The 72,089-nt window shown below is 39.3% G+C and overlaps 1 long non-coding RNA gene across 2 annotated transcripts; it reads left to right on the forward strand.

Moving 5' to 3' along the window:
* Positions 1-17,055: 17,055 nt before the first annotated feature.
* Positions 17,056-32,302, forward strand: LOC121825721 (uncharacterized). 2 transcript variants are annotated; one of them, XR_006068088.2, is made up of 4 exons: positions 17,056-19,413; positions 22,117-22,187; positions 28,244-28,365; positions 30,619-32,302. It is a non-coding gene; the product is annotated as an uncharacterized LOC121825721 (long non-coding RNA). The 2 variants fall into 2 exon arrangements; XR_013047922.1 differs by lacking the exon at positions 17,056-19,413 and having other exon boundaries at positions 19,422-22,187.
* The last annotated feature ends 39,787 nt before the right edge of the window (positions 32,303-72,089 follow it).

Below are 72,089 nucleotides of genomic sequence, written 5' to 3' on the forward strand. Positions count from 1 at the left end.
CTTCTGGAGGAAAGTGTTTGTCAGTCTATCTTTAGACAAGTGCTTCTTTTTCCACGAGAGCCAAGTACAGAAAGATTTCAATTAACAGAAGGCTCATTACTTGGGTACAAGTTAATATGAGTTTTACTGTTCCCAGCACTTCTTCAAAAGTGCTGAGACAGGGAATGCAGACTTCACTTATCCCAACTGAAAAGCTAACCAAGCAGAGGAAACCAAACTAATAATGTGGCTGATATTGTCAACTGCTATACATACACACATAGAGGAAACCTGTATTGACATAATAATAATAAATATGTAAAGAAAGCTTGTGGTTTACCAATAAAATCATTTACCATGTTGCTGACTTTACTAGAAAATGATGCTTTATTACTAGTCTCTCAATTTGATTGATACCTAATTAAAAATTCACTAGGCTCAACTTCAGCTACCTCAAACTATATTAAAGTCAGTGCTGTGCCACTGGAGGCATAATATCATTTAAAGTCAAAGCAAGCATGATCATTTATTAAAGCTTAAGGAAAGAGTTCTGAAAATGACAAAGTTGCACATAATCTGTGGCCACACAGAGAGACACGGCAGAAGGACCTAGGAAATCAGGCAGGGATCATCTCAGTACTTGGCTCTGTTACAGTAGAACTGCATGGTCTGGAGTAAGTCACTCTTCCCTGTGCCCTGGCTTATCATTGGAATGATGAAACAAATCTTTATTTCTTACCTCATTGGGGTTTTTGATAGACTCAGTGAGTAGATGTACATAAACCAGTTCAGAAGGTATAAAGCAACACCCACATATAGTGCCAAAAGCTTTCAATAAAAAAATTGATACATGGTCTCATGTATCCCAGGTTGGCTCCTAACTCACTCTATAGCCAGAATTAACCTTGAATTGCTTATCCTCCTGCCTCCACCTCACAAGTGCTGGGATTACAGGTGTTTGCCAGCACATCAAGTTTATGTGACGTTAGAGATCAAATTTAGATCTTTGTGCATGTTAGGCAAGCATTGTAGAACTGAGCTACATCTCCAGGCCCCTAGAAGGTTTCAGAGTCCACTTACTATGTGTTCAGGGTAGCATGGTGATAAGAATACATAGAGCACAAACTAAAACTTCTGCCTTCCAGATGAACTAGCAGAGAATTAACACTACTGTGGTGTGTTAATAAAGCCAGGGGTAAAATACAGGCAGTAAAGGTGGCACCCATCCCTCCTTATTCTCTTAACACTTGCTTCTCTGTTAGATGTCCAGATATCACATGGGAGGCCTTGGGGTTGGGGATGGGTGGTAGGACAAATTATTAGAATTGTTCCACGTGAAGAGAGGATTTTCGACAAGGCAGAGACTTGCTATCAGAAAGGCGAAGTATGGTAAAAAAGAGAAAATGGATCTTTTGCCTAAATGCTGGATCCTGCCAAAGGTAGGAAGGGAAAACCTTCTAAGGCTAGAAAGCAAATGAGATGACCTCAGAATGCTAAATTAAGGGAACAAGGACTTCACATAGTTTGGAGTAAATATAGATCCAATTACTGAAAATAGTATTCTAGGCCAAATGTATAGAGATGTTAAAGAAATGCTGACATGCAGACAGAGATCTCAGGGTTTAAGCAAAGCTATGAATATTCAGCTAACTCACACATGTCTGGAAGGGTGGAGATATGGGCAGCTAGGTGTTGGTTTACAGGAAGCAGAGTTTGCCGAATAAATCACTATGACTCTTAGCCAAGAGCGTTCTACAGCTATGTCATAGTAGCTCATGAGAGTTAAATGTTAAGTTTTCTGGAAAATTTACCAACCAGTTTTTAAATACAACTAAGTTGGGGCTTGGGAGATGGCTCAGTGAGTGAAATCCTTGTTGTACAGACATGAGGACTAAGTAGGTTTCCTTAGCACTTACTTAAAGCTGGCCATAGCAGCATGCATCTGTAGCCTCAGTTAGGGAAGGAGGATGGAGAAAGGAATTCTGGGGGCTTGCTAGTCCAACATGGCAAAGTTTCAGGTTCACTGAGACACCCTGGCTCACAAAAAAAAAATGTGGAGATTGATAGAGGAAGATATTTGACAGTGACCTCTGGCCATAAGTATATGGCCATAAGCATATGTACTTGTACTCATGTATATATACATGTACACATACATATATACCATACATATAACAAAATGATATAAACATGGTTAAATTGCATAAAAAACAAATGTAACAAATACTCAAAACCACCATTGCCTAATTATTTGATTTTATGCATATATATGCTCCTGTTTTTCTTTTGATAGAAATATATACAATAGTATGCTAGTGCATGTATTTAGTGATATCAATTATAAGCCTGAGATTGGCCATGATAAGACTATTTACACCATGGAATTAACAAGCATTACACATCAGTATATTTTCCTCCTGAGAGCTAGTTGTTGAACATTTAGCATTTGGCCACTGGGGAATAAGGAGGTAGCTACTTCCCTATTAGAGTAGTACTACAATCATTTATTTAGAATCCCAGCTTTTCCTGTATTAACCGATTAGCTGTGTGGCTTTAGGCACTAAGAAGCTCAGTTTGTTGCAAAGTGAGGAGGATGGTAGCAGCTACACAGAAACGTTGTTAGTAGATATGGCAGCATAGTAGTTAACATTGCTGGTAAAAACTGGGGGACTTGAACAATAAGCATTTATTATGCATGAATCTATGAATCAACTGGTTTAAGTTGGGTTTGTTCATGTGTTGGCACTTGCTCTGAGTCAGGTAGGCCACTCCATGCGTCTTTAAAAATATTTAATATTTGTACATGTATATGTTTTGATTATATCTACCCCAAGTCCCTCCCCTGATTTCTCCCATACCCCACCCAGTTTCCCCTACCAATGTAACAGGCTCTCTCTTTTTTCTTTTCTTTTTTTGATATTCATTTGACCCACTTGGTGTTACCTATACATGCATGGGATCATGGGTAGTTTTTCAGGGACTACATTCCTCTAGAAAATTGATTCTCCCTTCCTCAGCAGCCATCCATTGCCAATAGCTCCTCAAAAGGGCTGAGACTTCATGAGCCCCTCTCCTATATATGCTGGGAGTTTGGCTGGCTTGATCTTGTACAAGTCTTGTTCATGCAGTTCCAGCAGCTGTGAGTTCATGTTTGGCAAATATTGTCTCACTGAAGATGTCTACTCCATTTGACTCTTACAACTTTTCTTCCCCCTCTTCTGAGATGATTTTTGAGCCTTGGAGGAAGAGGGTGTGATGTGGATGTCCTATTTCAAGCTGAGAACTCCATATTCTCTTATTCTCCGAACGTTTGACAGTACAGGTGTTTGTCTCTGTAATCACTGCCTGTCTAATGAGGGTTGAGAGATGAACTCATGCCTATTTTCCCACCAATAACATATTTCCAGCTATGTTAAAGACTACATTTCCCAGCCAGTTTTGTTATTGTGTGTGACCAATGTGACAAAACTCCTGCAAACAAATTATCAGTACCATGGTATCTTATGTCTGTAATCACAGAACTCAGGAGGATGAGGTAGGAAGTTTTCCATAAGTTTGAGACCAGCTCAACTTTGTAGTAAATTATAGGGTTGTCAGGACTAGAGTGAGATCCTATTTCAAAAACAAAACAAGTCCCCAAACAAAAATCAAACAACAAGAGCAACCTAAGAATGAAGGATGGCATTTCCTCATTCTATGATAATGAGAGCATAATGGATAGCCAGCCGACTAGGACTATGAGCTAGCAATGGGAGTGGAGTAGAAGGCTCTGACAGGGAGGGGACAGGGAAATTGAAATAGAGGTCTGTGACACAGTGGGGTATCTTATCAGTTATACTAACATAAGAGAAGAAGTGAAATTCTTATGTTGTTTAAGGCATTGTTACTTTTTGTTTGTGTTTTTTCCAGGCATAATGTATTCTTACCAGGGATTACCTAATAGGTTAATTTTGATGATCGCATGTATTACTACAACAGTAACAAAGTGCTTGATGTTATATGATGCAGTAAATGTCTAATCATTATAGTTCACCCTGGTAATAAAGAGAAATGGGGACCTCCAACTTTGTGCAAGGATAATGTTAGCATATTCAGAGAGAGGTGGGGTAGGGAGGGAGGGAGGGAGGAGAGATCATTAGGTGCATTGCAGGATACAGGCTTCAGTCATATACTTTTGGGACAAATGTCAGAGTCCAAGGGAGTGGGGGGGTATGGAGTATCTGGACTGGACTGGCACATTCTGGTGTAGTATTTCCATTGAAGACTAAGAGTATTAAGACAGAAGAGAACGATGGCAATGGTAGTGATGGCATTTCCAGCATCACTGCTGTTGCAGAAAACAGCAGTAACTTCTTTGAAGATCAACAGTGTATTGTTTTTGAAGAGTGTGGTCCAGATCTAGCATTCAGAGATGATGTGGAAATAAGGTCTAAGGCAGGAGTTGCAAAACAACCCAAGGATCCATCCTCATCTAGTCTCCACTGTGACTTGAACCGGAAACAATTTAGATAGGGCTAGATTTCCTCCAATTTTGCAAGGGGCAACTGAGTCCCAGAAAGTCCATTTTGTCATTTCTTATGTGGGACTGCATTTTGTCCTAGGCTGGTGGTCTGAGCATCACTTGGCCCTCATAAATCCAGGACTGAGAAACTCAGGAATAGTGATGGAAGGCCATACTATCTATACAGGCTTGTAATCTGTGACATGAAGGGCATGAAGAATAACCACCGTACTTCTCCATCCTCTCTGGAGGTACCTTTCCTCCATAGGGTAATTTATAAATGGTTCACTGAAGAGGGGCATTAGTATAGAAATGTTTCATGCTTCCCAGATATTGATTTAATATTTGCTTTGTTGAGTTGTTTTTCAAATTTGTAACCTTCTGGTGCTTTTCAGTGACTAAACTTTAGTCCATTAAGAGTTGCAATCTAATGTAACTCAAAGAAAATTCCTTAGCATGCTGCAGTCTAGATGGCCGAGTGGAAGAACTAGGAGATCCTCCTCCATCCTTTTCCCTTCTGCCTATGAGTTAGGTGCCTAGATGTCTGTTGGGGGTTGGGAGATGCCCCTGATCTTATACTGGTTAGACTTACTTTTACCTCGTAACTTTGCTGCTGGGCTGCCCCCAGTATATACAGAAGGCACATGTGGCTTTCACAGGCATGTGAAATAGACAGACATGTGTGTCCATTGTTACTGAGGGGCGGCCTGGTTTCTCTCAGTCATTCCCAGAAGTTCAGGTATCTAGCCTTTTTCTAAGTATGCCACTGTGACCACTCTCTCTGAATCTCCCTAGCTTTCCTTACAGACTGTTACTCTGCATGAAGTCACAGAGCTACTGTGACATTTTCTGAGGTCATCAAGGGCAGTAGGGATCTAGATTTGGAATTTTATCCTATTCTCCTCCTCTAAGTTCTGCTACACTACAGTTGTTTTATGTCCTTTTCGTGTCTTGGGCATTGGACCACAGTTACTAATTTGGTGGTAAAAGAAGATAGCTTTTCCATAGTCAACTATGGGTTTATTTGAATAGACTTTGAAACTAATTTAGGAGTGAGGAAGGATTTTTGACTCACCTTATGGTAATGCTTCTAGTTAAGTTGAAGCTCAGCACAATACCAAAACCCTATACACACTTGAATGTCCCTGTAGGAATAACCAGGAAAATAATCCTTCATGGGTCATTAGTCTATCCATCCCTCATTAGGAAATCAAGCAGTCTCTCCTGCTGGACAAGGTGATACTGTGTTAAAGGGGTAACTGACATATTCTTAATAATTGTTCCTTGTGTAATAAAGTGAATTATCATGCTGCATAAACTCTGGAAGGAAATTTTTCCTAACTTTTCACTGGATAGAAAGGCTTGTTTTATTAATATATTGAGTAGCAGCATTCTGTAAGCAACTCATACTTTTTAGATTTACTCCTGTTAAAGAATGCCATACTTAAGTGCTTGCAATTGACACTTGAGAATGAAATACTGGTGCAAATAATAGGGAAATTGTAGATGTATTTTATACCTTGCCTCACCAAATCAAAAGGTCTCATAAATACAGTCTCTAAAAGTGTCGGTGGGGGAGTTAACATAACTGTACAAGCAATAAGCCTGACCTTTCAATGTAATTTATTTTTGATTTGCTCAATCCTTTTTTTATTAAAACTAGCACATCTGAAGCAGAATTAAATCCTATTATAACAGGTGTGTGATCGTATCAGGTTCTCCTTGCCACCAACCTGCTTTATTAAAAGTTACTTTGTTTTAGGGAGAATAACCTGATCAGGGCAGTGGGAGAGCTTTGCAAAGCCTATGATAGCTGGAGAAAGATAGTTTTATTTTCTTGAGAGCAACTGCTGTTGCCAGTGAAATCACAGAATATTTACAACCATTTCTTTTGTGTTTGAGATACCATGGTGGGACATAATCTCTCCTCTCTATTTTATAAAGGTTATTTCTCCCAGGGGTTATTTAGACCTAGGGACAAAGTGGATCATCAAGCTGTTTTGTACCATGATTCACACATTGGTTGCCTACAATCACTTTGATACGCAGCATTCATATTCCAGTGACCACTGGGAGAATGAAAAACACCTTTGAGACACTTCTTAGCTGTGGATCCATTTGGTAGAAACTAGCTTTGAGTATTTGGCTCATCATAGGGAACCTAATTCTATGAAGTCCTTTAAGAATTTTAGTTTAAAAACACCTCATTTATAAGTGGTTTGGGCTGTTTCCTCTAGCTTCATCTTTTTATTTCTCTCTCCATTTCTCTGCTTGTATATCTTTAAACTCTTCCAGGAAGCTATTCCTAATAAGTACACATTCACGCAGCAGCCTGTTTCTTCCCCCTCAGTTTTAAAGTCTGGCCACTGATCTGCTAGGATGTATTGTTATCCCACCTTCAGTAGAGAACTAGTGCTCTAGGGTAGAAAGCCTAGCCAGTATAATTTCCCTTTGTAGTGACTTGGCTGGTGTATTAGGCCTTATCAAAGGAAAAGAATTGACAATGAAGTGGTGGAAACATGAAACAAGTTTTCTTTTGGTGCTATATTGACAGGTTTGTGTGTGGAACATGGGAAAGCCCCTCACAGTGTAAGACCTTTAAAATCTGTGGTACTGGAGCCACAAAGAAAGGGAGAACAAGGAACATTTACGTGAGAGAAGAAAGGAATGGAGTTCTTACATTTCTGAATGTTGTCATTCAGTAAGTAGCACACTGGGGAACCTCCAGGTCAGAGATCTCTGAAAAATCAGAAGTGACCCAGCATCTTTCAAAATGTATTTATTTGTTTTCATTTATTTGTGTGTACATTATGTACATTTGTGTGTGTGTGTGTGCACACCCATGAGTGTCCATAAATGTACATGGACATGTCTATGGAAGCTAGAGGTTAATGCCAGGCATCTTCTTCAGTCACTTTCCTTCTGGTTTTTTCTTTTGTATTAATTTTTTCATACAATATATTTTGATCACGATTTCTCTTCCCCCAACTCTTCCCAGCTCCTTCCCAGCTCCCTACCCAACTTTATGGTCTCTCTTTCTTTATCAAAAAGAAACCCCTACAAAAATAGAAATCAAAACAATTAAAAACCCAATTAAAAAAAACCTTACAAAACAGGATGCTAGGGAAGTTCCCAGGAGTCTGCAAGGATGACCCCCCCCCCTTAGACCTCAACCAATAGTCAAGAGGGTGCCTGAACTAGCCTTCTCGGGTAATCTGATTAGTGAATATCCTAACTATCTTCATAAAGCCTTCATCCAGTAGTAACTGATGAAAGCAGATGCAGAGATCCACAGCTGGGTGCCAGGCCAAGCTCCAGGAACCCAATCAATGAGAGAGAGGAGGGATCCTATGAGCAAGGGACATCCAGATCATGATGGGAAAACTTACAGAGATGGCCAGCCATGAACTGTGAACCAATAGCTGTGGAGCTCCCATGGGACTAGACTAGGCCCTTTGGATAGGCAAGACAGTTGTTTAGCTTAACTGTTTAGGAGTGCCCTAGGCAGTAGGATCAGGATCCGTCCCTGGTGCATGAGTGGGATTCTTGGAGCCCAGTGCCTATGGTGGGACACCTTGTGCAGCCTTGGTGCAGGGGGGAGAGGCTTGGATCTGCCTCAGAAGAATGTACCAGGCTCTTCTGACTCTCCATGGGAGACCTTGCCTTGGAAGAGGTGGGAATGGGGGTTGAGTTGTGGGGAAAGGCTGGGGGGCAGAAGGAGGGGGGAGACAGGGATCTGTGGTTGGTATGTAAAATGAATAGAAAATTTCTTAATAATAGTAAAAGAAAGAAGTAAAAAAAAACCCTGAAAATCAAAACAAACAGAAACTCAATAAAAAGAAAAGTCAAATCAAAAAGTCCACATGCACACATGTGACCCCCCCACATACACATACATAATCAAAACAAAAACCCTTGTGGAGTTGATGTGTGGACCATTTACTCCTGGCATAGAACCTGGGGTATAGTTGCTAAACCCAATGACACACCATTGGAGAAAACAGATTTTTTCCTATGCTAGTAGGTATCAATTGCAAATAGCTTCTTGGTTAGGGGTGGCACTCCTTGTCTAATTCCCTCTTGAAGTGCTGAGGCTCTATCTGGCATGAACCTATACTGGTCTTATGAGTGCTGCCACAGTCCCCCAGGACTCATGAGTGCATATGTCTTGTGTCTGAAAGGCACTACTTTCTTAGAGTCATGCATCACTTCTGGCTCTTACAATCTTTCCAATTTCTCTTTTGTATAGAACCCTGAGCCTTGAGAGGTTTGATAAAAACATTCTATTTAGGATTGAGTGTTCCCAAATCTCTTACTCTTTGCACATTGTCCAGTTGTGGGTCTCAGTATTAATTTCCATATATTGCAAGAAGACTCTTCTCTGATGAGGTTTGAGTGATCTATGTGTAGCACAATATGTCATTTTTGCTGTGTTCCTTTAGCAGAATAATAGTATTGGGTATTTCCCTAGGCCCATGCCCTATCTACTTTCAGGTTCTTGGCCTCTTTAGAAGTGTCAGATATGGATTCTACTTTATAGAGTGGGCCTTAAATCCAACCAAAAAGTGGTTGGTTATTTCCATAACATTTGTGCCACTATTGAACTAGTATATCTTGCAGACATATCACTGTTGCAGATCATGGAACTTGTACTTGGGTGATGTTGATAATTACCTTTCTCTTCTGGTAGCATGCAGAGTATCTTTTAACTCTGTGAGTGCTAGCCAATAATAGAAGTGAAACTGCTAGTTTGGTACCAGCTCAACTTCTCTGTGTTCACTAACGTAAGTAATTGTCTTTAACAATAGTGTCTCACCATCAGGTTTTATAGAACAACCAGTAGCCTTGGCAATAGCCTGTGATGTTTAGGGCATTCCACGGGATATCTTTGGCCAATGACTCAACAAGATGTAACCCATTTCTAGCAGTAGATGTTTTACTTGGTGGCAAAATACATCTAGTTGGGGCATTGTCTCCTCCATTATATGGTGATTCCATTGGGATGCCTTCTATATTAGTAGGTTTCCCTTTGGAGTCACAGGCTTTAATGTTAGTTGTACCTCTCTGTCTACTCCCACGCAGTACCCATTTAAACTTCCTACTATTCTAGTTTTCCCTTTGCATCTCCATAATACCATATTCTATTTTCCATTCCTAGAAAGAGTCTCTCTTGCCCTTTGGTCCCTTACTAGCTACCTAACCTTTGTGGTTTTTCAGATTGTATCACACATATAGAAAGCCTAAAAGATAACATCCAAATGTCTTTTAAGATATTTAAGATATTTATCTTTTAAGATAAAATATAAAATATTTGTCTTTTGGGTCTGGATTACCTCACTCAGGATTTTTTCTAGCTCCATCCATTTACCTGCAAATTTTATGATTTATTTTTTCTTAACAGCTGAATAATATTTCATTGTCTTATTGTACCACATTTTCATTATTCATTCACCAATTGATAGACATTTAGGCTATTTCCTTTTTCAGGATATTATGACTAGAACAGTAATGAACATGAATGAGTAATTCCCTGAGGTAGAATCTAGAGTCCTTTGGGTATATTTCTGAGTGGCATAGCTGGATCTTGAGATAGATCTGTTCCTAGCTTCCAGAGGAACTGCCACACTGATTTCCATAGTGGCTATACCAGTTCACACTCCTACAAGCAATGAGTAAGTATTCTCTCTTTCCTGAATCCTTGTCAGCACATGATATTATTTGTTTTACTGATTTTGGTCATTCTGACTGGGGTAATTAAAATCTCAAAGTAGTTTTATTTTACATTTCCCAGATGGCTAAGGATGTTGAACATTTATTTACATGTTTTTCATGTATTTGTATTTCATCTTTTGAGAACTCTTTTATTAGTTTTCTGTATACCACTTTAAAAATTGATTATTTGTTTTCTTTCTTTTGGGGGGATTGAGACAAGGTTTTTCTGTGTAGTTTTGATGACTGTGCTGGATCTTGCTCTGTAGACCAGGCTGGCCTCCAACTTCCAGAGATCCACCTGGCTCTGCCTCCCGAGTGCTGGGATTAAAGGCCACCACTGCCCAGCAGTTATTTGTTTTCTTGATGTCCAATTTTTATTGTTATTTATGCATTTTACATATTAGCCCTCTAACAGATGTGTAGTTGCTAAATATCTTTTCCCATACTATATTCTGTATTCCCATACTGTATTTGTCCAAATGACGATGTCCTTTGCTATACAGACGTTTTTCAGTTTCATGAAGTCCCATTTATAATTGTTGATCTTAGTGATTGTACTATCATCTACCTTATTTTTTGAGACAGTTTTGTTTTTGAACTTGGAGTTCACCAGTTTGGCTAGACTAGCTGGCCAGAAGTCCCCAGATATTCTCATCTGCTTCCCCACTACTGGGGTTACAGGTGCATACCTCTGAATCTTGCCTTTATGTAGATGCGAGGGGCCTGAACTCAGGTCCTCAAATTTGTTGAGCGAGGACTGTACCTACTGAGCAATTGTCTTCATTTATAAACTCAATGTTTTTCCATATTTGTGGTCCATAGGTGTTAGGTGTAGTTTTGCAAGATATACAGAGTAGGAAGGAACTTATGTTGGCAAAAAGATCAGTCTATTTGGGATTTATTTAAAAACTATTAGATGAGTCGATATTGGAGTGTATTGTCTATTGGTTTTTGAGGTAATAGGTCTCAGCTTGCTGGGAGGAAGTGAGCATAAGATAAATATATATTTTATGCTCATTAATGTAACACTTGTTAGTACAGTTGAAAATGCTACTCAATAATAGAAATGAAACACAGATCTCCAATTAAGTGAGACAAAATTAACCTCTTACTAAAGGGTTTTCCATATATAGTGTTTCGGAAAATACCAAAAGTTCCTGAATTAATGAACTTTTAGAGGCAAAAAGGGTTTGAGGACTTTATAACTACCCATGAAACAAGGTTGCTGGAGTATGTCTGCTATGATTGGCCGACTTTCTGAAATATTGGGCTATTGTTCATTGTTTGGCTTTCAAAAACCATGATTATGAACACAAAATGTCACTGACCAAAGACTGTGTTTATAACTAGCTCTGGGGAATACTTGCTACTATGATGAAAGGAAAATCAGTCTTCATGGGGAAGAACAATTTTATGTTCATCACTGATCACTTAGCACAGTATATTTTTAGAGCACAGACACCCAGTAAGCACCTGCAGAATAAATGGGCAGCATGTATGGGCCATATGAAACACACTGGTTTCTAGTTTGTAGTGATGAAGCTTCTTCCTGGACTGAACAATAGCATTCTTATCTTTTCTATAGCCGAACAAGACATTTTCATATTCATCATCATCTCATATGACCTTCACTTTAGGCTGGGAAATAAAGGAAGATTTAGAAGCAGTCTCATTTGTGAGAGATAAAGGGAATACCCAGTGTTACGTATGTAGTGTGTGATCTCTAGACCATGTTTCTCTTTTAAAGGAGAGTGTTAGAGCAGTAGAACAGAGATTCCAATCTGGTGTGAAGATATGCTGACCTCTCAGCCTCAGGTGGGTTGCAGACTGCTCTAGCTGCAAGAAACCTGGCTCATTTTGCATCCATGTGCTGACAACCATTATTTCCTATGTGTGTCCAGTTGTGAAATGGGGTAAATACTATATAGAAGTGCATTTAGTTCAAATGTGTATCTTTAGAGATGGTCCATAACTCTTGGTGAAGTAAAACTAATTTATATCTGATTGTGATGTGTGAATACATAAAGTGCTTCTACCCTCTATCACTCAAAGCTTAGGTGATTATAAAAACAGGGACAGAGCTACTAAGCTGGGTCAACAGGTAAAGGTGCTTGCTGCTGATCTAAGTTTCATTCCTGGAATCCAATGGTAGGAGAGACCTGACTCCTGCAGGTTTCTCTCTGACTTCCACATGTGCCTACACCCATACATACACAGCCACCTCTGTGCTCCACACACACCTACACACATACACGCAGAGACATACAAATAAATTAGTAAGTATAAATTGGCAGTGTCACACTTTCCTAACAGGATTTAAATATTTGTGATATTTCATTTAAGGTGTTTGCTTGACTGGACTAAAAGTTACATGGATATTCCATGAAACAATATTTCTTGGTGTGTCTGTGAGGTATATCTTGCAGAGATCAGGATTCAGATTGGTGAGCTAAATGAAACAGATGGGCCCCCTCATTGTTGGTGAGTATCATTCCATCTGATGTATACTTGAATGCAACAAAAACATAGAAGTTTGAATTCATTCCTCCCTGGCTGCTTGGGTTGGGACATAGTATTCTTCCCTTTGGCGTTCTTTATTCTTAGCTCTCCAGACTTGAATTAGAATCAATCCCATTAGCTTTCTGCCTGTTGGGTCTTCAAACCACACTAGTGGCCTTCTTGAGTTTCCACTTTATAGGTGGCAGTTTGGAGGACATAGCCACCACAGTTACATAGCTCATTGTAATAGGACTTTTAGGACAAAGGCCCTGACCTGGTAGTCCTAACCAATTAGACTCCACCAGCTATCCAGCTATGTCACTTAAGGAGTTGAGTAATGGTGAAAAGTAGAGAAAGGAGATTTCATTAATGCATGCATTGTGAAGAGGACAGAGAAGTCCAGTGACTAGAGGTTCATCTTCAATGTTCTTTAGATTTAAATAGAGGAAGAACTGGGGAAAAGAGACATGCATGATTGAGTAGTTCTAGTCAATCTGTGATCATTCTTTCCATCTCTGTCTCTTTCTCTTTCTCAGCAGTGCTGTGAATCTAACCTAGGGCCTTGAGCATGCTAGGCTAACATTCCAGTGCTGAGCTATGCCTCTAGCCTCTCAGTATATGTTTGGTCTGGTTGATCATTATCTCGATTCTGGCTCTTCAAGATAGTCCAAAGAAGCTATCTTGCTATCCCTGTCATTTGTCATTGCTTGAAAGGAGCAATGCGGTTCCCATGAGATAATTACTTATGCTCCAGGATGCAGTCTTACACCATATATAATTGCCCTCACTTGGAAGGAGTTATGTCCTGCAAGGCTTTGATAGCTCTTCAATCCAAGGTGACTACAGATTTAGGGCAATGACTTTTCTCTGTGCTTTTCTCCTTGAAGGGGAATAAGACATACAGACAGACAGACACACAGACAGGCAAATATATTGATGGATTGAGTGACCTTAGTATGTCTATACAGATTCAAGCAGGAATCTTACCCAAAGTAAAGGAGACAGACATAAAATGAAGGCAGAGATGCCTGGCTTTCATCCCATTTGTAGTTTTCAGAGGGGTTTAAGTAAGGAGCTAGTGCTCTTTAGCAAGGCCAGCTTCTCTTTTTCTCAAAGAAATGAGATCCATTGTGATATATATGTCATCATTTTTATGCACATCCCCCTGTACCCTCTTATTTTCCTTCTTGGGGATCCCCAGAAAATCAGTTTCTAAGCACTCATTGTGTTACTTTATAATAAACCTCTTTATATTATATAGAAATAGATGTTTATTATCTATCTGTCTGTCTGCCTGTCTATCTATCTGTCATCTCCATTCTATTCTCATCCTTTGGAGAACTGTAACTAACAGACTTTGGTATTGAGGTTGGTTCTAGATAAACAAAATATTGATGGTGAGTTTTATGAATTGGTCCTAGGGTTTATGGAACTGGCTCTGAAATATAAAGTGAAATTTCAGGTGCTAATGATTCTGTTTGTAGTAATGAAGAGAGTATCAGTCGTCTATGTGTAACTTTGCAAAGAAGATGCATAACATTTCTGCACTGGATACTCTTCATCAGCCATTTACCACTTATCGGAATGAAGGGCTTGGCTAATGTGTATAAAGCAGCAGGACAGCTTTGGAAAACCAATGAGTAAAAGAAAATTAGCCTTTTGCTCCTAATGTCACTGGACAAAGTTCAGAAAGAAAAACTTGAACTTGAACTCAAGGACTTGAGTTTCCAACTGAAGTGTCATGAAAATGTGTGCCCTGAGGGAGACCTTTTGTTACTGTATCTTCAGGACTAAGACTGCTGAAGATCACTCTGGATGACTTTCCACACATGCTGAACTTTCAGGCCTATAGGATATGCCACGTTGAAATGAAGGCATTGGTTGAAAAAGAACAAGATCCTGTAAGTTGGACTGAAGATGTATGAGACAACTCTGATAAAGATAGAACTCTGAGCCCATAAATTCTAGTGAGTCATCTTTGCTAGTGGAAGTGGTCTCCTCACCGGACTTAGAGAGTAGCCAATATAATATAATATATAATACCACCCCTGGTCATATTATCTTTCCTATCCCTCTATTAGGGGATTAACCTGGAGTTACCTGCTGTGGGATGTTCTGTAGGTCCTGTGGGAGCCCTTTCTCAGGTTCTTTGTGGCGTTACCCAGCAGGTCCGTATAGAGGATGATTAGGACCATGGGCCTGAGTGCAGGTGTTTGAGATGGTCTGCACTTGGCTGTGCTGGGGGATGGTCTGTATGTCAAGTTGCTCTGATTGGTTAATAAATAAAACCTGATCGGCCGTGGCTAGGCAGGAAAGATAGGTGGGACTAACAGAGAGGAGAAATAAAAGGACAGAAGGGCAGAAGGAGACGCTGCAGCCGCCGCCATGACCAGAGAGGCTGCAGCCACTGCCATGACCAGAGAGGCTGCAGCCGCTGCCATGACCAGAGAGGCTGCAGCCACCGCCATGACCAGAGAGGCTGCAGCAGCCGCCATGACCAGAGACACTGCAGCCGCCGCCATGACCAGCAGCATGTGAAGACGCCAGTAAGCCACCAGCCACATGGCAAGGTACAGATGTATGGAAATGGATCAATTTAAGATAAAAGCACAGTTAGCAAGATAAGGACAGTTAGCAGGAAGCCTGCCACGGCCATGCAGTTTGAAAGCAATATAAGTGTCTGTGTTTACTTGGTTGGGACTGGCGGGTGACAGAGGTTTGTCCTGACTGTGGGCGAGGCGGAAAAATCAAGCTACATTTGGCGCCCGAACTTGGGGCTAAAGAAAAAAAGGGTTAAAGAAAAAGGGAAGAAAAAAAAAAGGGACTAAAGAAAAAGGACAAATGAACAGGGATAAAGGCCGGTGTTATGAAAAAAAAAATACTAAAGACAAAGTCCCTTAACCAAGAGGCGCTCCAATAAAGTGTGATCTGAGAAGAATCCTCCAGTGGTGGTAAAGAGGATTCAGAACTCAACACACGGAGCGGTGACGTCGGTAAGTTCTCCAGGAACGGTGACGTCGGTAAACGCCCCACAGTTCCTAATTCTCTCTCTCAAATGAGCGGCAGCCGCCGGTTTGAGTTACTGGCGGGTTCCTGGGGCTTGGAAGAGAGAGGAAAAGGAACATAGACAGTTATATAAAGAAATAGAAAGTTTAAAAAAATAAAGTCGTTAAAGAGAAAGTAAAAGTAATATAAAAAATAAGCCATGTAAAGATGGATATCACACAGAGAGTTTGGATTATATTGTCTTTGGGATTTTTAACTACAGAAAAACATTTGATCGTAAAAGATGTTGAGTTAAACCAATATGTATATATTAAAGATATCTTGACTTTAAAATTTGGATATAAGGATGTGTTACTTTGGAAAGGAGACTCTGTTTTTGTCTCTACAGAAAGCCAGAGGCTATGGATTTGTTCCAGATTAAGATACATCAGGTTTGACCAGCCAAGACCACCTGAAAGGTCTCCGATGACACCATGGCCCAGATGATCCAACATCCAGAATCGTTTCAAGGCAACTGGCTCAGACGATACGGTCTCATGGACTACTCCATGATCCTAAAATTTTCTTTGCATCCCCATAAGATACAGCGCCCCCCTCCAGCAGGAAGTAGTTAAGAGAAGCTACGCCCAAATTCCCAAATATACCAAGCTGACTTTGGAGATGTGTAAAAGTTAAAACCTTCCTTTAAAAAAAAAAAAAAGAAAGGGGAAATGCTGTGGGATGTTCTGTAGGTCCTGTGGGAGCCCATTCTCAGGTTCTTTGTGGCGTTACCCAGCAGGTCCGTATAGAGGATGATTAGGACCATGGGCCTGAGTGCAGGTGTTTGAGATGGTCTGCACTTGGCTGTGCTGGGGGATGGTCTGTATGTCAAGTTGCTCTGATTGGTTAATAAATAAAACCTGATCGGCCGTGGCTAGGCAGGAAAGATAGGTGGGACTAACAGAGAGGAGAAATAAAAGGACAGAAGGGCAGAAGGAGACGCTGCAGCCGCCGCCATGACCAGAGAGGCTGCAGCCGCTGCCATGACCAGAGAGGCTGCAGCCGCTGCCATGACCAGAGGGGCTGCAGCCACCGCCATGACCAGAGAGGCTGCAGCAGCCGCCATGACCAGAGACACTGCAGCCGCCGCCATGACCAGCAGCATGTGAAGACGCCAGTAAGCCACCAGCCACATGGCAAGGTACAGATGTATGGAAATGGATCAATTTAAGATAAAAGCACAGTTAGCAAGATAAGGACAGTTAGCAGGAAGCCTGCCACGGCCATGCAGTTTGAAAGCAATATAAGTGTCTGTGTTTACTTGGTTGGGACTGGCGGGTGACAGAGGTTTGTCCTGACTGTGGGCGAGGCGGAAAAATCAAGCTACAGTTACCAGAAGAAATTATGAGGCAGTTACTAAGAATAAAATAGTGATCTTCACCACCTTCTACAACCCCTATTTGCTTGCAAACATATAACTATTAAGTCCCTACAGACCTATAAATATAAGGTTCAAAACATGATCTATGAAGAGGTAGGCAAAATTCCAAAATAATCACTCAAGTTGTCTCATTTTTACAAGCTTCTGCTGAGAGGGAAAATATAGGAATGGATACTAAGAATACAAGACAATGTTGGGAGGAGCATACACTTGATCAGAATTTATGAATATGGACTCAATAAGTATATCACCCAAAAGTTACACCACTAATCTTTCTCCCAAGGGAACCTACAGGATTTTACTAGGGTAACTTTATACTGTGAAATTTTAATAATATAACCTTAAGGGTCTATTGAACATGGGTTCTGGACTGACACTAGTTCCAGGAGACTAAAAATATCATTGTGAACTAATAGTTGACCAGAGGTTAGTGAAGCTCAGATGATAAATGGAATTTTAGCTCATGGCTAATCTCACAGTTGATAAAATGACGCCTTGAACCCATTTTGTGGAAATGTGTCAGTTTCAGAATACAAAATCGGAATTGATGCACTTAACCCTTGTCAGAATCTATGATAGGTCATTCGTTCATTGACCTATGTATGAGAGCCATGATGGCTAAAACAAAGGCTAAATAGAAGCCAGCAGAACTGCCTATACCTGAAAAAGCAGTAAGCTAAAAGCAATGGTGTTTTCATAATATTGAACACTTTTTATAATTAAAATTAGTTTGAAATTCACCCCAGTCAGAATAGCTAACGTTAAGGAAGCAAGTGAGAAGTGTTGCTGAAGATATGGGTTAAGGGGGTCCCTTACTCACTGCTAGTGGGCAATATAAACTGGTGCAGTCCTTCTGGAAATCAGTATGGATGTTTCTCCAAAGAATAAAAATACAGTTACTGAAGACCCAGGTATGTCATTCTTGAATCTGTGCCCAAAGGACTCAAGTTCTACCGCATTGAAACTTACATATACATGTTTACAGTTTCTCTAGTCACAATAGTTAGGGAATGGAGCCAGCCTAGATATTTACTCACAGATGAATGCATGAAAAAACTGCAGTATGTATACACAATGGAACTTTATGCAACCATAAATAAAAATGGAATTATTACAGTTGTAGGAAAATAGATGTAATTAGAAGTCATTTTGTTAAGCAAAATAAGCCAGGCTCCAAGACAAATATTGCATGTCTTCTCTCATATGCAGATCTTAGACTGTAATTTGTATGTATTATGTGTGTGTATATATGTATGTAGTGAGGTATGGGCTATGCAACTACAAAGGAGAACATCGGGAGAGGGGAGAAAAACCTTTAAGGGAGGGGGAAGATGATGGAAAGGAAGAAAGAAAAGGTAATGGAATACATATGACATGAAAGCAGAGGCAGCGAGGCTATTGCGAGGGAGCAAAGGCACCAACAGGAAGAGGTCAGCTGGACAGGAGAGGGGAACGAGATGAATAAGAACACTGCATAACTGAAAATGCCACAATGAAAACTACAATTTGGTATGCTTTCTGAGCAAACCTAATAAAAAAGCAATATCGTTTTTGTGCAGGAGGATGAAAAATAAATCTGACAAGAATTCAGTGTCCTTATATATCAATGAAAATTCTAGAGGTCTGGTGGTATGGGATAGAGATATCCTTCTAAGGTGAAGAATAACTGATTGCATGTTAGTGCTCCTGCAACTAAAAGAAGGGCTCTGAATTTTGAAGACAATGCATTTATCACTTTGAGTGAGTTATCCTAACCAGCAGTGAAGTGACCTAAAAGTCTGCTCATTTTTGGTGGGGTCCACAACAGGAGAAGTTTCTGCTACATATCCTGAACCAGCTGCCTTGATCAAACTGGATGACCTTTTAAAGTCTCAGTTACACTGCCATGTAGGTAGCAATGCCTTGCATATCCAGGAGCATTCTTCTAGAAGGCTTTGTATACTTTATGACAGCATCCATAGTGCTCCCATATCCAAGACGGACTCGTCCAGGAATCAAGGGGGTAGAAGCGAGAGCAGCAGCACCCACAATTATCTCCACTGATCTAGTAGCCAAAATTGTGCTTCTTATTCTTGTGGCTTTATGCTGTTCAAAAGTCTTAGTTGTGAAACTCTTAGTTGGAACTCTTTCATCAGAAGAACAACAGCGATCATGTTACTAAAGTTAAGGGTGCTGGCCAAACACTTTGGACTCTTCATTCCTCTGAATCTATAGGTGGAGAACGAGCCTATGATGCTGGTTGAGGTGACTTATCCTGGCTACCTTAGACATATTGGAATGCTACCTCTGAGTGGAGGTAAGAAAGTACATGTTTGGAATACAGAGGACCCTGTAGAGGTTTGAAACAAGGTGATTCCTTTGGGTGTCTTTTAAGGATCTGTGATTAAGATTCATGGAAAATTGCCAAGATTAGTAATAGTCAAAGCCATTCAGAAATGAAGGTTTGAAAGGCTCACAGGGAAAAAGTTCATGTAGCCAAACAGTATGTCAGGTATATTGAATATATTTTTAGGATACTTTCTTTTTTCCTCAATTATTTTAATTGGAAATAGTTTTTTTTTCATACAGTATATTTTAATTATGATTTCCTCTCTGCCAACTCCTCCCAGGTCCTCTCCACATCTCCACATCCCCACCACCCAACTCGATAGCCTTTCTTTCTCTTTCTTAGAAAACAAACAGGCACCTAAAATAATAAAATAAGATAAAATAAAAACAAACAAATGAAAATAGGACAAACAAGCAAGCAAACAGAATGGGTTCATCTGCGTGCAATACAATTATAAGCCAAAAAAAAAACACCTGCACATTAAACAAATACTGACACAATTAGATTTAGAAATAGACAATTCAACAATAATATTTGGACATATCAATCCTTCACTTTGAAAAACAGGGCAACAAGAGAGAAAAATTGCAAGTTATTTGTATTGACCTAAGTGACATTTAAAGGACAAAGCACCCAACAACAATGTGATAATATTTTCATATATATTATTGCTGCTTCTGTCTTGAATACTTTTCATCTCACCAAAGTCAAGTCTGTTTTATGTACTTGACTTTCCAAAACTTATGACTGATTTGAAGTGATAACCTTTCAATTTGTTAGTAACATGTTTAGAAATGAATTGAGATAACATTTTGTTGTGTTGTTTGTTATTCATTTGTTATTTTAGGGAATATTACACCCCAGAAATTGACACTGATTGCAGTTACAGAGAGTGACAGAGGCTGACAGATTGTTGTCATGTTTCCAGTTAGAGTTAAGCCGGGAAGCTTTTTCAAACCCATGAAAGCTAATTACGGTTGATGCACCGATATAGAGTTAGGCAGAAGTACAGAATTCTCCTTTAGCTTTTTTTATATTAGAAGCAGTGTTGGGGACTGCAGAGATGGCTCAGCAGTTAAGAGCACTTGTTGCTCTTAGAGAGGACCCGAATTCAGTTCCCAGCACCACACAGTAGCTCATAAATATCTATAACTCCAGTTCCAGGGGATCCAATGTCTTCTTCTGAGATCTATGGTGCACATATATGCATTCAGGCTAAACACTCATACACATCAAATACAATAATCTTAAAAAGCAGTAGTATTAAAGATAATTTTTAATATATAGAAAAGTAGAGGGAACAGTGCCAGGACCCCCATATACCCATTAGCTGGCTCTAACTATCATCACTTAATTGTGACCCTTGCTTTGTTTATACTCCCTTACCTATTCTTCATTAATTTATTAGGTCTAGATATTATAAAATCCCCTTTTGTAAAATCTTGTAGTCAGGCAGAGGTACATGACACCCATGCATTGAGTTATGAGTTGGGAGGTCCAACCTCTGATTACTAAGGAATAATGCAATTTTTCTTGGCCTCAGATTCTTTCTGTGTAAAGAGGTTTAGTCTTCACATTGGCTCTCCACAATGTCTACACTGTACATTAGAGTCATTTAAAGATCTATAGGAAATTATGGAACCTTTGGGAGAGTGACCTTTCTTTAATATTTAAAGAAGAGTAATGAAAAGGTGGGTCACTGCTCCTTCATTATAGTGATTGCTGTTTGTGTTTCTAATACCTGCAAAATAGTAGGTAAAATATATTTTGTTACTTTTTTACTATACTTACATTAGATCTATATTAATAGCTTAAGTCATTATTATTAGTTACCTAATTTTGCCAAAATCATTCATTTCTAAAAAAATTATGCATATATAAGTGTGTATGTTTATTTTGCATGAGTGCATGTGCTTGCATTGAGCTGTTTTTCCAGGCCCCCACCCTCAAATTATACTTGTTTTTGTTGTTTATAGTTTGATTTTTTTCTTCTTGGTTTAATATGTGTTTCTGATAGGTTGTAGGAAGGAAGACAGGATTACTTGTAGTGCGTAGTGCTTAAAAGAAAGTACTTCAGTGTAATGATAACATGGATTAAAAAATCAATTACTTTAAATTTATATTGTATCTTTCCTCTGAAATCTCAAGCCCTCACATAGAGACTATAAAATTATGGGAACCCAGGAGCTAAGCCTTGGTGGAAAGAGTGCTGTATCAGAAAAAACAACAACAAAAAAACATGTTCTGTTAGATGCAGAATCTTTCTACTCCAGACCCAATGAAGCACAATGTGCATTTTATTTTATTACTTATTAAAATATATGTGATTTGTATTAACATATACTAATTGTAAAAAGAAATAGGTTTCGTTGTCACATTCCATATATGCTTAAGATATTCATGGCTCCTTCTGTTATCTTATAACCTCTTTTCTTTCCCCTTTCCTTTCCCTTCTAAACCTCTAATAGTCTCTCTTTAGCCTTTATGTCCTTTCCCTGGGTGTCACAAATGAGAGAAAATGTCACACTTTTCTTTTTAATAATTGGCTTATTTCACTTAACATGATTGATCTCAGAATGTGTATTTAAAAAAGAGATCTGGTGCTAGCAAAATTGGTCAGCATGTAGAAGCACTTGCTGTTAACCCTGATAACCTGAGTTTGATCTCCAGGACGTACATGGTGACCAGAGAGAATTGACTTCCTGAAGTTGTCCTGCGAGTTTTACATGTGTACATGGCAGGTGAGTCCCCACTCTTCTCCATGAATGGATGAATAAACACTTAAAAAGAAATACACATGATTCATATGCACATAACATTGAGAAAATCTCTATTTTATGTCCTCAAACTATTTTAGCTGTTCCATTGGTCCCAGCTATTTACTCACCTTGTGATAATGAGAGATGGGGTTAATATTCCCACTATAACCTAGGTTGGGAACTCAGAAATGACTGTCCTCAGGGTCCAGCCTAGGCTATAAAATAAGTAGCACAAAATGGGCCTTAGAATAATTAGTGCTGCCTTCCTGGAAACGTCTTTTTTTTTTTAAAAAAAAAATCTATCAATTAATCTCAGTGGTGTCTTGGTTTAACTTTTCTGTACAACACTCACTTTAAATGATGTCATCATGTGGCTCTTTCTTTCTACTCTTCTATTCAATTAAAATATAATTATATCATTTCTTCCCTCTATTTCCTCCCTCCTACCCCTCCCACATGTCCCCTACTCTCTCCCAAATTCACAGCCTCCCTTTTTACAAACCATTGTTGTTACATACATGTAAAAATGTATAAATACATACGTACAACCTGCTGAGTCAGTTGTTCGCTGTTGCCTGCATGTGTGTGTTTCTAGGGATGACGTTTCATTTTGGATAACCAATTAGGGCTTATCCCTAAGGAAGTCTAATCCTTGACTCTCAGCATTTGTTAATTACTTGTAGCTCTTCACCTAGAGGTGGGACCCAGTGAAAGTTTCCCCATCTGTGCTAAGTTGTCGGCTATTGTTGGAATTGTTCAGGCATTCTTCAGGCAGCCATATTTTTGAGATGTCGGAGAACTTTCCTCGTCATTTCTAGGATACACAATTTCACAGTAGACATTTTGGGCCTGTGACTCGTACAATCTTTCTGCCCCACTTCTGTAGCATGAGTTCTAATTGGTCTTAATAATAAAAACCCAGAGTCAGCTATCAGGGTGAAAGCTGAAAGATCAGAGAAGCAGAGCAGCAGCCACAGAAAGACTTCTTACCTCTAGGAATCCTCAGACTGAAAGGGGCCAAGCTCCTCTTCCCACCCTGCCTTATCATATCACTTCCTCTCTCCACCCAGTCATATCACTTCCTGTTTCCTCTCTGCAAGTGCTGGGATTAAAGGTGTGTGCTTTCCAAGTATTGAGATCTAAGGCAAGTTTTATTTGTGAGGGCACAAACAAAATATCACCACACACTTCCACATTGTTCCTTGAACCTTAGGTGCAGGAGTATGTATCAACTGGGAGTGGACACTTCGTGATAACTTGTTCTCTGTGTTTTGACTGGTTGTGATTTTCTACAATTGTCTCCTATTGCAAAGAGAAATTTATTTGATGAGAAGTTAGAGCTACACTTACCTGTAGGCATAAGGATAAATATGTAAAGTGCAGTTAGAAAATTATGCTTGTTTAGGAAAATGGTGGTACTAGGTTCTCCTTTAATGTCTATGACCTCTCCAGCCATGGGTAGGTGGCTTCATTGCCAGTCAGTATCAGACATGATTTTCCTCCTGTTGAGTGGTCTTTCCTCCAATTAGCTATTGGTTACCCCTAAGATAAAAGTGCCACTATTGCACCATTGTGGGAATGTTTCCAATCCAATTATTGTTGCACCATTGTGGAAATGTTTCCAATCCAATTATTGTTGTAGTTCATAGGCTTCACAGTTGTGTAGTTGAGCAGGGATACAGAATACTCCTATCTTTTAGAAGCTTGCACAGTACCTTCTGATATTCCTTAAGAATGAGGCTTCCAGATTAGTTCCAGCTTGATTCCTCCAAATTCATGTCTTCAGCAGCAGAGCCTTACCTTCAAATTCTGGGAGACAACCAAGGGTAACAGTAATAGCCTATATTGTTTTTGGGATATCATGAACTCCCTTGATCAACAACTTGAGAGGTTTCTCATGAACAGTAGCAGGATTTTTGTCAGATAGTCCATGGTTTGTGGGGGGTAGGGAGCATTGTTACTCCAAGTGACATAACTTCATATATCTATCTATATCTATATCTATATCTATCTATCATCTATCTATCTATCTATCTATCTATCTATCTATCTATCTATCTATCTATCTATCTATCTATCTATAACTTCATATATATGTATATAGTGTGCGTGTACTCATATACATGTGTATATTATGCAGTTTTAGGTAAATATAAAATAATGACTCCTTACATCTTTTTCAAGCATCCCTAGTGTTATTTATCCCTCCTCCCTCCCTTTCCTTCTGTATTACCCTCTGTCTTTTTTCCCAGTTAAAGCCTCGGCCCCGTTATCCAATTTCTTCCTTCATAACACTCATCATTTCTCACCCTAGAGCTCCTTCTGCACCTCCTTGGTACCTTTTTATTTTCCTTGTTTCTGTGGTTACTCCATATTATATACTCACATTTATAGATTCAGAGCTAAGAACCACAAATGAGAGAGATAGCATGTGACATTTGTCTTTCTGAATCTGGGTTAGGTTACCTCACCCAACATGATCTTTTTAGTTCCATCCATTTAGTAGCAAAATTCAGGATTTCATTTTTACTTACAGTTGAGTAGTATTAATTATGTATATGTATCACATTTTCATTATCTATTCATTAGTTGAAGGACAATTAGGTTGTAAATAGAACAGCAGTGAACATGGTTGAGCAAGTACCTATGGAGTTAGGATGTCAGCTCCTTTGGGTATATACCAAGGGGTGATATAGCTGGGTTATATGGCAGATTTATTTTTAATATTTTGAGAATTCTCCAAACTGATTTCCAGAATGACTATATCAGTTTTCCAACTCACCAACAGTTAATGAGGATCCCTACTTACCTACAGACCCATCAGCAGCACCTGCCTTCATCCTCTTCAGTCGCCATGTTTATCTCTGGTAGCATACCCTGTTCATAGGTCCACTCTGATGACCCTTCACCCTCTAGTCCACCTGTACCATATCTAATTTCCAGGCCTTTCCTGAGCTTCACATCTGCACAAAGATTCACCCCCATGAATCCTTAGAACCTCTCCTAATGGTGCTATCCTCAGTCTCTAGGCCTTGCCACATAGCCTGTATGCTGGCCTAGCCTGAGGCAGCCTAAAATCTTATATCAGATCTACACAACCAATGAAAGATGCCCATATGGCCAGTATCATTGAAAAAGCAATATAAAAGGTCAAGACAGTACATCTCTCCCCAAACCTATAGAAATGTTCTCTAATGAAAATTACTAAGTTAAATCACAGGACATAGAATTCAAAAGAACAATTATAAACTCGAAGAATTCAAGGAGTTTAAAAAAGACACAAACTAATAGTTAAATGGATTTAAAGAGCATAACATGAACATACAGTTGAATGAAATGATGAGGAAAATCCAGGATTTCTACTCTTTATTATCTACCAAGTCCGCTTACTATGGGCCCAAAATATACCTCAGTGACATAGTCAGACCCAGTGTTAGAACAGACACTCCTCGGTAGGGCTTGTGACTGAGCCACAGAAGCTCTCCAAGTCTGACTAAGATTAACCCTTCCTATATCTTTCCCATCTCCACCACCCAAGGAAGGTTACATTTTCCTATTGACAAGCCTAATTTGTCAATCAAAGTTTTACATCTGGGACAGAGTGATCTGTTAAGTCATTTATCCTAGTCTGTTGTGTGATGCCAAAAATACTACAGACTGGGTCAGTTATAAGGGAAAGAGGGTTTTTTTGGGTGCACGTTTCCCTTTTTTAAAAATGATTTATCATTATCATCATCATCATCATCATTTTAATATCCAGACCACAGTTTGTTCTCCTTCCTTTCCCCCAGTCCTTCCCCCCATATCCCATGGCTGGCCCCCTCATTCACTCTTCCTCCAGTTCTATTCAGAAAAGGGCGGGCCTCCCATGGATATCAACCAAATATAGAATATCAAGTTGCAGTAAGACTAGGGACCTACCCTCATATTAAGGCTGGACAAAGCAACCCAGTATGAGAAATAGGGTCCCCCAAACCAGTAAAAGAGTCAGAGACAGTCCTTGCTCTGACTGTTAGGAGTCTCACAGGAAGACCAAGCTATATACTGTAGCATATATGCAGAGGGCCTAAGTCAGTCCCATGCAGGCTCCTTGGCTGTGGGTTCAGTCTCTGCAGGCCCCTATGAGCCCAGGTTAGTTGATTTTCTTGTGGTGTCCTTGAACCTTCTGGCTCCTACAATCTCTTCTCCCCCTCCTCTGCAGAATTCTTCAGTCTCTGCCTAATGTTTGGCTGTGGGTCTCTGCATCTGTTTCCACCAGTTGCTGGATGACACCTCTGTCATCTGATGACAATTGAGCTAAGCACCAATCTATTGGTATAGCAGAATATCATTTGGCATCATTACATTGCCCTTTTTTTGCCAGTTATGTTTGGTTCTAGGCCAGGTCTCTGGACTATCCAGCCTCTGGGTCCTGGTGCTCCAGGCAGTGTCATGGATGGGCTCCCTCTCATATCATAGGGCTCAAGCTGGACCAGTCATTAGTTGGCCACTCCCACAATTTCTGTACCACCTTTACCCCCAGCACAGATTGGGGGTTGAAGTTTATGTGGCTGATTCGGTGTCCCAATCCCTCCACTCGAAGTCTTGTCTGGTTATAGGAGATGGGCAGTTCAGGTTATGTATCCCCTATTGCTAGGAGTCTTAGCTAGGATCACCCAATCTCTCCCAACTTTATGTTGTTCTTTTCTTTCTCTAAAAACCCATTGACTCCAATTTGTGTTGTTTTTGACAGCTGAGTAATAATCCATTATGTAAAGCTACCACATTTTCTTTATTCTTCAGTTGAGGGACATCTAGGTTCTGGCTACTATGAACAAAGCACAAGATCAAGCTAGTCAGTGTTATAATATGGAGGGGAAGGGACGCATGCTCCTCTACCCCTCACTGAGGAACTACAGACAGATGATGGCTTCTAGGGGAAGGAGAGCCAGTTTTCTTTAAGGGTGTTGCTTCTGGTAAGTCCACCACACTACACTGGATGGCCCCATAGCCATGATAATATGGGCAGCACAAATTGGAGTCAATGGGTTTTTAGAGAAAGAAAAGAACGACATAAAGTTGGGCGAGATTGGGAAGGTGGGGAATGGATCTGGGAGGAGTTAGGAGAGGAGTGCAGGGTAAATATGATCAAATGCGTTGCATGAAGTTCTCAAAGAATAAAAATATTATATTCAAAACTCTCATACTGAATATTACATTTCTATATATTTGGAAGAGGAAAAAATCGTGTTCATACCACCATTATTTCAAGAAAAATTCCAATTGAAGTTTATCTTGACTACTAATTGTGTGATATTCCTTTAGAGATATTTACCTATTATCCTCTACCCATCATAGAAGCAAGTCTGAGAATCACTGAGTGTGCTAAGAATTATGCTAAATGATGGAATATAGAGATGACTAAAGCACAGCCCTGTTCTCCAGTATCATATAATGGGGGCTATACAATATGCTCAAGTAGACATCAAGTTCCTGGAGGGCATGGTGCCATCCCCTACTTGTCACTGAATCAATAAAACACACAGCTTTCTCTTGTAATGATCACTTCATTTACCAACCGTTGCCTGAGTTGCTCACCCTGTATGTCAGACTGTGCTGGGAGCTGAGGAAAGAATGATAAATTGGATACATTCTCAGCCCTCAGGTGAACCTTCTGATGGGTGAGACAATGAAGCAGAGACTCCCAAGCCACTGAGGGCACTCCATGCTGCTGGGAAGCAGTAGAAGCAGTGATTTGTGGAAGGAATGAATTCCATATGGGGTAACATCTAAGACTGAGTAACTATAACTTTGGGGAGCATATCACTTAAAATAACAGTGAAAATATATATCGATGCTGTAGTTTGACTCTGAAACATTCCCCAAAGGCTCATGTGTTATAGGCTTGGTTGCCAAACTGTAGTAGCATTGCAAAGTTCTAGAAGTTTTCATAGGTGAAGGCAGTTGGGAGGAAGTTAGAGGTATGTCTTTGAAAGGGATGCTGAGATCTGAGCTCCATCTTTTTTCATGTTGTCTCTCTTTCTGTCTTTTGCTTCTAGCCCACCATGAGGTAGACAACTTTGCCTCATCCCAAGTCCCTCCATGATGTTCTCCCTCAACACAGGACCAAAATCAACAGAACCAGCCAACTGTGGATGAAACCTCTAAGTCATGAACCCAAGTAAGTTTCTTTTTTCTGTAAGTTGTTTATTTTACCACAGTGACAGAAAGCTAACACATATACAACAATTAAAGGGGAGCTCCCTTTTCATTTGAAGTAAGGTGTGTGTGTGTGTGTGTGTGTGTGTGTGTGTGTGTGTGTGTGTGTATGTAAAAGATGTTTTTAATGGAACCTATGACACACTTACGGCAAATATCTCTAGGCTGAAATTGGCAACGTGATAGTAGCTTTCATTGTTTTTACATTATCAGTTTATTCATTAATAAACTCAAATAACAACCAACAAAACAGAACAAAAAATCCTGCATTTGAAACAATTAAAATTTGCCATTTAAACCAAAGATGATGGTAAGAACTGCTTTTGTGGTCCTTATCTAAATGCTCGCCTCGAGGATGCTAATGTATTGAGATTGAAGGAGCCTGACAGTTTCTTAGGAGGAAGAGTTTGTGGTCCTCACTCCCACCACTACAGTGGAGAAAGTGTTGTCTTCCACCTTAAGTCAAGCAAAATAGCTGCTTTAATAAAACCCTATGGCAAGCTTGACCTGTAAGCCTTGAGTTTGTGGGATGGGCACACATTCTAGCAAAAGACACTGTTGCTACATTGAGATCAGAGAGAAAAGAGCTATATTCCGACAAAGCTCTATTCTCACTTACAAGAATAAAAACTTTCTGTGACCAAATTTGAGACTCATGTATATGTTGCTCTGAAAAATTAAAAAATACATCATATGAAATTCTCAAATAATAAATTTAAAAAATTCCCAAGCATATTTGAACGTACTTGGTCTTCTGAGAGTCTTTGTGGCGTCCAATAGTCCAATGCCTTGCACCTAAGCCTTGAATGCATTAGTATCAACTAGAGAAAATATATTATGTAAAAGAAGTTGAAAGGCCTCACTGGGGCTATTTATAAGGAACCATTGAACATGCCCCATGAAATAAAGGATTTGTCAGATCTTGGATATGCCAAGATCAAAGAAGATTTTTTTACTAGTTGTGATGTTTAATTTTATGTTTCAGTTGTTTGGGCCATGGGCTGCCCACAGGTCTAGTCAAATAGTCTTCTGAGTGTGTCTGTGAAGATATTTTGGATGAAATTAACATTTGCTTGGTCCAGAGAAAAACGTGTTGTTTTCCTTAATAATCACCTGAAGGGCCGAATAGAAAATAATGACCCTCACCAAGCAAGAAGGAGTCTATCCTTTGTGCTAGGACATTGGATCCCCCACCCCACCTTTGGACGCAAGCTGAAATATTGGCTCTTATTGGTTTCCCTTTTTGATTTTTCAAAAATATTTTAATTACTTTTTTTGTAATTTCATACAATGTATTTTGATCCCATTCACCTCAGCTTCTCCCAGTGACTCCTCCCAGATCCATCTCTACCTTACCAATACCCAACTTCATTTTATTTTTTCTATATAATAATCCATGAACTTAAATTTGTGTTGCTCATATACTCATGAGTTTAAGGCCATCCACTGGAGTGTGGTTGATTTGCTAGGAGCCACACCCTTAGAGAAAAGTGACTCTGTCCCTCCCTTAGAAGCCATCAACTATCCTAAGCCATGAAACCCTCCCTACTTCATGCTAGAATGTGGACTTACTTGATTTTTCGATTTTCACCCTTATTGCCTTTTGATGGAAGATGACACCAGCTCTTCTGAATCCCTTACAGGACTTGAGACTTGTCACCCTCCATAACTGGTTTAACCAATTCCTTATAGGACACCTATACTATGTATTCTATATAAGCACATGTATACTATTACACCATCTTAGTCACTGTTCTATTGCTGTGAAGAGACACCATGGCCAAGGTAATCCTTATAAAAGAAAGCATTTAGTTGGGGGCTTTCTTATAGGTTCAGAGGTTTAGTTCATTATCCTCATGGTGGGGAGCATGGTGGCACACAGATAGATATGGTGTTGGAGAAGGAGCTGAGAATTCTGCATCTTGATCCATAGGCAAAAGGACAGGCGGGGGGCAGTTCTGTGAAACCTCAATGCCCACCCCCAGTGACATACCTCCTCTAACAAGGCCATACCTCCTAATATTTTCAAATAGTTCCACTCCCTGGTGACTAAGCATTCAGACATATGAGCCTATGGGGGCAATTCTTATTCGAACCACCACATATATTATATATCCTAATATCTTTATGCATTATAAATATATAGTATAGTTCTATATTTCCCATTTATTCTTTTTCTCTGAAAACAGATCTCTTATCTGTTCTTCCTCTCTAGGTTCTACCCATGAGTGAACAATTTAGTGGGGAGGAAAGAAGAAGAAAAATATTCATGTTTGCGGAAATGCGGTCACTGTCTTTTTCTCTACGACTGCCAAGAAATGTGATCTTGTATGGAAACTTCCTTTCTCCCAGTGAGTGACAAGAAATATGATCTTGTCTATCAGAAGACATGCCTGGATTAGAAGACAAAAAACCATTTGGCTCCAGTGCTGCTAAATATTACTTGAGATATGAAAAAGTGATCCAACTTTCCTGGAACCTGTGTTTTCAAATCAGCGAAATTGGGCTTATGTGTTTCTGCCTTGACTCTCTTAGAGTTGTTAAAAGGTCTAGAGAGATGGCTCAGTGGTTAAGAGAACTTGCTGCTCTTCTGAAGGACCTGAGTTCTGCTCCTGACACTGACAGTGGATGCTCCACAATTGCCTGTAAACTCTAACTCCAGGGTCTCTGACACCCTCTGGTTTATATGGATACTCACATGCATATGACATGCACACAGAGACATGCACATAAAATAAAAACAAATATTGAAACATTTGAAACATGACTTGCTAAAAATGAAATCATGAAATTTGCAGGTAAATAGATACAAGTGGAAAATATACTGAGTGAGGTACCCCAGATCCAGAAAGACAAATGCTGCATGTTCTCTCTTATTTGTAGTTCCAAGCTCTGAATCTTTAGATTTGCATATACAAGAGGTAATTGAATAAGCCAGGGAAGTAGAAAGGGGTCATAGAGAGGGGTGAAAAGGGAACTCTAGAATGGGGGAGAGTAGGAGGCTGGTGCAATGAAGAAGTTAATGGGAAAATAGGGAGACTTTCACTTCAGAAGTGGGTAAAGGTTAATATAGGAAGAGAGGAAGGAAGGAGTGATAACACCAAAGATGCTTGAAAAAGCCATAGGGAAACATATTATAAACTTACTTAAAATACACACACACACACACACACACACACACACACACACACACACACATATATATATATATATATATATATGTCCATATATGTATGCATATGCATATAATTTAATTGAGTTATGCCACATGAGATGATGGTGTTTACCCCAAGAGCCATGCACTATCTAACCTCAGTGCCAGGCATGGGAAACCTCCCCTTAACTTGTTGGTTGGGAGTTTACAACGGTCTCCCAAAACAATACGAACTATTATCATTGCTCTTCATTGTCTTCCAGAACTTGAAGGTAAGGGCCATATTGCTGGATATACCACAGGGCTTCACAGAATCAAGTTGGAACAGGCCTGGGTGCGTCTTTACTGATGACTGGCCCTCATATTACCAGAGGGTACTATGCTAGCTGCCAACTGATACATGCCACCTCTACACCTAAGACTCAGGGAAAATTACATAAAAGGGGATGGAAAGATGACATGAGCCAGAGGACCAGGACATCTGCTGTGAGACAGTGTTCTCTAGAACGCCAGGGAAAAGGGAAAGTTCACTCATGATTTTTCAACAGTATGGTTGCCTGAACAAGATAGGCATACTGCTATCAATTGATATGTCAACATGGACAGGGGAAATTTCACAATATCCCACTCCTAGATGAAGTATGGGTGCACAATGGATACTGAGAGGAGGATCAGTTTCCTTTAGGGACACACACACACACACACACACACACACACACACACACACACACACACACAGAGTGTGTGATCAAAAGAGCTATTATATGTGAGCAGTTAATGTGCCAAGGCTGTGTACATATGAGGTCTTATGTTTTAAATTTGAGATGTCCCTGATGGATTTACATTTTTAATGTTTAGTCCCCAGCTTGTAATGCAGATATGAAGGCTGTGGAACCTTTGGGGGATCATCCTGGCTTGCAGACATAGGCCTCTAGGAGTGGGCGCTTGAAGGTTTAACTCTGCTTCCAGTCTGCCATCTCTGCTCCTGATCCACCATTGTGTCAGCACATGTTCCCATCACCATTGAATGAGCTGCTCTGCTTGGCCTTCTCTGCCACAATAGACGATGATCCTCAGAAACTGGGAACCCAAATAAACCCAGGTATTTTGTCTCAGTGATGATAAAAGGTATTTTTGTGCCTTGATTTCAGAAGAACAAAAGGGCTTCTGGCTTTCCTCAAACTGCCTTCACCTATGGATTAAAAAGACTTAAATTATTCTTGTAGGATAGGGACAAATGAATATTAACTTAACACCAACTATTTGACATGGGTGTAGGGTAGGTAATTAACAGAACTAATTCCATTAATCATTATAACATCTCTGGTTTCATATGTGCTATTATCTATCTTTTACAGATGAGTAGCCTGAAGCTCAGAGTGTTAGTTAACTTTCCCAAGATCATGCACTTAGTAAGTATCAGAGGCAAGGCTATAACTAATGCCTGCCTCACTCTTAAATCTGTTGCTTAACTATCAATTCATTTTGCCACCTAAATTTGGTGCATGCTAAATTATAATTTTCCGTTAGAGGAATGCCCAATTCTCAATCAGTCAGTGTCAGACAGATGAATGTGAATGAGTTTGCGAACTGCTTCTCTGCAATCATGTTTCAGTTGGTGTTACAGATGGAAGCATAGGGCACTGGGTATTACTCAGGGGTCTATGGCATTAAAAAAAAAGCACAAGATGTAGTAGAACAAACAAAAACACTGGCGAACTGTTACAACTGTCTTTACATTCCCATTTGGTCACACAGCTAGTGTGACTTTGAGAAATTTCTTTAGCTTAGTTTTAAATAGATGAGAATACCTTGAAGAGTTTTTAAGGAGTGAGGTGATATTTATGAGGCTGGAATTTGATATTTTGTTTTGTCAAAATTTTCTGTCCTTTGAGAGAGTATCTTCTCTTATTTTGTGCGATCTTGGTGGAGGTATTCATCACGATACTTCCAATCCTGCTCTAGTGTTAATCACACACACACACACACACACACACACACACACACACACACACACACACACACACACACACACTCACACACACATGCTCTAATCTGGGCATTTTATAGAATTTATCTACTGCCAACAGTTGTTGGTTCAGAGGTAGGCACCAGTTATAAACAGTGCCAAGCAGATGCCTTGTCTTCATTGATTTTTGGATGCTGGGTGGAACATAAAGTTTTATTTTTCCTGTTTGTGTCTAAATTGGGAGCACATGGGAAGTGTTCTTCCCTTGTATGTGGAGAGAATCTGTCAAAAAGTGAGCCAACTGCCCTGAAGAGAGTTGAGAGGAACAAAGCATGCTCTTGGGTCAATCTGTGTCTGAGGCAGGATATCTTTTAAATGTTCAGATTTATGAGTCCCTGTGTTTTTTTAACAGTTTGAATTGCATTGCTCTCAAACACTTCAGAAAAACATCTTGAGTTATGCATTGATATAATACATATTATATCAATATATCAATGCATATTGCCTAATTAATACGTGTGATGAGAAAGTTGTTTGAAAACATATATCTCAAGCTTTTTTCCTGCCCCAGATGGGAACAAATACAGAGATCCATAGTCAGACATCATATAGAGTTAGAGACCTTGGAACACTGAGCCCTAAAAGGGAGGCCTTCCCTGGAGGTGGGGATGAGGGGTGTACTATGGGGGGAGGGCTGGGGGTGGGAGGAGGGAGGACAGGGAAATCCGTGGCTGATATGTGAAATTAAGTTAATTATAAAATAAAAATATTAAATAAAAAATAGATTTTGAGGGAAAAAAGGAAGTCTTCATCAAATCTCTTCTCTCATGGAACCCTGTGAGAGAGGAGGCAGAAAGAGTGTACAAGCCAGAGGCGATGGAGGACACAAAGAAGAAAACAAGGTCTCTAAATCAACAAGACCGATGCACATATGAACTCACAGAGGCTGAGACTGGGCCTGCACATGGCTCCATTGCTAACCCAGGAGCAATCTTCAATTGATAACCACTTGCAAATGAAAATTTAGTTTTCTACAAAGGAGTCTCACTGGGGAAACAAACTACTCTTAAGGGTAGGCTGCATGCCCAGCAGTAGATGGCAACAGAAAATGAAATCAATGGCATCTTTGGAGGTTTCTTGTCTCATAATATAGTGTCAGGGATTCCCACCTATTTAATTATCGTATGTTTTATTTTGTTTACTTTTATATATTTAAAACATTTTTCTCTCTTTTTAACCTACAGGTCTTTTGCTTATATATTATGGCTTCCAGCTTAGTGTTTTTTAAAATGGGATTCCTGAGTGTGTGAACAAGTGGGTCTCTGCATCTATATCTGTTTCTTATGCCTTTTCCTGAGACTCTTTCCTTCTGTTTGTTTTGTCTTTGTTTTATTTCATCTTATCTTATTATTAGCCTTAGAAGCCTGTTTTTTAAAATTATTTATTTACTTATTTTATATCCCAGCCACAGTTTCTCCGTTCTTCCTTTCCTCCCAGTCCCTCCCTACCACCCCACTCTGTCCCCCCCACATCCATTCCTCTGTTTTGGTTCAGGAAAGGTCAGGTCTCCCATGGGTATCAACAAAATATGACATATCAAGTTGAGTAAGACTAAGCATGTCCCCATGTATTAAGGCTGGGCAAGTCGATCCAGTATGAGGAATAGGGTCCCAAAAGCCAGGATAAGAGTTGGAGGCAGCCCCTGTTTGTAGCATGAATCTTAAAAGTTCTTATTAATAAAATCAAACCCGAGGCCAGTTATTGGGGTCAATGCTGGTAGATGAGAGAAACAGAACAAGCCACAGCTAACATCACCTGGCCAACTTCTCAGCTGGTCCTGTTTCCTCAGACTGGAAGCTTCTGTGTCCTCATCCCAATGGCTCTCAGCTGAATTGCTGCTCGAAAGCCTGAAGCTTATCCAGCTAAAAGCTTAACCAGGCAAATGCTTCTATTTTCTGGTCCTCACTCCTTATATACCTTTCTGCCTTCTATCACCACTCCCTGGGATTAAAGTCTCGCTCCTGGGATTAAAGGTGTGTGTCACCATGCCTGGCTGTTTCCAATGTGGCCTTGAACTCACAGAGATCCAGAGGGATTTCTACCTCTGGAGTGTTAGGATTAAAGGTGAGTGCCACCATTTTCTAGTTTTTGTATCTAGTGGCTGTCTGTTCTCTGATCCCAGATAAATTTATTAGGGTACACAATATTTTGGGGAACACAATACCACCACACTTGTTCCCACTGTTAGGAGTCCCACAAGAGGACCAAGCCACACAATTGTAACATATATGCAGAGGGCCTAGGTCAGTCTCATGCAGGCTCCCTGGTTGTCAGTTCAGTCACTGTGAACCCCTATGAACCCAGGTTGGTTGATTCTGTGGGTTTCCTTGTGGTGTCCTTGACCCCTCTGGCTCCCATAATCCTTTATCCCCCTCTTCTGCAGGATTTCCTGAGCTCCAACTAATTTTGCTTGTTGGGTCTGCAAGAAGCCTGTTTTCTAATGAGAGAAAGAAGGGAGTGGATCCAGATGGGCAAGGAAGTAGGGAGTAATTGAGAGGAGTAGAGGGAGGAGAAACCATAATCAGGATATGTTATGTGAGAAAAAAATCTGTTTTCAATAAAAGGAAAAAAAAGAAAACAAATCACATATGCATTTGAAGGTACATGACTTTCTTAGTTTGCTTAAGATGTCCATTTATTACTGAATAAATATGATTGAGTACAAAATGAAAGTAAATAACTTACTGTTTTTAACACTCAAAATAGAGTGGTATACAGAAAAATAATTTGAGAACTAGACATCATCAAGTGGAGTTTTCTAAATTATCTAATATCCTCCTTTAGCATATCTGATCCAGTCTTGGTGATACAGGATGTGAAATGGGCAAAAATCCCTTTCTTCAAGGTCTACAATTTGAGAAGAACTCAGAGAGTAAAGAGCGGCCATATATGCACCTCTGTTTCTCCTACTCACCCTGTGATATTTTCTGAGCCAACACAGAGCACCTTAGCATAACTAAGTGGGTAGAAAGTGTAGCAAGACAGAACGATCTACCACCTTGGTTTCTAGTGGTACAGGAACTATGTTTAGAACTATTACATTTGAAGTGAGGTTCTTTGAAGCAGAAGGAATGCTTGTAATATTCTGTGTGGTCCAGACAACCAGAAGAAAGATATGGGAAAGTGTCCAAGCCCAGCAACAGCTACAAAGAATATTGCACTATGTGTGCCAGGAAGTCTTGCCTGTAGAGCATAAAGAACTGATGTTATAAATTGGACAACAACTCTGCTTGGCTGTCAGTGAGCTGAGAGAAGATGCTAGAAGCATCAAAGAGTAAAACTATTGGCAATCAGCTTGGCACAAAGAAAGTTGAAACTGTTTTTTGAGAGGATTCTAGAGTGTGTAGAATTAAAGTCAAGAATAACTTCAGTCAATTGAATAGCATTACAAATTATCCACATATGTTTGTTCTGCGACGCTTTTGGGCATCCTTAATTTACAGAGTCCAAAAGTCAGACTTATTTGAAAGCTTGCATGGCATTAGAAGACTCTTTACTCCACTTTCCTGTGCCTTTATAAAATGGAGTTTCTAAGATAAAAGTAGATATAGTTTCAGCATGGTGACTTAAGCTCAGAGATTTGTTGTTTTTAACCTAATAAATCCAGAGATCCAGAGACTTCACAGCCAGATGGTCGGGGGCCCTGGTGTTTAGTAGAAGCATGAGAAGAATGCATGTGGAATGTTCAAACTTCCAGATCCTGTGAATGTGCTAAGCCCTATAACTTCTATTTGAAAAATTCATCCTATATCACTTGGTTAGTGCCATCGTTAGCTTTGGTTGTCAAAACCTTAACGGAAGAATTTCCCCCTCAGATGGCATTTAAAAATGTGTGTGGGTGGTTTGCCTGGATGTATGTCTGCACAATATCAATGCAGTGCCAATGAAGGCCAGAAGAGACCATCAGATCTACCAGAACTGGAGTTACAGTACAGACTGCCATGTGTGTTCTAAGAACTGAACCCAGGTCCTTCACAAGGACAGCCTAGGTTCTTAACTGGTGAGCCCTTTCCAGTCCCCCTGTGGAGCATTTCCTTGATTGCTGATTGATGTAGAAGGAACCAGCCCACTGTGAGAGGTATCATCTCTAGGTAGGTGCACCAGGGCTGCAAAAGGAAGCATATCAAAACATGATCCTGGAAGCAGGCAAGTAAAGAGAGTTCATCCATGGTCTCTGCTTCAGTTCCTGCCTCCAGGTTCCTGATTGAGTTCTTGTTCTGACTTCCCTCAATGATGGACTGTGGTGTGGAAGTATGAGTCAAACAAATCCTTACTTCTCTCAAGTTGATTTTGGTTACAGTGTTTATCACAGCAACAGAAAGCAAAGTATGACAGTGGACATCTTCATTTTTAGACAGATTTAATTGTTTAGAAGTTATTTCTGTACCGAGGAGAAACCTTTTACTTTTAAACATCCAACCACACTAATTGTCTCAGTTTTGACTTTACTTACTACATTATGCTTAGTACAATAAGCCAGACACATAGATAACCACTGCATGATCTCACATTTATACAGAAATTTCCTAAAGTCAAACTCAGAGTAACAAATAGTAGAATGGTTATTAGAAATGCTGGGAAGTGTGGGAAAAGAAAGATGTTGAGCTAAGATTACATACTCATAGTTGTGAAATCAATGTTCTGGAGAGCTATTATACAACATGGTGATAAGTTAATAATGTATCGTGTATTTGAAATATGCTGAGAGAATAGATCTCAACTTCTTTTTTATTTTTAATTTTAATTTTAATTTTTTTAGTTTTTTGAGACAGGGTTTCTCTGTGTAGCTTTGCACCTTTCCTGGATCTCGCTCTGTAGTCCAGGCTGGCCTCAAAATCACAGGGATCTGCCTGTCTCTGCCTCCCAAGTGCTGGGATTAAAGGCGTGCGCCACCATTGACCGGCTAGTTCTCAAGTTCTTACCAGACATACAAATGTAAATGTGAGGTAGTGGATGTGTTCATTAGCTTGATTGTAGTAATCAGTTATATATATCTGTCTGTCTGTCTATCTCTATCTATCTACCTACCTATCTACCTATCTACCTACCTATCTATCTATCTATCTATCTATCTATCTATCTATCTATCTATCTATCTATCTATCTATCTATCCTTGCCAATACCTCAGTAAACCCAGGGTAAAAACTAAAACAACCCTCTCAGGGTTGAGCCAGACAAGGTCTTTGGGTTAACCACACTTAAGCCTTTCCACAAGTAATTAAAGTCTAAAATTCCAAGGTCTCTGGTTATGTTGCTTGCTCTTTTCTAGATTCACTGCAGTTCCCAAAGTCCCTTGTTACATATTGTGTCTACCACTGAATACATATATTTTAGGTTTGGTCTATCCTGTGCAATTCAATTTTCACCCCTCTCATTCTCAAAAATGAGTCTTCCTTTAAGGTATTTTACAACTCTAGACAGAGCTAATTTTTCTTAAGCTAGTAACAGGTGCCAGTGGTTTTTAATCAACCTTATGGCACTAGAAATCGAGGGGGTGGAGGTTGAGGGACACACTTCATTCCTTGTTGGGTTTTATATTTCATTATGCTCATAATTTTGAAAGTCATTATATATCCTCATCTTGCGGCTTGTATGGATTTGCATACATAATCAGAAACACACAAGTAGATTTTTTTCCCACTTGTTCAACACTTGCTTCTCACTTTCTCGGCGACATTTAATGAAACTCAATCAGAAACCATGTTTAAGCCCAATTAACCTTCTTGCTCTGGGATTACTATTCTTATCTAGATTCCCTATGAATGGAAGAGGGTCTACCTGTAGCTCTGTGCTGGGTTCTGTTTAAATACTGTTGATAGCGCTTACATTCCTTCCTTACCCAATCCCACGTTTCCGCTGCTATGGAAAGTGAGAAAGACTGAAGGTACTGAACAAGGTACATAGTGAGATTTATGGCCAGTATGAATCCAGGGGAGGTAGTGAAGTACAAGCAGGTTGGTAAACAACACTGAGACCCTAGATAACTTCACCAACTAGTCCATTTCAGTTGATTATTGCCTTTAACTGAGCTCTAGGTAAGTATGTTTGCAGTGTGGCTTGTTTAGTCAGCCCTATTTTCTGACTGTGTAGTTTTCTTTGTGTGTGTGAAATGATATATACAGAGAGCCTCTGAGAATGCTAGGCATCAAGTAGATATCAATGGTAACCATTTTGATTGGAGCCTGGTTTGATTCAATGGAAAATAACTTCAGTGCCTCAGATTTACTATTCATTTAATGAACTCCATGATGTTAATACATTAGTGTAAACGTGGTGAGGATAATTACTTGGTTTCTAATAAGGTTTCTGATAAGTATCCTGCTACTTTTCTGTGGGCCCAGAATGCACCGCGGTGATTAGACATAAGTAAATTGCCAGTTGTATATCACAATACAATTATGACCAGTTGAGCTCTAGGTCTCAGTTTACATTTCTGTAAAGTGAGCAAGCTGCACCAAGGCCTTGAAGCTCTGAGCCTTTTAGTGCAATGATGTGTCACATAACAAAGTTTCAGTCAAGAAGAGACTGAATATATATGACAGTAGTCTCATAAGATTACAATGGAGCTATCACAATGTCAAAGCACAATACATCACTCTCATATTTGCGGTGATAATGCTATAAAAACCCACAGTACCGCCACTCATCCAAAACCATGCATACAATTCAGAACATTTGATCATGATCTCAAATGCCCATTACATGTTTATATATCTAAACGGCTATAATTTTATCATTATTTTAGAGTGTATTCTTACTTATGGAAAATGCTTGCAGTTAAATATTCTTTCATGTTGATCCAGCATTAGCTTCAAACATCTGATGCTTATGGAATCTCGTGATTGAATTAGGAGGCTAAGTTGAATGATTCACCTATACCATCTAGGCTTATGTAAGCACACACTATGATGTTGGTACAACAATGAAATCGCCTAATGACAAATTTCTCAGAATGCATCCCTGCCGTTAAACAACTCATGGCTGTATTTTACTTACCATCTTAGGAAATAACCCATTTAAAGAAGTGTGCTTTATAATAGAGATGAATTTGCATGAGGCATTTCTGTTGTGAATGGTATCTCCCTATTGAAACCATGGCTGCACAAAACCTTGCCTGACTCAAAGTGATATCTTTGAATGTCTTACAAGCAAGACACTGTCTGCTTGCTGTTCCTATTTTTTCTATGATCTTTGTAAAGGAATGTTTGATGGTATTAATGACATCTCCCTGTTGTGCAAAGGTACAAGCATGTTCATTTCTCAATAGAGAAGATTCTATAAGCTTGAGTTCCCTAAGTTCAGACTTCTTCTATAATGCAGCTTACTTCACCTGCAGGTGGCATTTGGCCCACCTTTCATAGCTCTGTGAGGATTTGGAATTCAAAATTGTTGTGAAAGCATAGAGACTCTGGTTAGTGTTATTACTATGAATACTAAATTAGCTTTCATCTCTAATCTTGTATTTTTACCCATATTCATAAAACTCTGCTACCCTAACTTGTTACTTGGCAAAGGGTAAATGTTAGATTATTCACAGCTCTTTGTAAAATCTTTAGCCACATTCTCTCACCTCTTTTCTCAACACCATAGCATCTAACCTCTGAAAAATCTAGTTCCAAGCACATTCTTTTTGTCTAGTTGTATTATATGCTAATTTTGTCTTCCAACTACTTTATAGGCATTGAAACCAAGAATCCTGCTAGTAATTTTTATTTACCCAGTAACATCTGGTAGAAGAGGGGGTAGATAGTTGGGGCTTGGAATGTATTTAGGGGGTGACCAGCAGAGTGAACACACTCTATTAGTGTTTGCCATTGAATTTCTTGCTTTGGATTTCTTATGATAAATGCCAACTATAGATTTAGTCTTTGAGAAATAGAAAAGCACTAATGAGAGAGGAAGAAGTTGTTTGTTTTTTGGACATTTAGGATGCAAGATATAGGCATTCCTTAATCAGTTGGACATCATTGACTAAGGGGTCAATTCGAAAATGATTTTGAACCCCACATTTCTCAAAATATCTGGCTGTGTCTGTTTTTTTTATTTCTGGGCTCCTAATAATTATATCTTGTCTGTTAAACAACTAGAACAAGTCTCCAAGATTTCATAGAATTCTGCACCTTGGGAAGTCATCTATACCTACTGATTGCCTTCAACGTAAGTGGGATATCATTTGACATTTGATACTGCTTTTGTTCTCATAAGTGTCCTATTATATTACTGGTTTAGAAATAAAAAGTCTGTAGATGCATTTTCATTATGCTCCTCATTCTTGACAATGGTCTGGATTATTTGATCGTTCAAATAATTTAATTTTCCATAGGGGAATATGGATACTGGAGAGGTTTGCTACTTTTAGTATTAAACCACTCAGCTCAGCTTTCTGTCTTTTGGGTCTAACCCTGAGTGAGCATGCACTCCTTGGCCCCATAATACTTACAAGACTGACTTCTATTTCTTCTCTCTCTTCTTCCCATCTCCTCCATCCTTCCTCCTACTCCTTTCTTCCTCATCCTCTTCTTCATCCTCCTTTCTCCTCCCACTTCCCTCCCCCTTTCTCTACTTACCCTGCTTCTCTTCTTTTTAACTATAGATAGCAATGCAATCAATTCAGTCTTCCTAAGGTCAACTGATATCACTGAGCAGATGCGACATGGCTATCATTTTCTCACTTTAATTTTGCAAATTTTGCATTTTCTAACTTTAGTTTTTTTGACTTCTGGCTATTCCTTCTCATTTAGAGAAAAGTATTTCCTCTTTGAATTTGAGTATGCTGCCACCATGTGGTTGCCAGTTATTTGCTTCTCATGGTCTCCTAACTCAGTCAGCCTGTATTGTTTGGATAGGGTGTTGTCAGGCTTGGGTAGGGCAGTGTAATGCCTGTTAATAGGTGAGGGTATCAAGTAGCAGATGGAGTAGGAGTCCGTCTTCATGAAGTGTCAGGAAGACATTGAAGAACAAAAATGGGAGTAACTGAAGGTAGAAGGAAAATTGTCGTAGGTCCACAGAAAGAAATTATGGATTTGTAAGGTTAGAGAAGACAAACAATAGAGGGATGGTGGAGACACACAATTAAGAGAACTGGATCACTGAAAGTACTTTCATCTTTTTGTCTTGTGAATGTGTGTGTGTGTGTGTGTGTGTGTGTGTGTATTTGTGTGTTTGTGCGAGTGTGTGCCTGATCATGCAGGAATGGGTGCATGCATAAGTGTGTATGATGTGTATGTGTGTGTGCCTTTGTGCACACATGTGAGTGTGTGTATGTATGTGTGTGTGTGTGTGTGTGTGTGTGTGTGTAAGCAGAGGTCAAGTTCAGTTGTCATTCTTTGGGAGCCGTCTACCTTGGTTTTTGAGACATGTCTCATTAGTTTGGAGCAGACTATGTAGGATGGGACAGCTGGGATGTCGTATCCAGGTAGTAAGTACACAGTAACTAGAATCTATTGTGTGAATTTCTGCTTAAAATACAAACCATAGGAAGGGATGTCCCTGGATATCTCTATACTGTTCAGCACCATGTTCCTTTTACCATTGTCTGGCACAGAGTCTCAGATTATCTGTTGTCCCACAGAGTGCTAAACATGTAGGGGCTGGCAACCCAAGGATGTCATTCTTATCCCTGAAGAATGATTGCATTCCCTTCAGTTTTAATCTTCCTCCCTTCCCAGATAACTTCCTATTTTCCTTTGCCAAGTCTAGAGTTGAAGGTAGCTGGCCTTCAATCTCCACCCACCTGAGTTCAAGAACAAGTTGGTTGGAAATGCAGCTGAATTACTGAAGTGCATTATTGTGGTGTGAAGATTCCTAAGAAAAGCACATGGCAAAACCTGGTCCTAACTGGCAGCGGAATTAGTTAGGGAAGAGGCCAGTTCTAAGTACTGACCCCTTTTCTTCCCTGCTGCCCTAAATGACTTCAACCTCAAAACGTCTTGGTATGCACCATTTGGAATTGACTTCTTTCTTTACTAACTCCATTGCCAGTTAGGAACAGCCTCTGCCTTGTGCTTTCATTGGAGGAAGTTTCATTCATTATCGTATCTCTAGTGAGACATGCAGTTCTGAAATTGTGTGGTGATTCCAATCAACACTATCAGTAATCAATACACTCACTAATCTTGCCCATCATATACAGTGAGCCCACCACCTCTTATATGCCACATCCACCAGACTTTGTCTTCCCAATATTCTGTAGTCCCACCCACCACCACTAGCCTCACTTACCCCTTCTGTAACCTAGTCTCTTCCTTACCCTACCTCTTTATCACTTTCTACTACTCATATGTAGAGGCCAACCACATCATCCACCCTTACCCATCTATCAGCTCCAAAACATCAGCAGCACTATTGCATTGCTGTTACTGATGAGTTAGTGAGGTCCTTCCTACTGTGGTTCAGCATTTGCAGGTTTCAATCATACCTTTCCTGACCATTCAGTTTATATTAGATTTCCTTATTTTCTATTACCATAGCACATCCCTGGCCCCTTTCACAATATTAACCACAATGCTAATCAGACAAGACACTTTTGATAATTGTGTTTAAGGGTTATCACAACAGAGTCTGTATCTTATTTTTTGCTATTTGTCCTGTACCAAGATATACAGCAGCTCTCAAAAATGTTTGCAGTCTTGTTGTATCAAGTTTTACAGATAAATAATAATTTGAGGATCCAAGTAAGTAAGGTACTTAGAATAAATAGCTAATAAGTTTCTTTATCAGGGATTCAAACTTTGGAGCTGGCTGACTGTAAATCTTGTGAGTTCCTAGCCATTATGTTATTGTCTTCTGCTTGAGTAGGAACCACAAGTATGCCTGTGAACTCTTTTGGAATGCAAATTTCCAGGAACTGCCCTGGACTGGATGTAGTGAATCAGAAGTCTGAATAGTTCTCTTCATTGGCTGTAGCAGCATTTACAGTATTGCTTGCTCTGAATTATTTGTTTATATGACACAATGTCATCTATGTGCATAATTTTGTGTCTTTGGTATATAAACCATAATCTCAATAATGAAACTATTTTTCCTTTAGCACATAGGCTGCCTCTTTTTTTAAAAAATGTGTCTTCTAGTTTCTAACATGGCTTAATTTATAGTACATGTTAAAATTATCCCATATTGAGCAAAGGCATTCATCACCCAAGAGAAAGGTTGATGTAATAGGAAAGCTGAAAACAAAACCAATAGCATTTTAGCTTTTGAGTTTTAAAAGCCTATTTAGAATTTTGGAAGAAGAAATTTGAGTTTCAAATGTCTAAGTTCTGAAGAACTTGGCAAACACGCCCAGGTCTCAGTCAGAGGTACATGGAGGTCAATGCTGTGCCTTCTCAGCCTCCAGTTCAATCAAGTTCTCTCAGGTGTCAGGGCTATTTGTGGATATCTTAAAAATACCTCTTTCTTCTAATACCCCAAAAGAGTCTAAGGAATTATAACAGGTTCTCAAGCCCCATCTTATCTGATAACACATCCCACCAACTCTACTGCTCTGGTACCAGCCTGTGCTGAGAACTGTACAGGACTTATTGCTTCTTCCTTTATTGAGTGAAGCAAGGCATAGGCTCATCTTCTCTCAGATTTTGCTACACCCTCCTCACCTATAGTGTTTCTTTACCCTGGGGCTTGGCCCAAACGGACAGGATATATTCACTTCTTCCTAAGTTTTAGCCTCAGGCTAAAAGATCTGGTTCATTAATTCAGTACAAGTAAATAAATATGATGTGCCTCAGTGAGAGTGATTGTAAATTTCAACCTGCAGTTCAGATGCACAAGAATGTTTCTGTTATACCTTGGTCAGTTTGGAGCCCCATTCTTTCAGGGAGTATGAGACTTGGAACTGTGGCTGAATGACCAAAAATCATTTGATTTTCACTTAACTACTGTTATTCCCTCTGGAATTCACTGAGAGGTTTAGTGTCATATGTGGCTTTGTGTTAACATCTTTGAATGCTATCCACAGTAGATTTGAAAGCATGTAGAACCAGTCAAAACTAGTTTCTTGTCCTCAAACTAGATGACGCTTCTGTGGAATAAGGAAGGAGTGAGACAATAAAAGAGTAAGTCCTTGATATGTCCCTTACCAGAGGCATTGTAACCTGGCTTTTGGGGCCAAGTCCTAGATAATAAGAATAATATAATCCTCCGTGGGGGGGTAGAGCTAGACTCAAATTAGAACACAAAGAGGTGGTCCTGTAATTGGTGGAGTGCTTCTGGAGCTGTCCTCAGGTCAGTGTGCTTTTACTCCAACACTGCTCAACTCCCTAGTCTTTGATGGTGACACTGCTGTCCCCAACACTGCACACTGCAACATTACCAGTTAGCCTAAGGAGATTCTATGTAAACTCACTCAACTACTTCCTAACACAGAAGAGTAAGCTCAGGAATTCAGAGGCCTCCCACACATTTAGAGTTTGAAACAAGCTGAGTTTTAAAATAGGCATCAGAAACGCAACTTCGAAAGTAGTTACCAATCTGTGGCTTGATCATCGATTTTTAGCATGTGAACAGAACTGGACAGGTTCATATTTTTAACTGGGCTATCACCTGAGTGTTGCGTTTGGAAGGGCCACATTATTTATTAAACTGTGTGAGGTTCCTGTGATTATGCTATAGATAGGCAGAGGTCTCCAGAGTCAATTGGGGTTGTCGAATCACATTCAATGAATGGCCTAGTGTCTCAATTGAAGAAGCCTGCTATTGAGGGACTCCCCAGGAGTAATCAATTAAAAGCAGTAGCATTAAGCAGCTAACGGTGCTGGCAAATCAATACTGGCAAGGGGAAGAAACAATTCCCTGCAATGATTTCTATGCAAATTCTGATTCTTGTACCTAATGACATTAGGATTCACTAATGACACATAACTCAAAGAAGTCCTTCTTTCTCAGTTAAGCGTGAAGCACATTTTTGCCCCTGCAACCTTGGCAGCCACTTGGGAGGCCTGCTTCACTGCTGGGAAGTAATAGATTAAGTCATGGCAACCCAACTTTCTGTGTTTCTCTCCGGTGGGAGAGATGGTGAGATGAGAGAAGAGCAGTTCTGCAGTTTGCATGGGCTACAGAAATCCTGGATCCTTCCTTCCTTCATTTATTCACTGAGCGCCTTGCATCTTTAACTGCTTCCCTCAGTTCCAACTGTTTTAAGAGCTTCTCCACATTCTACCTTGACTCCCCAATATTAAATCCTACAATAGGCATGTATTTCACTACAAAATAAGAAGTGAAGTAAATATATTTTTGTATGCACTATATATGATTAAGTCTTTTTACAAACTAAATACTTCATCTATATTTGATAGAGAATTCAACCTCAGACTTTACTAAAGTCCCCTGACTCATGCTAACTACTGGGTTTCTTGGGCTCTCCAACCTTCAGCTTGGTCACTACTGATGGTACATTCATTGTCCAATCCTGTATGATCTCTTCGAGGCTATAACATCTGTTGATTTTGTGCCAAGTTGAAAAATGGGGGTGTCTGCCCATGTTAAGAGTGTTGAAATAGCCTTTCTTGGATACCACCTTGTTGCATTCCTCCAAGGTGCTCTCACTTGCCTGGAATTAGCCAAGGAACAGGATGGTTACATATTCTACTTGTAGAATTTATAAAACTTCAGTAGCCCTGCTGGTTTTAAGGACACTGTTTTGATATTCAGGTACCTCTTTACCTTTGTGTTCTAAACTTCAAAGCTACTCCCATTTAAAAAAAAAACAAGCTGAATCTGTCTTCTTTTGCCTTGATTTTAGAATTCAGGATTATCTCAGCTGTGATCTGAAGCACTTGAATTCTTGTGTCATATTGTCCTAGGTAGACTGTGTAAATTGCGCGCGCGTGCAAGGATTGTTCTTTCCTTACCATCTCTGCTTCCCTCCCAACTAGCAAACACCTAACAATTGTGCAACTATTGTGTGTAATTCTTTCAGACAACTTTTCCATGTTCCTTCAATTTAATTAGCCACATTATGCACAGTCATAGTTCCTTGTAGCTGTTTTATGTAGCATTTACTATAATTATAATGATTTATTAGGGTGATTTTTTTTGAGACAAGATCTTACTCTGTAGCTGAGATAGGCCTCAAATTCACCATTTTCTTATATCAGGTTTCAGAATAATGAAATTGTAGGCACATGCTGCCATGCCTGGCTTTAGGGTGATTGTTAATGCTTGCTTTCTCCTATGATCTATAGGATTTCTAAGGTTAAAAATGATATTTTATGGTCCTTGTTATAAGCTCACTGTATATGTATGCACACACATATACAGTTATATATAGTATGTATACACCATATACATATAATAATTAATAATAAAATCTTAGAAGGAGCTCATATAGATTGATAAGAAAAGGGATAGATAATTAAATTTTAAAATGTTTGAAGACTAGCAATGGCATTTTACGAAATAAGATATTTAAATGGTCAATAAACATAATTAGGGAAATAAAAATCAAGAACACAATGTGATACTACTATGTATTGATTAGGACACCTAACACATAAAAACCCAATGGCATAAATGATTGGTAAGACTATATGGAGAAGCAGTGGAACTGTGATACATTGTTAACTGGAATGGGAACTGGAAAGATTAGAAAACTTGGCAGTGTCTAAGTCAAATATTTGTGTACTTGATGACCTAATAAATCAGTTTCTGTGTATATACTCAACAGAAATTCACACATATGTACACTAAAACAGGTACAGATTTTCACAGCACCCCAATTTTCAGTAGCATTCCAGAGGCAACATAACCATTCATGTACATTAGAGTAAATTGTATATTGTGAGATATTTGTGCAATGGAATATTGTAAGCAACTAGAAAAAGCAAAATACTATGACATGAACAAATTTCATGAATACAAGTTTGAGAAAGAAACAAAACCAAAAAACAGAATCCTTTTATAACAAGTTCAAACATAGGTGATACAAAGAAGAATGGTGTAGAAGAAGACCAGGAGGGGCATATGAGAGACTTTGGAGGTGCTGATCATAGTCTGGGTTTTAATCAAGGTTGTGGCACTCTAGTTCGCTCACTTAATAACAGTTAGCATGCATCTTTATTGTAGTTTGTTATGCTTTGATAAAAGTTTACAAAATAACAATATAAGACAATTACATAGTGGCCTTTTAATGTTTTCTAAGCTCTAACTTGCTATAATTTTATGTGAAAAAGCTTTGAAAATAAAAAAAAATCTGCAATGATAAGGTATGTTTGTGTGATCAGTGATAGTTAAACTTGATTTTCTTTTTCTTAATTCAACTACAGCAAATGATTTTCTTGAATTTTAATATATTTCATTTCCACCTGAATATTTGCTATCCCTCTCTCCTGGTTTGTGTTTATTTCCTTGTTTTTTTGACGTTTTCCTCTAAAGACCCTGGATGAGCCATGAAAGACGAAGGTTAAGGAGACTGCCTCACACTTGCTTTGAGCCAACTTGTGGCTTTGAGTCCCTGCGACAAGCTTTCCAACATAAACACTTTTTACAGTTTATACATTGACCATTCCCACCTCCAGCCTTGTATGTTGAATATTTGGTTCTCAATGGAGCAGTGCTTTCAGGTGAAGCTCTTTGGAGACTAAGATCATGAGGACTCTCACTTAGTCAATGAATCAGTCTATTGGTGGATTCAAAACCTAATTAATTGCATTAAAAGGCTTTGTTATAAGGCCAGATCTCTCAGCTTTCTGGTTGCTGTGAAATGAACAGCTTTTCACCACCATGAGTTCTCTGCAGTGATGTTCACCATCACCTGTCACATAGTCATGGGCTCAGGTAACTAAGGACTGAAATCTCTGACACTGTGCCACAATAACCTTTTTCTCCTTTAAGTTTATTTTTATTCATTTATTTTTTCATAGTATGGATATCTTATACTGCATAATGTAGTATTGGAAAAAGGAATGATTTCTCCAGTCTTGTGACTTCTGTTAGAGGTCCATGATTTTAATAATCAGAGAAAATAATACTATACCATAGAAATATAAGAAACACATGACAGTCATTTCCAAACATAGTCATTCAAATAATTTCATCTTTTAAAAACATTTATTTTTGTCTATGTGTCTGTGTAGTTTACCTCTGTGTGTTTACCACCTTTTCCTGTGTGTGTACACAAGGTGCTCAAGGAGGCCAGAAGACAGTATAAGATCTCGTGGAGTTCGAGTTACAGGTGGTTGTAAACCAGCATGTGGATGTCGGCAGCCAAACTCCAGTCCTCTGCAAGATCAGCAAGTGCTCTGAACCACTGAGTCTTCTCTCTAGACTGCAAATGATATCAACTTTCTAATTATTATAACTTTCTTTCTTTAGCCTTACCAGTAAAACTGAGTTAATGAGTATATCTGTAGGCATAGTTGATATAATATTTCACATACTCTGAGAGCTAGGCTTTGGCTTAATTGAAGCCATTGAGGTTGTTTAGAACTTACCATGTTCTTTTTTTTTTTCGTGGAAGTTTTTCTGTCTTTAGGTATTCATTAAGGACCCAACTTCTTGGTACCTAAATGAAAGTGTGCTTTAAAGGTATATTGCCATTCTAATGCTTGACCTGGGGGAAAATGTCAAAAAATTCTTTAAAACCCATTTAGTGAAGTATTTTAAATGCTCATCTTGCACTTTTGAGTGAAGTGTAATTTACATTTCATAAAAGTAGAAGTTGAGCAGCAAGCTGTAAGTAATTATCATATAATTAAATGTCTACTATGAAGGGGACGAAAATGTGAGTTCCTTCCTGCTTTCCGTGACTGGGTTACACAATGGCAAATTAAATTTTAGCTCTTTATCTCAGAAGGGCTCCAGGGGACCTACTCAGGGTTTGAAGAGATGCTTCTGAGTTGCCAATATAGTTTGAGTGGGAAGCCGAAGCAATCACTTCCCCTCCAAACAAGCCATATGGAAATGGCTGCTGTAGCTTTAGTTTTAGAAATGGAAACTAAAGGAGATACCTCTCTCAGTGACTTTGCAAACCCCCGTTCTATGTTAATATTTGTAAATGGGAATCACCACCAGGATAATTAATACCTAATTATCACCATGGATGACTCTCATTTTTTTTTCAAATTCACAAAGCAGTTGGCTTTGGGGATAATAATCAAATGGCAAATGCATTTATAATTAGTTGAAAATGCTTCCCTAATCTGATTTTGTTTAATATTCATTTTAAAACATGCATTAAGTATCTGCCAAGTTTGGGATTCATGAGAGTACCCAAAGGTCAGAAAAGATATTTTTTTTTTCTGAAGATTATAGCCAGAAAGAGGATAAAAGATATGTACACAAAGCGTATAGAACAAGGTAAAATTTGATATTTGTCAGATATTCTAAGGTGTGAGCATCTTAGGGGAGGTAATAATCACATTTTTTTTGGCTTCTAGAGCTGGGCATTTTTCAGGAAGATATATAGTATTTAACATGGTGGGTGAGGGTTAGATATTTAGATGTGACAGTTTCCAATAAAAGCCCAAACATATGCTAGAATATTCTTAAAGCCTGCAACACTATGAAAGAAGATTGAGGGGAACATGAGCAGTGATGGAGGTAGGAAATTTGTACAGGGTTTCTTAGAAGATGAAGGAGACCAATTTCGTTACTTACTCAAGAGCCGAAGTGGCAATTTATTGAAATTTGTGACTATGACTGCCAAATTTTACAAACTTTCTAGTCAAAGGCCATAATGTGATATTCTCCACTATTTATGTTTGAATATTAGATTCATATAGGGAAATAATGAGAGCTATAGATGAAAATGTATGGAGCTGAGTTATAAGACTCTTGGGGATCAGTCCAGTGAAGACTGGCTTTACTCACAGAACACCTGTTTAAAAAGGTATTGGACTATTGTGTATCAGGTATTTTTGAAAGCAGGTAGGTACAGCATAGAATGTCTTTCTTGCTCCTAGGGAAACTAGGTTAGTAGAGAAGATGAGTAAAAAATATGATAGCACCAATCTTCGACAGGATATGAGGCACTTATTCCAGAGTTGGAAAGTGTAAGTTGAGATCTGATCAAAATTACGTTTTTTTTTTTTCCCTAAAGTGAGGGAAATAGGAATGGTATTTTAACCTAAAAAACCATGTGAAGTCACTAAGGTATTAAACATCTAAAGAGTCTCTGGGGATATTAGAATCAAAGCTATGATGTCAACCAAGCTTTCAAGACTGGAGACTGGGGCCAATAGTGTCAGAATTATGACATGTATTATAGAGCCGTTGTAGTGACCCAGAAGTAGATGGTGATTCTCTCAGAACCCTCAGTCCTTCTACAGGGAGAATTTCACATATATGTTTACTGCTGCTCTTGTTACAATAGAACTAGCCTCGATATGTACAAGCAGATGAATGGATAAATAACATATGATAAATATAGATAATACAATATTAATTAGCTGTAAAGAAAAAAATGATGTCATTTACAGGAAAATATGGAATTGGGGATCATCATGTTAATCAAATTTAGCCAGACACTGTAGCATGACTTGAAATCTGGCAGGGTGATACCCTAGCTGTTTTGTTTTTACTTTTCAGGATTGTTTTAGCTATCCTGAGCCTTTTGTGTTTTCATATGTTTCATTTCGTAATTTAAACATTCCTTCAATTTCTGTGAAGAACTGCATTGGAGTTTTGATGAGGATTTTATTTAATCTCTATATCAATTTTGGTAGGATGACCATTTTCATTATATTAATCATAGTAATCTATGAGAATGGGAGGTTTTCCATCTTCTGGTATCCTCTTCAGGTTCATTTCCAGTATGTTAAAGTTTCCATTATACAAAACTTTTACTTCCTTCATTGGATTTATTCTATGACATTTATTTGAGGTGGTTGTGAGTGGTATTGTTTTTAAGGTATCCTCTTCTATAGCAGGGTGACCATGTCTCTACTAGACATCCTAGTTTAACAATTAAAAAGCCCTGGTGTACCATGAATTCCTAAATGGTCTTATTAATAAAAAAAAACAAAAGCTAGATATTGGGGTAAAAGCTGAAAGATCAGAGGAATAGAATAAGCCAGCCACAAATTCTTACCACTAGGAAATCCTTAGCTCAAGAGAGCTACTTCCTGTATACTCATTCCTTATATACCTTGCTGTGCCCTGCCATCTTACTTCCTCTTTGCCCAGCTACATCACTTTTTCTTTCCACCTAGCTCTATCATTTCCTGTCTGTCTGTACAGACCTCCAGACCTCTATGGTTAACTAGTGCTGGGATTAAAGGAGTGTGCCACCATGCCTGGCTCTGTTCCTGTTCCTAGTGTGGCCTTGAACTCACATAGATCCGGATGAATATCTGCCTCCCAAATGCTAGGATTAAAGGCGTGTGCTACCACTGCTTGATTTCTACATTTAATATAGTGGCTGTCTTTGTCCTCTGATCCCCAGACAAGCTTTATTTATTAGAGCACAAATAAAATACTACCACATCCTGGGCCAGGAATGGGATATCTCTTTGAAGTTGTTGGCCAGTGAAGTATCAGACTTCTAACATTACAAGAAATTGCCAATGCTATTGGCTACTCTCCAGAACTTGATGATAAGACCCTATTGCTGAGGATACCACATATTTGAGTCACAGAAAATGGAGATAACCAAGCTAATACTAACCTGAATATGTATGCCTACTAGATAGCTTTCATAGTTCTGGAAGGTGCTTTGCATGTTACTAGTATGAAGAAAAATAATCATCAGTCTTACTCAGGCAAGAACCCTGTGAGCTACAATAAGACTGACCTGGTGAGACATGCCCACTGGTACAATAGTGGTAGGAACATTATGGGAGTACCAACCACTTTCTGGTTGGATTTTGGTTCTACTCCATAAGATGAAACCCATACTTGGCAACATTGTTGGACCAAGAACTTGTGACTGGTCATGTCATAGGCCCTAGGGTAGAATCTACCATTATCCTGCTAAATGGACATAATATTACACTGATTCCAAAAACTTAATAATGTATCTCTCAACCCTCATAAAATAACCTTCTATTTATAGTAAATGGTGGTTATCAAAGAGGCCTAGAACTGATTAAGGTGCAAAGAATATATTGGAGACTGCAGACTTCTCAGTCCTAAATGAGACATTTTATTGTATCCTTCCTTCCAAGCCTCAGGGATCATTGTGGAAGAAGGGGCAAAAGGAGTAAAAAAGCCAGAGGCTGTCAATGACTACAAGCAGACCATTTTCCAGACATGACAGGGCAGTGCATAAGACCTGTGCAAAGTCAAGGCAGACCAAATACTAACATAGAGAAGGGAGGTAGGCACAAAGTCCCATCCTTAGTCAAGCAGTTATTGGTAACTGATAAATGCTAGGAGAGGGAGGATCAGTTTTCCTTAGTTGTGTAGAAGAGTGGTTCTCATGTTGTCACAACCCTTTCATACAGTTCCTCAGGTTGTGGTGACCTCCAACTATAATTATTATTTCTTTGATACTTCATAACTGTAATTATGCTACTGTTGTGAATTAAAAATAAATATCTGATATGTGGGATATCTGATATGCAACCTCTGTGAAAGTGTCATTTGACCCCGCCCCCCAAATGGGACATGACCTACAGGTAGAGAACCACTAACATAGACCCTAATAAGCAGACCATGCCCCAGTGGAAGACTACACATCCAAGAATGTATGGGCAACATGCATTGAACTTGATAGTTGGTAGGGAAAGGTGAGTATATCTCGAAGAAGTTGGAGAAGAGGTTGAATATGATAAAATACATTATATAAAATTATTAAAGAACTTTCTTTTTTAAAAAAGACTACATTCAAAAGTGGTTGGACTAGTAAAGATTGTGTTATGTATATTTTGTCATAATAAAAAAATTAAAAAAATCAAACTTAGTCAGCAAAATGACTCAGTGGGTAAAGGTGCTTGCCATGTATGTCTATTGACTTACTGTGATGCCTGGACCTCACATAAAGGTGAGTAAAGTTAACTGACTCCATAAAATTATCTTCTGACCAACATAAACTTGCTGTGGCACAAGTGCCCCTCATATCACACACACACACACACACACACACACACACACACACACACACACACACACACACTCACCCCCCACACTGATAACCAATAATTTAAAAATAGCCAGATCATATATATAGCTATAGTTATAGAACATGAAACTATAAGAAGGAACATGATGGGAGAAAAGTGGTTTTAATGGAAGTGAAGGAGAAAAAGAAAAGATATGCATGATATGAAAACCGCTGCAGAGCTAAAGCATCGAGGGAAAGAGCTAGTAGAAGAAGGGCAATGGGGAGTGGGTGGAAGAAAGATCAGTCAAAATAAAGTGTGCATGAAAATGCCATAATGAGGGCTCTAAAGGGGACCCATGGATCTCTCTGGGAAGGGGAAATAGAATAGATTTTGCTGGTGGACTGGGGATTGGTGGGAATGGGAACAGGAAGGATCACGTAGAGGGTATAGGGAGAGAGTATGGAAAGAGATGATTGGAATCAGAGGGCATTGCAGGGAGAGGGGCAATGTGGAACCCTATTGCAGTAGAAACTCCCAGGAGTCTATGAGGGTGACCCTAGTGAGGACCCCTAGTAATGGAGGAATGGAGCTGGAGCCTACCATCTTCTGTAACTAGGCAACTTTCAGTGGGGGGAATGGGACAGCAATACATCCACAAAAGCTTTGACCTACCATCTATCCTGCTTGCAAGATGTGAATGGATAATGGAGGTGAATATCTTGTGGGAAGGGCCAACCAATGACTAGTCTAGTTTGAGGCCCACTTCATGAAAGGGAGTCCATGCCTAACACTGCCTGCATGATCAGGAACCAGAGGCTGGACAGCCCAGAGACCTATAATAGAAAAATCAATAAAATGATTCCAAATGATATTCTACTATACTCATAGATATGTGCCTAGCCCAATCATCATTAGAGAGGCTTCCTTTGATAACTGATGGTAGCAGATGCAGAGACCCACAGCCAAACACTAGGCACAAAGAGAGCCCAATTGGTGATCTCTATTAGGTCCCTTCCCTTGGAGCTCAGGGTTCCAAAGAGGTGGAAGAAGAATTGTAGGAGCCAGAGGGGTTGAATACACCACAAGAACACAGTGCACAGGAGCAACTAAGCAGGCCTCATAAGGGCTCACAGAGATTGAAGCAGTAATCATGTGCCTGCATGGATCTGCACTAGATCCTCTGCAAATATGTGATGGTTGTTAGCTTGGTATTTTTTGTGGGACTCCCAACAATGGGAGTGGAGGTGTATCTCACTCTTTTGCCTGCCCCTGGGACCCTTTCCCTCCTACTGGGTTGCCTCACCCAACCCTGATATGAGGATTTGTGCCCAGTCTTGTTGTAACTTCTTAAGTCATCTTGGGTTTATATCCCTGGGAAGTCTGCTCGTTTCTGAAGATAAATGGAGGAGTGCAGTCAGGATGCATTGTAAGAGAGAGGAATAAAAAAAAAAGAAAATGCTATTGTGAAGCTCATTACTTTTTATGCTAATTAAACATTAATAATAACAAACATATGTCAGTAAAAATAAAGCCTATCTGTGTTCTACTATTTCTCTCCATATTCTTTCTTTCTCTCATGCTGATGTCCCTAATTCTAGTTTTCTGGCTTCTACAGGTACTCCAAGTTATAGGAAAAGATAGGAAACTGAACCAGGAATGTGAGGGGATAGTCTTGTAGGAGTTGAGAGGACTGGGGGTGGATATGATCTGAACACATTGTATTCATGTCAGAAAATTTTCAATTAATAAATACTTTTTAAAATAAAATATTTGAATACATTCTTTCTGGTATTATATTCACTTAACAAAGTAACTAGTTAAAAGGACTAACCATTGTAAGTTATTATCAATCTGTAACAAGGAAAAAATAAGTGTTTTATTCATGGAAGGAAGAAGAAGGCACACACTGGTGAGATTTAGAGGGTAGAGTTGGTAGGATCTCTAACCATTTGTATGAAATTCTAGAAACCAAGAATCAATCTTCAGCCTTGACTTTACTGTCAGAGAATGGGAAAGTAGGAAGATAAGGTTTAATGGGAAGTTCTGAACTTAGTTTTGTCTGTGCTAGCTGTAGAGGTGTCTGTCAGATATGCAAATAGAGAAAGAAATGTTGGCTATGTTATTCAGAGTGTGGGGATGTTGTTTGGGCTTCAGATAGGCTTATAAAGGCCATCAATACCAAGAGTCACAATTGAAATGTTAATAGGATGATGGGAAATTATATAAATGGATGATTTTGGCTGGACTGATATGGAGCTTAAGATAGGGTTAGGACATCCAGTTTCATAACAGTCTTGTAAGCCAGCCGAACAAAATCCATTGGGAGGATACACACAGCTTTGAGTAGCCAGCTTTCCAGCTTTGAGCCTTGAGTAGTCACCCTTGAGATCGTGTGTGTGTGTGTGTGTGTGTGTGTGTGTGTGTGTGTGTGTGTATGCCATTAGAGCGAATGTACATAGGGCATAGAAAAATGTCAAGGTCAAAATTCCAGACAAACAACATAAAGAACAGTGAACTATCTAAATGTGTGTTTCATTTTTGAATTTTGAGAGACTATACTTTGCAAATATTTTCTCTGGCTCTGTATTTACACTCTTGCATTCTTGTAGAAGGGTCATTCATAGTAAGAAAGTTCTGAATTTAGCTGAAGGCCAATTTATCAGCTTTCCTTTTGTGAATTGTGCTTTTATCTATCTTAGTTGTAATAGTTTCTTTTGTGTGATTTTTAAAGGGCTTGGTGTTTTATGCTTGTTTAAGGTCATGTTCAATACTGAATTAATTTTTGTAGAAGATGTGAAATTGAGATACTGGATCATATTTTGACTGTGAATGTCCAGTTGCTCTGGTCCCATTGTTTAGCTTTTTTTTCATTGAATTAATGTCATTTCTTTGTTAAACCTCAGATTTTTTTCATGTGTGTGTGTGCACACACATGCACATGTGCATACACAGTATACTTGTGGGTTCTTTATTTTATTCCATTGGTTTTATATACTCCTCTCTATGCCTCGCCACATAACTTCGTTGCTGTAGCTTATAGGGAATCTTGAAATAAGGTAGACGTCTTCTTTTCTTGCTGCATTTTTCTTTAAAAAATATTTTAGTGGGGATAATCAACCTCTCTGATTGGATTTGGGCCCTGCCTCACAGAAGGGAATTCATGGCTGGACTGTCAACCTGTTCAGAATTCCATGGTGGAAGAGGTCATAGGCCTTAGGGATGAGCCTATTGATATTGTTTAGGTAAATTAACAAAATGTCAAGCTGCCTTCTAAATATTTGTTTATACTCAGAGACAAACACTACTCTACATTGATCAGAGAAGTCCCTCAATTATTGAATGGCGGTGAGTGCACAGGCCCATGGCTTGTAGAAGATGAAGAGAATAATTAATGGGCAAGTGCTCAGTCCTTAACAAGACATTTTATACCAGGCCCTATAAGGTTCACAGAACATTGTGGAAGAGGGACGAGAAAGAATGTAAGAGCCTGCACATAAGAGAGAATACATGTAAAATGTCACCATCTGGAGAAGACACTTCCATTGCAGTCATGAACTTACAGCAGCTGCAGCTGCCTGCACTGGGTTTTCATAAGAATATGCTGTCAACAGTTAAGTGTGGGTAGAGTAGGGGCACAGAAGTCCCTACTCCTCTCTGCTGAAGTATTTGATACTGATGGATTCAGGGAGGGGGCAATCACTGCTTTTAGTCGTATACCTATTGGTGACCTCAGAAGGCTCCAATGATGTTGCAGTTCAATAATCACACAAATGTCCCCAATTCAACAAAATGGGTTACAAAAGTGACCCACAAATCATGATTCTAGGAAAGGAACTGGTAGGTATGAGGGGGTGGGGGTTGATAGGGATGTGAGGGGAGAGAAAAGAGGGGGTGGGGGTTGATAGAGATGTGAAGGGAGATAAAGAGAATGTGGGGGAGAAAATAATCAGGATACATTGTGTGTACATGTGTGAAATTGTCAAATAACAAAATTAATAAAAATATTTTGCTATTTTGGTTTACTTACCATCCCATAGAAACACTGGAGTGCATTTTAAAAACTGTTGGAAATTTTGTTTAAGTTTTATTTGAAATACAATCACATCATCTCCCCTCTGGGCTTTCCTCCCTCCAACTTCTCCAGTTAATGGTACTTGTGTGTGTATGATTCTAGGATTAACCACTTGCTTTATGATAACCAATTAGGGGCTCCATCCCAGGGAAAGACTAACTTTCTTTCTCTCAGCATTTGTTAGTTGCCTGTAGTTCTTTGTCTAGGTAGGGGTGGTGCTTTGTGAGATGTTCCCCTTGCAGTGATAACTCACATTATTTTAATATATAAATTTGTGTTTTCTTTTTAGCCATGTCAGCCTTTCTTGAGGTCTATTAATTCTATTGTTCTTTGAAAAATATCAGCTCTTAATTTTACTGACTTTATTATTTCTCTTTTCAATTTTGTGGGCTTCTGGTTCTTAGTATTTCCTTTATTCTGCTTGCTTTGGACTTTTCTCTTTCTACATTCATGAAGTAAGGATTTACATTTTTGATTTGAGACATTTCTTTTTTTAAATATTTAGTGACATAAATCTCCATCTTAGGATTTGTTAAGATGTGACCATAATTTTGGTGTGCTATTTTTATATTTCAAAGCATTTTAATGCCCCCTCAAGATTTCTTCATTGATGCATGAATTATTTTGAAATGTGTCTTTTGTTTCTAAGCGCTTGGAAAATTTCCTTTTATTTTTCTGTTACTGATTTTTTTGTTTGATTCTATTCTGGTTGAAGATTATGTTTGGCATGGCATAAATTCACTGAGGCTTGTTTTATGGCTCAGGATATGGTCTATGGTGAAATGTTCCATAAGCACTTGAAAAGTATGTATATTCAGTTCTCTTTGGGTACATGTTCCTATATCTGTCTATTATATCTTGTTGGATAATTATATTGTTCAATTTTAGAACATAATAGATTTTCTATCTAGTTATAGTAATTGCTAAGGGCTGGATTTTGAACTATTTCGTTATGATTATGGATTTATCTATTTCTATAACAACAAGTCTTTTAGTTTTTCTTCACTTTTTCAGCTCTGTTGTTGAATGTGCATTTAGATTGCTATTTCTTCCTAATAATTAATGTGATGATCCTCTTTGTCTCTGGCAATTCTATTTGTAAAAAGTTTACCTTATCTGATATTATGATTCCTACCCTATTTTATAGATGTTTCTATAAAATACATATGTTCATATATATGTATACACATACACACACACACACACACACACACACACACACACACACACACACACACACACACACGTTCCTAAGTGTATTTGAAGCGAATTTCTTAGATTTGGGTCATAAGTTCATATTCTTAAATCCTTTCTTCTAATTTTACCCTTTTAGTTCATATATTTAGATCATTTAGGTTTTGTGCAATTATTGATATCATAGAGTTTAACTCTCCCATTTTTGTTTTATTTATTCTGTAATTTTAATGCTTTTCTTCTTACCTATGAGTCACTTGAATACCTTTTAGAATTCAATTTTGATTTAAATATGTGTTTTAGTATCTTTCTTTCTTTATATAGCATTTTAATGCATGCTTTTATTATCAAATCATGTATATCTAACTTATCAGTCTATTGGTGCTGCTATTTTACCAGTTTGAACCATAGGCATCTTATATTCATGTTTTTCTATGCTTATAATACAACTGTTACAAATATTTTGTATGCATATACTTAGAACCACATCAAATAGAGTTATAATTTGTCATTAGACCCTAAAAGATAATTTACAAAGCATAAGAGAATATTAATATGTATTTCAATGTTTTTGTTTGCTATATATTTTTTCCTTTTTGATTGTCTTTCTGGAGAACTTCATCTAGAAATTCTTATTTTTTTGTTTATTTGATTTTTTTTTGAGAAATGGTCTCTGTAGGCCAAGTTTTTCTGTGTCCTGGCAGTTGCTCTCACATAACCCCAAGAGACTTAATATTAATTATAAATGCTTAGCCCGATACCTTAGGCTTGTCTCCAGCCAGCTCTTATAACTTAAATTAACCAATTTCTATTAATCTTTTTGCTGCCCTAAGCCCTGTTTACCTTATCTATAAACTTCCCACGTTGCTTATTTCGTGTCTGGCCTATGACTCTGACTCCACCCTTCTTCACAGCAATCTCAGTTTGGCTTGTTCATCTAATCTTACTGTGTTCAGCTATTGGCCAGTCTGCTTGTTTATTAAAGCAATTACACTGACAAGTCTTCATAGTGTAAAAGGGATTATTCTGCAGCAGGTTTTACTATGCAGCCTTGACTAGCCTGGAACACTGAATGTATACCAGGCTGGTCTTGAACTCTCAGAGATTTGCCTTCCTCTGTCTCCTGAGTACTGAGATTGAAGGTCTGTGCCACAGTGCCTGGATTCATAAACCATTCTTCCTTCTTTCCTTCCTTCCTTCCTTCCTTCCTTCCTTCCTTCCTTCCTTCCTTCCTTCCTTCCTTCCTTCCTTCCTTCCTTCCTCCCTCCCTCCCTCCCTCCCTCCCTCCCTCCCTCCCTCCCCCTCCTTCTCCTCCTCCTCCTCCTCCTCCTCCTCCTCCTCCTCCTCCTCCTCCTCCTCCTCCTCCTCCTTCTTCTTCTCTCTCTCTCTCTCTCTCTCTCTCTCTCTCTCTCTCTCTCTCTCTCTCTCTCTCTCTCTCTCTCTCTCTCTCTCTCCCCCCCCCCCCGTAAGTCATTCTTATGTAAATCTGCTAGTGGCAAATTCTCTTGTAATTTTTTTTTAATCCAAGACTGTCTCAACCAACTCAATTCCTGAAAGACTTTTATTTTTGATATAAGATTCTAGGTTAGTAATGCTCACATTTTAGCCCTTTTAGATGTGCCACTTTGTTTGGGTGTTTATGGTTTCTAATAAGAAACCTACAGTATCTCAAATTGTCTTTCTAAGGAAGGAATAATAGGTCCTTTACTTATTTCAACACCTTTCTTTGACTTTAGTTTCAAAAATTTTACTATGATATGTGTTGGTGTGGATTGGAGCTTCCCCTTTTTTGGAGATTACTCAGTTTCTTGAATCTGTAAGCTTATGTATTTATTGAATTTAAGATATTTCAACCATTATTATTTTTTGATAATATATTTAGCTCTATCTTCTCTTTCTCTTATCCTTCCAATACTTAAACTCAAATAGCTAGATCTTTTGTTAAAGCCTCCAAATCTATGGTGCTGTTTATTTGTCTGTGAATTTTTGTATTGTTCACATTAGTCCATTTCTGTTGTTCTATGTTGTAGTTCACAAATCCTTTCCTCTGTCTCATTTGTTCTTGAGCCTGTTCACTTCATTCTTTATTTTAAGAAATTGATTTTTTAAGTTCTTAAATTTCCATCTCATTTTCTTTATATGTTATATTTCTTTCCTTACATTTTCTATTGTTTTTCCAAGTCCATTTTCCCCCAGAAGTGTTCTCAAGTATCTGTTGAACCTTGATTATAATGACTACCATTATAATTTTGATCTGAAATATTTTCAAAGGCTCATGTATTGAAGCTGTGGTCATAATATAACAATTAAGTGAGGCTTTTGGCAAATTATTAGATCACAAGGGATCTAATTTCTTCATGGATTAATTCAATTATGGGTTGCTGATGGCTGCATACTTTGATGAACTATTGCTTTAGCATATGCCTTTGGGGAGTATATGTTGACTATATCTCTATATTTCCTATCTGCCTTAAGCATGTCCTTCTCTGCAAACATTCCCATCTCTATTGCATTCTGCCTCTCTATAAGACTAACAGAACAAAGCCAGGAGACTATGAAATGAAATTTAAACATGTAAGTCAAAATGAAACTTTCCTCTTTTAAATTGTTTTGGGTATTTTATTACAGTGCTAGGAAGTCAACACAATTGCTAAAAATCTCTCAGTATCATCTTTTTGTTGTCATCTACTGTCTTTGATCATTCAATGTGATATCTTCCTGGTTCCTGGTATGAATAAAATTTGGACACATTGTCTAATATCTTATGAAAGTTTGAATTTGATTTAAACTTTTATTTTATCTGAACTTTTAAACAGTATTCTGCCAATGAAAGTAGGATATCAGGTTGAGCTAAAGAAAATCTATATTCTCTTTGTCCGTTGTTGATACCCAATGGGAGGATCTTCACTATTGTTGTACAAGAGGAGGAATTTTAGCTCCATCCTAGGCCTCTGTTGATAACTCTAAAGGTGGGAAGAAGAATAATGCTTGATTGCTGCTCACAGATTGTCTTCTCTTCCACCACTCCAGTGTGAAGGAGAGAGAGGCATCTTATTACTGCTATGTGGAACTCCAGTCTCTTCTGCTGAGGATTTCTAATGGGAAAGGGTCATTGTCTCCTGGGCAAAGATGAAGTCCAGGCTTCATGCGTGGACTTCTCTGACACTACAGTGGGCATTTGAGGATTGTTCTTTACAGTGTCAGAAAAGTAGCAATCTATGCTTCTTACTTGGCCTTTGTTGCCATAGGTAATGGAGAACAAAACATTTTTATGGGATTTTTGGCTTGAGAGAAGTAGTGATTGTCCAAAAATTTTCTGCTTGTTGAGGCTTTCTCTATCCTTTAAAGAAAGCAGGCTTTAGTTGGTGCTTCCTTTTTGCCTGAACCCAATTCGTATTTCTGCATTGCTAGTTCTTTCTGAGACTGGGATATATGAAACAAAGAGAAATCTCAAGAAGTTCACCACTGTGTTGTTCCTCAGCTACAAAAATCCCTAATTGATCTTCCTTTTCTCCACCTTCAAAAGCTTGCCTATTGTGTTTTGCATATACTTTCCAGGGATTTTCTTTGTAGTTAGTGGAAAGAATATAAGGAAATACAGTAGAAGCCATAGGTTATTTTTCTTTAATCAAAGAAAAATATGTTCACATTTTGAAAAGCCAAGGTAGCCATAAGAAAATACATAGTTGCGCTATGTTGCATTATGCTCTTCCAGATTCTAGTTTTGCAAGAGACCACTTTCAACATTTTCAGCTGTTTCCTCTGTTATTGAGTCCCAACTTTTTTTTTTTTTTTTTGGTTTTTCGAGACAGGGTTTCTCTGTGTAGCTTTGCACCTTTTCCTGGGACTCACTCGGTAGCCCAGGCTGGCCTCGAAGTCACAGAGATCCGCCTGGCTCTGCCTCCCGAGTGCTGGGATTAAAGGCATGGGCCACCACCGCCCGGCCCAATCCCATCTTTCTTTTCCTTCCTTCCTTCCTTCCTTCCTTCCTTTCTTTCTTCCTTCCTTCCTTCCTTCCTTCCTTCCTTCCTTCCTTCCTTCCTTCCTTCCTTCCTTCCTTCTTTCTTTCTTTCACAAGTATTTCCATGTTTCAATTTAATTTAGCTAAGTTGGTTGCCTTGAAGGGGTTAGTCAAAGGGACCAAATCCCATACCTACATCTGACAATTCCAAATCTTCCTTGCCTTCAGCCTTGGCTGGGGCTGATGTAGCAGCAGGAGCAGTAACAGTGGCAGCAGCTACAGAGGCAGTAGCCATGAATGCAGATGGATCAGCCAAGAAGGCCTTGCCTTTTTCATCAAGTGGAAAGGTAGACTCAGGATAACTAAAACAATCCTGTATAATAACAGAACTTCCGGAGGCATCACCATCTCTGACTGAAAACACTACTATAGAGGTATAGTAATAAAAACAGCATGGTATTGTCATAAAAACAGACACATGGATCAATGGAATTGAGTCAAAGACCCTGACATTAATCCACAGACCTATGAACACCCGATTTTTGACACAGAAGCCAAAATCATACAATGGAAAAAGGAAAGCATCTTCAACAAATGGTGTTGGCATAACTGGATGTCAGCATGTAGAAGAATGAAAATAAATCAATATCTATTGTTCTGCACAAAACTCAAGTCCAAGTGGATCAAAGACCTCAACATAAATCCAGTTACACTGAACTTGAGAGAAGACAAAATGGGAAGTAGCCTTGAACGCATTGGCGCAAGTGACAACTTCCTGAATATAGCACCAGTAGCACAGACACTGAGAGCAACAATGAATAAATGGGAGCTGTTGAAAATGAGAAGCTTCTGTAAGGCAAAGGACACAGTCAATAAGACAAAATGGCAGTCTAGAGAATAGGCAGAGATCTTCACCAACCCCACATCTGACAGAGGGCTGATCTCCAAAATATATAAAGAACTCAAGAAAATAGACATGAAATACCAAATAATCCAATTAAAAATGGGGTACAGATCTAAATAGAATTCTCAACAGAAGAATCTTAAATGGCCAAGATACACTTAAGGAATTATTCACATCCTTACTCATCAAGGAAATGCAAATCAAAATGACTCTAAGATACCATCTTACACCTGTCAGAATGGCTAAGATCAAAAACACTAATGACAGCTTATGTTGGCGAGGATGTAGAGTAAGGGGAACACTCCTCCACTGTTGGTGGGAGTGCAAACTTATACAGCCACTTTGGAAATTGGTATGGAGGTTTCTCAGAAAATTGGGAATCAATTTACTTTAAGACCCAGCTATACCACTCTTGGGCATAGACCCAAGGAATGCTCAATCATACAACAAAGACACTTGCTCAGCTGTGTTCATAGTAGCATTATTCATAATAGCCAGAACCTGGAAACAACCTAGATGTCCATCAACCAAAGAATGGATAAAGAAAACATGATGCATTTACACAATGGAGTATTACTCGGCTGTAAAAAAAAAAAAAAAAAGCAAAAAACAAAAACCCACGGACACCAAGAAATTTGAAGGCAAATGGATAGAACTAGAAAAAAATCCCTCTGAGTGAGGTAACCCAAGCCCAGAAAGGCAAACATGGTATGTACTCACTCATAAGTGGGTACTAGATGTAAAGCAAAGGATAATCAGAATATAACCCACAGCTCCAGAGGAGCTAGGTAATAAGAAGGGCCCAAAAAAGGATACATGGATTTCCCTGGGAAGGGGAAATAGAAGAGATCTTCTTGGTAAACTGGGGGGGTGGGTGGGAACATGAGGGATTAGGTTGGGTGGGTTGGGGGTGGGATGGAGGGGGAGAGTAATGAAAGAGGTGTCTTAATGGGAGTGGCAATTTAGGGTTAGGGGAAACCTGGTGCCAGGGAAACTCCCAGGAATCCACAAAGATGACCCCAGCTAAGACTCCTAACAGTAGTGGAGAGGGTACCTGAATTGGTCATCTACTGCAATCAGATTGGTGACTACCCTAAATTTTCATCAGGGAACCTTCATTCAGTAACTGTTGGAAGCAGATGCAGAGACCCACAGTCAAGCCCTGGGCCGAACTCCCATAGTCTTGTTGAAGAGAGGGAAGAGGAATTGTACAAGCCGGCGGGGGGGCGGGGGGTCAAGCTCATGACAGGGAAGCCTACAGAGACAGCTTACCTGAGCTGGTGGGAGCTCATGGACTCTAGACCAAAAGCTAGGGAGGCTGCATGGGACCAACCTAGGCTCATGGCATGCAAATGATAATTGTGTTGCTTGGTTTGTTTGTGGGGCTCCTAGCAGTGGAATCAGGACCTGTCCCTGGCCTTGAGCTGGCTTTTGGGAACCTATTCCCCATGCTGGGTTGCCTTGCTCAGCCTTGATGCAGGGGGAGGAGCTTGGTCCTACATAACTGGATGGGCTATGTGTTGTTGACTCCCCTGTGAGGCCTGCCCCTTTCTGAATGGCTATGGATAAGTGGTTGGGGGGTAGATGGGAGGCAGGGGAGAGGCAGGGAGGGAATGGGAGGAGATGAAGGAGGGGAAACTATGGTTGATATGTAAAATAAATGAATTTATTTATGCATTTATTTATATTTTGAGACAGCATCACTAAGTTCCCTAGGCAATTGTCTTTGACCTCATTCTGTAGCCTTGGCAGGCCTTCAATTGTGGTCTTCCTGCCTCAGCCTCCCATGTAGCTGGGATTATAGAATTGTACTGTCTTTCATTGTAACATGTCTCAAGAATAAAACATCTTAAGCTTTAACATGTATATGGATCACCAAGATGATTGCAGATTCAGATTCTTTGGTCCTGAGTGTTGCCTGAGATTCTGCATTTTACACCAAGATACTTGACAACACAATGACTAGTAACAGTCTACAGCATCTTCTACACCAAAATCCCTTTGATATTTCTTCCATTTGCCACATTAGGTGGCAAATTAAGTTTGTCTTGTTGCTATAGGATTTCTAGATGAGGAACATGACTTAAAAGACCATAAAGACAGGCTCTTAATGAAGGTGCTTCTATTACGAATTTTCTGTGGTTTCTAACACCTGGACAATATATATAGTGTGTGCATGTGTGTGTGTGTGTGTGTGTGTGTGTATGGATGTGTGCATGTGTGTATGTGTATTTTTCTTCATATAAATCATTCTGCCCACAGAAAAATATTTTTAAAATAAAAAATATAGTATAATGCTGGTATTCAGACTTTTCCTCTGAAAAGCAAACATGATATATTGTTACAAAAATGCCCAACCAGTAGTTCTGTAAATTTACTATGGTGATGATAGTTACTAAAATTTACACAGGGTGAAGTTTTTATTGAACTACATGCAAAAAACTACCAGAAAAACCTGGTGAGCTTTTATTTTTGCTGAATATGCCATACATGTTGGTCTGAGGACATAGAGAAATCAAGTTGGAATTGACTGGAAACTTCCCATGTAATGGCCAGAAGTGCTATGCAGGTTTCTGGGGGAGAAATGTCATTACAATCTTACTCAGCTGTAGACCTGTGTGCATCAAAACAGACTCACCAGACAAGATGCAACAAAAGTGACAGGCCATTGGCACAATGGTAGTAATTCTTTTATGGGTGGAACTAACTGTCTGATAAAGAAAAGCTCGTCAGAAGCTGATGACTGGGGAGGTCATAAGCCATAGTGGGGAAGCTATTACTGTTGTTTTGCTAAATATACTTGTTGTGCTCATCCAGTTGCCTTCTAACTATGTTTATATCCTTATAAGATTAGTGCTCTTATAAGCTGTAGTTATAGAAATTTCTTTTTTTCAGTGGCCAATACTGACTGCAGAGATTCATAAAATACTGAGCATAAATGACAGGTGAATGTTTAGCTATAAATAGGACATCAATATCACTCCCTCTATGGTTTAGGGAATATCTTGGAAAAAGATACAGGAAGAATGTAAGAAACAGAGAAAGACATCAGTGTATCCTGCTGCCAGACATGTAGCTGTTTGATCTCACAGGAGCTACAATTACCTTCACAGGATCTACACAAGTTTGGACCTGCCAACACTCTATCATGGAAAAAGGAGGGAACTCATAAAGTTTTACCTGTCTTTGAGGATTTGTAGACAGTTAATGGTAAATGGGGGAGTGAAAGATAGTTTATTAAGTGATCCAGCTACTGGTAAAGCACATATGCTACTGAAAACAAATGTTCAATTCATGCTCATGTTAGCAACTGTAATGAAATTCATTGGTATACATACACACACACACAACACACACTTGCACACGTAGGTACATATGAACACATTCCAATGCACACACATGAGCCCACACACCCCATAGTTATGCTAATAGAAGGAGAATTAGTTGGGAACAGGACAGGGATCAGTGAGAATGGGAGGAGGACAAGAGAGGGTAGTCTTCCTGTAGTCCTCTCTTGAAGATACCATTGTTATTCTCTATTTATACACGAAGAAACCAGATCTCAGAAAGATGAGGTAATTTCTGTTATGCCATCTAGCTAGTATGTTTCATGACTGAGATGCAAGTCGATAGCTTTTTGACAAGTAAGCTGTTTTTCTTGCTGTAACCACCCTACCTTCCTGTAAGCAACTGAAATGTGAGCTTCCTATTCTAGACAGCTACCTTAATGGCTCTCATTAGGATATACAACTCTTTTATTTTTATAACTTTCAAACTCTTTTTCTGCTGAGATTTGTTTTCTTCCCTCAAATTCTTTCTGTGCTTAAATTTTTTTCCTATAGAAAGAATGCCAAGAATTCGTGCCACTTACAGAATTTTGCTCCTAGCTTATTTCCCTTTGGCTTCTAGATTTATAACTTAACTTTGTCTTATTTCCGTTTTTCTGGCTTTCTCTGAATATTGACAGAGTGGTTTTATCTGAACATTATGTATCCGGCTATATTTAACCCATCCCCCCTTTCATCTTTATATACTCTTCTTCTCTCAAAAATGATATCATCAGTTTCCATGAGAGAGGCGTGACAGGCCACATAAAAGGCAGCCTTTCCTTGCTCACTCTCACTTCAATTTATTCCCTTCCCCACCCATCGCTATGTGGTATCTTGTTCAATTTCCACAATACATCTGGCATTTCATTTCTCTTCAAGAGTTTGAGAAGAAAATCACACACCAGAGCCTTTTCTTGATCCAGACACATTTCACAGCCTTTGACATTTAAAAAACTCTGAGAAATCCTAGTTCTTTTCAGTCAAATACCGCCTTTCCCTTTCTTGCTGTTTCTAGCACCTTGAGGCATATGCATTCTGCCAGGCTCAGCACCTTCTGCAGCTAGATTCCATGTGTCACCCTGATGACCATTTCTACTTCCTCCCAGGTGCCACAGAAACTAGCAGCTTTCAAAGCTGTGCTGAAGCTGCTGTCCCCAGTCTTGTTGAACTCAGCAGTAAAGGCAGCAGGGCAGGGACTATTTCTCTGCTTCAACAACTGGATCCTGCTGCTCACTTCTGGAGCTGTCATGTCAGCTCCTCTATATGCTGTCTCTTTCTCCTTTGATTGGTACCTTAACATAGGAGCGCGCTTTTCCTTTCTCCTGGATCCCAAATCAGTCAGGAAACAAACTCCATGATCCATTTTTTTTTTTTTTGCACCAACAAGTCTGTCCAATTTGATTAGGGCTACCACCAACCAATATTCTTTTCTTTTACTCGTCTTTTATTCGACGGTCATAGGGCCTGACTTTTATTTTGCTTTAGTTTGCTCTCTTCATTTTTCCTCTTGACTTTATTTACAACTCATGTTTTCATTTGAATTTTTGCCTTTGTTCTTTTTCTGCTACCCATTGAACATATCTTGGTTTGAGAATTTGTGTTTAGTTTTCTAAAGCAATTGGTTTGGTTCTTTTCTTGTATGTAACTTCCTGGGGGGCAGATGTGAACAAGTATCTACTCTCCCCAGTTAGGGAATTAGAATTCACCACAGGTCAATGTGAATGATTCCACAAAGTCAAGCTTGGTGAAGCAATGAGTTTATTGTGGTTACGTACAAAATGTCATTGTTTATTAACAGGTGAGCAATACTCCATTGTGTAAATGTACCCCATTTTTTTATCCATTCTTAGGTTGAGGGGCATCTAGGTTGTTTTCAGGTTCTGGCTAAGAGTGTAGGCAAGGGGTTACTTTCAAGAACTGGAACCTATTCCTCGTGCTGGGTTGCCTTGCCCAGCCTGAATATATGGAGAAGTGCTTGGTCTCATGGCAGCTTGATATGCCATGATTTGCTGATGCCTGTGGGAGGTCTGCCCCTTTCTGAGCGATTAAGGAGGAGGGGTGCATTAAGGGGTTGTGGAGGGGAGGTTGGGGGAGGGAGTGGGAGGAGAGGAGGGAGGGGTGCCTGTGGTCTGGATGTAAAATAAATAGATAAATTAATAAAAAAATATTGTCTTTGCAAAAAAATAAGATAAAATAAAAACCCAAACAAGCAGGGATAGCTCAAAGGAAGCTGTATCACCAAAAAGATCATCCCAACCTTGGTGAAAACTCAGGAAAATTTCATGTCTGGAGCTCTCTGTAGGCATCTTGACCAGTCCAATAGTCTCCTTCCCCTAGCTGTATCTCCTTCCCCAGAGCTATAACCTTGAGGAGTGGAGTTGTGAATCTTCAAAGTTTTAATTTTCTAGGGACTTGTAGGATTGTTTTCTTCCTGAATTTCATGAACCTCCTCTTCTCTCAAGGAGGAAATTGTTGCACAACACTCTTTCTGGTGCAGGTTTTCTTTTAATGTTATTATTATTATTATTATTATTGAAATTTTTATTTTATTTTATTTATTCTTTATTCATCTATTTATTTTACATCCTGGTTGTAGCCTCCCCCATCATCCTCTCCCAGTTCCTCTCCCCCATTGCCCCCCAACACCAACCAAAACCTCTCCTCTTCTGTCTCCATCCATGATAGGGCAGGTCTCAATAAAGTATCAATAAAGCATGGCATATCACCTTGCAATAAGACTAAGCACCTCCCCATGTATTAGGGCTGGGCAAGGCAACCCAGTATGAGAAGCAGGATCCCAAAAGCCAGTAAAAGAGTTAGAAACAGTCCCTGTTCCCACTGTTAGGAATTCCATAAAAGGATCATGATACACAAATGTAACATATATGCAGAGTGCCTAGGTCAGTATCATGCAGGCTCCCTGGTTGTTGGTTCAGTTTCTGTGAACCCCTATGAACCCAGATTAGTTGATTGTGTGAGCTTTCCGTGGTGTCCTTGACTCCTCTAGCTCTATACTCCTTTTTCCTCCTCCTCTGCAGGATTCCCGAACTCCACCTAATGTTTGGCTGTGGATCACTGCATCTTCCTCCATCAATTGCTGAATGAAGCCTCTCTGATGATAATTGGGCCAGGCAACAATCTGGTCACAGGAAACAGCCAGTTCAGGCTACTTATCCACTATTACTAAGAGTCTAAGCTGGGGTTCTCCCCATAGACTCCTGGGAGATTCCCCCGTGCCAGGCTTCCACCTGACCTGAAATACTCCCAGGAGTCTCAGCACTCTCCTCCTCCGTGCTTGTGGTGATATTTTATTTGTGCTTTAATAAAGTTTACCTGGAGATCAGAGGAAATAGAAAACCATTTTAAGTAAACATAGAAGTCAGGCAGTGGTAGCACACTCTCTTAATCCTATCACTTAGCAGACAGGGTCTCTGTGTGTTCAAGGTCACACTAGGGAACAAAGCCAAGGGTGGTGACACACACCTTTAATCCCAGTACCAACCATAGAGACCTGGAGGTCTGTACACACAGGCAGTGACAAAGAAGTCAGGTAGCTGGGCTAAGATAGCCAATGAGAGGGCAGAACAGTAAGGCAAAAAGGCACCTTGACAGGAAGTAGTGCATTTGGAAGCTGCAGAGCTGGAGAGGTAAGGTTGGCTGGTAGCTCTTCTTAATTCCCTGATCTCTAAGCTTTCACTCCTATATTTGGCTCCGTGTTTTTTATTTAATAAGACCACTTAGAAATTTATCTCCATGTGCCCCACAACCTGATCACTCATATTCCCATCTTCACCTGTACTTAGTCCACTCATGAAATCTCTTCTATTTCCGCTTCCCAGGGAGATCTGAGTGTCCCCCTGTGAACTCTCCTTGTTACCTAGTCTCTCTGGGTCTGTTAATTGTAGCATAGTTTTCCTTCATTTTTACAGCTAATATCCACTTATGAGTGAGTAGATACCATGTATGTCTTTATCAGTCTGGGTAACCCCACTCAGGATGATTTTTCTAGTTCCATCCATTTGCCTGCAAATTTCCTAGTGTCCTTGTTTTAACAGCTGAGTAACACT

The sequence above is a fragment of the Peromyscus maniculatus genome, chromosome X (assembly GCF_049852395.1).
Source record: "Peromyscus maniculatus bairdii isolate BWxNUB_F1_BW_parent chromosome X, HU_Pman_BW_mat_3.1, whole genome shotgun sequence".
Taxonomy (NCBI): Eukaryota; Metazoa; Chordata; class Mammalia; order Rodentia; family Cricetidae; genus Peromyscus; species Peromyscus maniculatus.